The 62,992-nt window shown below is 43.5% G+C and overlaps 1 protein-coding gene and 1 non-coding gene across 4 annotated transcripts; both read right to left on the bottom strand.

The window, feature by feature from the left end:
- Nucleotides 1–1,414: 1,414 nt before the first annotated feature.
- Nucleotides 1,415–1,549, bottom strand: LOC141413187 (small nucleolar RNA SNORA70). The gene has a single exon (XR_012437997.1). It is a non-coding gene; the product is annotated as a small nucleolar RNA SNORA70 (small nucleolar RNA).
- Nucleotides 1,550–2,360: 811 nt separating this feature from the next.
- On the bottom strand, nucleotides 2,361–59,842 carry Abhd6 (abhydrolase domain containing 6, acylglycerol lipase). 3 transcript variants are annotated; one of them, XM_074044047.1, is made up of 10 exons: nucleotides 59,507–59,842; nucleotides 38,462–38,520; nucleotides 31,518–31,669; nucleotides 19,315–19,471; nucleotides 17,420–17,533; nucleotides 16,215–16,347; nucleotides 12,328–12,485; nucleotides 8,358–8,412; nucleotides 8,048–8,148; nucleotides 2,361–3,515 (listed from the first exon to the last, which is right to left on the bottom strand). In XM_074044047.1, exons 3-10 carry the CDS (start codon nucleotides 31,634–31,636, stop codon nucleotides 3,339–3,341), a joined length of 1,014 nt encoding a protein of 337 aa, XP_073900148.1. In that variant the 5' UTR covers nucleotides 31,637–31,669; nucleotides 38,462–38,520; nucleotides 59,507–59,842; the 3' UTR covers nucleotides 2,361–3,338. The 3 variants fall into 3 exon arrangements, with proteins under 3 accessions (XP_073900148.1, XP_020036341.1, XP_020036340.1); XM_020180752.2 differs by lacking the exon at nucleotides 59,507–59,842 and adding an exon at nucleotides 50,446–50,794; XM_020180751.2 differs by lacking the exon at nucleotides 59,507–59,842 and adding an exon at nucleotides 50,437–50,792.
- Between the last annotated feature and the right edge of the window lie 3,150 nt (nucleotides 59,843–62,992).

Here is a 62,992-nt window from a genome sequence, read left to right as displayed (position 1 = left end):
TCCCAAGGTATAGAGGTAAGTGAAAGAAGGGAGGGGCAATGGTAATGTTCATTATTGAAACCCGAGTTTTGGACTCCAGGCCCATTCCTGGGTTCTGACATGAATTATAGGTTTAAGTAGACAAAAGAACTGGGGACAGGGGACAAAGGTACACATAGTTAAACAGTCCCAGTCTCAGGTGCATCCTGGTTGACCATTATCTCAGTCCAAGGGTTCTGGGAGAGGTCCCAGAGTTGTTATCTGGAGCCAGGCAGGTGTTCCATCCAAAAGAGAGTCTACTGTTTGGGGTAGTTTTGGTTCCTTGTCATAAAGATGTTATTGATCATTCTGTCCTTCCTTGTTTCCAAGGTGGCTGCAAGGTGACTGCAGAGAATGGCTCAGAGGAAAGATAGATACAAAATGGAGAAGAGATGCCATGCTTTTCTCCTGCTTTTGGTTAATTCCTGGGCCCGAGTAAGGAGTCAGTGCTTTTCAGCAAAAGCAGTTTGAATGCCTCTTACAGTATAACTCCATTTATGTAAAAAAAAAAAAATCCATAAAACCACCCGTTCTGCCCTCTGTTGATAATTGAGCATGGGTATGTGGCACATGCCAGGAAACTGCTTTTGCTGAAATGCATTGATTCCTTACTTGGGCCCATGGATTAACCAAAAGCAGGCAAATACTTAGCATCTCTGTCTCCATCTGCGCCCTTTGCTCTGAGCCATTTTCTGCAGCCACCTTAGAATTCAGGAAAGACAGGACTAATTGATAATATCTTCATGATAGGGACTGAATTTCTGCACCTAGGAGGCCTGATCTGAGAGACTGGTCCCAAGCTTGGGACTTCTTCAGTGACCCCAAGGGAGCCAGTTCTCCTCCCCTTATGCCTACCACTGACTCCCTCTCACAGGAAGCTCTGAATTCTTGGTGAACAATTCTTGGTGTAAAGCATCTATCTACTTTCTTTCCTGTTCTGTTGATTTTTGTTTTCATCTGCATTTCTTCCATTTTTTAAGGTGGACAGGATGATTTATTGTTGAGCATGATTAAGGTGATTAAGGAGGGGATGGCACAGTGAGAAGCTCTCAGGAGTGTAGGGCTTGCCGCTTGGCCAGGGGACCATGATTAAGGACATATTTGACTCCACCATCACTTCTCAGCCATCATGTCTTCAAATTCATTTGCACTGAACTTGGTAAAGCCCCACTTCTTTGAGATATGGATCTTCTAGCAGCCAGCAAACTTGAACTTGGCCCTGCATAGGGCATCAATCACATGTTCCATATTCTGCAGCTTGGTGAGGATGGACATGATTACCTGGCCAATGTGAACCCTGGCTACTGTGCCCTAGGGCTTCCCAAAGACACACTACATCCCTGTCTGGAACCTAAATTGAGGACAGTGTGAGAACAGAGACATGAACACACTGGAAACTTGCCTCCAAGGTTTGTTAGGGCCACCCACACACGCAACAGGCTGCATACACCATCGAGGAGGCTGCTGTTCGCAGCCTCTGCACACCAGGTCCCCATGAGTAAAGGAAGCTGGTCAACTTAATTGACTGCAGACATTACTTCTATTTTTCTCTAGCTTTGCTCTATTTATTTTCTAACTTCTTGTGATGGAAGTTTAGTTTATTGATTTTCAGCCTTTCTTCTTTTTCTCACATATCTTCTAAGGCTATAAATTTCCTTCTGAGCACTGCTTTAGCTGCATCTAAGAAGTGTGATGTCACATTTTCCTATTATCTTGTTTTTAAGATTAATGTTCTATTCTCTGATAAAATATTTAAACCATGTCCTAAACTCCCATTTAAACCATAAAGTTCATCCTGTTTTATTTCCAGAACTACTTGGCTATAGGATCTCAGTAAAGAGATTTGAAAGAAAAAAAACTTAGGGCTCCTAAATGCAACAGAAGAGAGTTGGAAGACACAGCTTCATGACTTCTGTTTTTGATATACAATTTCAGTTGGGCATATTGCAAACATGATTTCTTAAAAGGAAACTAATGAATCATGCAGGCAAAGGCTTTCAATACCTGTAGAACAAGTCTTACTTTAAAAAACACACTTTAGCTGGGAGTGGTGGTACACATCTGTAATCCCAACACTCAGGAGGTGAAGGCAGAATGATTGCATGTTCGAGGCCAGGCTGGGCTGCACAATGAGTTCAAGGCCATTCTGAGCTACATAGCAAGACCCTGACTCAAAAAGGCAAGAACTGGGGGCATATCTCAGTGGTAGAGTGCTTGCCTAGCAAGTGCAAGGCCCTGAGTTTGATCTCTACCGCTGCAAAAAAAAAAAAAAAAAAGCAACTTGAAAGTTAACAGAAAATCTACCAACATTGCATTTAATAGGAACTCAGAAACTATTTGCATGTTGCTGACAGAGACTTATTAAATTTATTTCACATCATTGTGATCACTTTTACAGCTGTGTATAGACTTATTTTCGATCACGTTACTGTTCACAGAATTCACAGAATTCATTAACAGACCAGTATTTTACATCCAAGAGTTTTCAGTAGCACAGCAAAATAGAAAAGAGGCCCACGAGTTGCTTGTGTGTGGAACTTGAGTCCAATTACTTAGATAGATGTCTTGAACGTTATTGCTTTATTAGTCCTATTTTTAAAAATCCTAAATCATCCCTAGAAAACCCACCCTGCCAGGTGCTCGTTCTTCAACTGCTCTGGGTTCACTCATGAGTACCAAATAAAGTACCCACCTGTTTTGTCTGCTACTTGAGCCTTTCTGAAGGCTGGCCGTGGTGGAACAAAGCTCCTCTGCACAGGTTTCTACTTGTAAAGAAGGGAGAAGTAGTTCTACAGCTTGTCACTTTCCTCCCTGGTCTTGTAGTGGAAGGCTGCATTCATCTATGGGTCTTTATGCAACAGCTTGACTTAGATTTAAACAAGAGGGTTCAGCGAATGAGCACTAAAGCTCCTAGAAAAGCCACTGACCATGCAGGGGATACATCTGAAGCAACACAAATATCTAGAGTCTCAGTGTGTGAGCGATGTCTTCAAGAAAATGTCCATGATGATTATGGTCCAAGATGGCCACTGTAGCACAGGCTTGTCAGTGACATGAACTTGAAGACGTAGTAGGTTTCAAGGCTGGGTTTTCTTATTTTGTTCCATTTGGGTTTCCAGTTTGTGAAAAAGATCTTGGAGATTTCCTGTGGCCTCCTGAAGCTCTATGGAACCAAGGATGCCGGGAACAGGTGACTGGCTTCCTCAGTGACGCTGGCACTCCAACTGCATTTGGGGCAGGATCCCTGAGAGTGGTGGCCGCTTCAGGTCTGGGGGATGGGAGTGGATGCTGTGTGCAGAATGCAGGCTGCAAGAGTGGCCTCAGTCTAGTTTCTTGTTGTTGTCTGTGTTGTGCAGAGAAGCTAAAAAGTCCATGATGAGTTTGGCTGTCTTCCTGGGTCTCTCCATCACCACTGAGTGCCCACAGTTTTCCAGAAGCTCCACCTGGCAGTTGGCGATCGACTTGGCCAACATGTCTGCTCCAGACACATCAAGCACCTGCCAGGAAAGAGAGGGAATGAGATAGCACACAAAGATTTGAATGCTCAGGTGCACTCTGTGGACAGAGTTTACAAAGAGAGGTCAGATGTAGAGGTCAGTTAGGTGGGGTGAATTTAAGGACCATGTCACTTTGGCATTGGAATTTGTGGCTCTCTGACAGAAATGACCAGCATGCCTGCTATTTGATTCTGCAACTTAGCACTAGGAATTGCTCCATGCCAATGATAAAGAGGTAGAAAAAACACAGCCCTTGTCTAGAAAGAGGGTCTGGTCTGGTGGGAGCCCAATGGTTCAAGAGACCAAAGCAGCATGACCTAACAGGGGCTCTACTGGGAGAGGCTCCTGGGAGCTGAGAGAACAAAGGGACAAGCAGGAAAAGGGAAAGCCACCTTCCTGATTCCTGGGTAAGCTAGTGGGGAGCAGAGGAGGAGTCCACATGGAAGGGGGGGTAGGAAGGGAGGATGGTTGGGAGAGGGGCAGAAGGGAGGTCTTTCCTCCAGTGTGTGGGGACAGCAGGGAGCCCTGGGGCTGTGTGGAGGGCAGTGGCCCCCACAGCCAATCCCACACCTAGAGTAGGGCACCCAAACTGCAGAAAGGTCATACAAGGAAATGCAAGAGGGGAATGCTGGCGGGGGCGGGGGGGCGCTCTTTGAAGGACCTTTGGGGATCCCCAGCTGTGACCTCAGGCCCTGAAGTTTGTGAGTAACAGCAAATGCTTTTCCAGTGTGAAAGCCAGTACTTTTCAAACAACTCATTTACTTTCATTTCTATCTCAGTTACCCTGCTCTCGTGCCAATCTGGATCATCTTTCCTTGGAGGTGTATTTGCATTCACACTTCTTTTAACCGACTTCATCTGCAACTCATCCCTGCCCAGGGCCCTTCCTATCCATCCTTAATGGCAAAAGCAAAGACCCATTTCTGAGCTTCAGTCACAGACCACCATCATTAAAACCAAGGTTTCTTCCCACTTAGAAGTGGGGCAGAGTGGGGGAAGGGACCACTGCTGAGCACCTGGGTCAGGAAGAGGAACCAAGTATACTGAGCTCAGCCAGCACCAGCCACAGGGTGGACCTCTCAGCTGTGGCCACTGTCAAGATGGGAATGAAGTCCCTGCTACTGCAGAAACATGCCCAGAGGGAATGCAGGGGAGTCAACAGGTAGAAAAGAAGAAACCCTGAACTGAGCATCCATCTTGCAAAGAGCTCAGAAGCAAAATCTGAACTCATGGGCAAGATAGCCATGACATCTAGCCTGACACTGTTAGCTATGCTGGCTAATTAGGAATCCAGCATTCCTCATGGTCACCTATGGGAAGTCGCTGAATGACCCCTCATGACATTTGTTTGTCTGTGGGAATGATAGCAGTGATTTCCTGGACAAATCATTTATATAAGTGATCAAAAATTTTCCCTCCATTCCATTTTAGCCAGAGTGAAGATGAAGTAAAGCAAGTGAGGTCTCACCTAAGTCATAAAATTTAAATGAGCATCAAAATACTCAGCATTCCAGATGAAAAATATTTTAACGCAGTATTATAAAAAAATAAACATCACTGTAAAAAAAATGCAATACTTTGTATACAAGACACTAAGCCAGCAGAGAAAAGGACATAAAGTATAATAGTCCTTGTCATTTCACACAATATTGTCCTACTCTGGTAGAAATGTGTTTGAACTGATGTGAAGAAGCCTTCTCAGAAAGGACTGCCAGGTTCAGTTGTGCAGGCTGTAGACTGCCCAGATCCAGGAGGTATCACTCACAGATATGATAACGCATACAGTTCCCCCTGTAGCTGTGCAATACAGCAGCTGGCATTCAGAATCCTCCTTCAGGAGGCTAAATTCAGCCTCCCGGAGACAGGTGCTGTGACACCAAATGTTGATGACAGAGCAGGAAAAGAACCAGAGAGCATGGGAAGCCATGAAATAAAGCCTCCCCCTTCCCCCACCTCCACTCCCAAGCCTCTGCTATTTGGCCTCTGCCCTGGAGATGGTCCACAAAAGGATCTGATCAGATTTGCAGCATCCCATAGAATGTTAGGTTGTTCCCCTGGAGCAAAACGGACTTCAGAGGAAATTCTGGATCATGCAGAGGCCAGCTGTCAAGAGGCAAAGAACATGTGGAAGAAATCATCTGTGTTTTGATGCCTAGAGAAAGATTACTTTCATATGCATTATTGCATTTGAGCCACACAAGTCCTCAGGAGTGAAAGAGACACCTTGGACTTGGAGGGACTGAGTGATTGCTCAAGGTCACAGGCTGAGAAGGGCAAAGGCAGTGCTGGAATGCAGACTTTCTGTCTCTGAGGCTGGCTCTCACTTCTGCACCTTCTCCATAAGACAACGGGTTATGGCCTCTCCCTGCCAGTCCCAGAGAGACCCAAATCATTTTTGGGATTTTTACAATAAAGAAAGGCCTCTGTTGTTCTGGTCTGATTTCTGATCAAGTGACTGCCTGCTGACAAGCCCAGATCTGGCCTCTAGCTCAGGCACACAAAGCTGCTTTTAGTCCCTCAGCTACTGCAGAAGGGAGGATGGGGACCTCCCTGTTCTCCTTGTCCCCATTCCTGCATTGTGTACCCTCAGCCATACCTGGATGACCTGAGACATAGCGGCTCTCCCTCCCCACACAGGCAGCACGCACACACTGGCTTCCCTCCCCAACCCCCGCTGCCCAGGCTATCCATGCACCATGGGCCTCTGTGAACACACTCTGACTTCGTGCCTTTGCTCTCATCCACACTGAAGGGGTGGCTCATGATGGTGGCCTTTGCCTTAGGGTCTCCTATGGTTTGAATGTGTCTCTCAAAAGTTTATGTTTTGGAAACTTTATCCCTCTGCCCTCGTAAGTGTATTAACAGACTAACGAGAGCTCTGTCCTCATGAATGGATCAATGTCACTATCACTAGTGTTGGTGTGTTACTGTGGGAGTGGTTTTGTTATAAACCTGAGCTGTGTTTAGCAGCTTGCTCTGTCCTGCCACGTGATGCCCTCCACCGTGTTATGACACAGCAGGAAGCCCCTCACCAGACGTCAGTGTGACGCCCTTGGATCTCCCAGCCTCCAGAAGCATGAGCCTGATAAACTTCTAGTCCTCATAAATGATCCAGCCTCAGGTACTTCATTATAGCAACAGAAAATGGATTAAAACAGGAAAAGCTTTTCTGTAATATCCTTTCCTCATAATATTCCATAGCACAAGACTCCTGCATTCCTGTTAGTAGTCCTGCATTATGGATCTTATACAGGCTCCATCTCTCACTGCCTCCTCTTGCTTTAAACTTTATGAAGAACTTTCAGTGGGATATGATTTCTAAAACACAGTTACAAACAAAAATGGAGCTGCTGGGACTAGGAGACAATATCTTTGGAGGGCCTGTTCTGGGTTGAATTGTTCCCTGAAAATCCTTATGTTGAAACTCTAATCCCTAGTATCTCAGCATGTGACCTTATTTGGAAATAGGACATTGCAGAATATTCGTTAAGGTAAGGTCACACTGGAGCAGGATGGGCCCTAATCCAACATGACTGGTCCTTATAGGCACACACACAGAGAGCTTCATGAGAAGATGAAGGCCGGATCAGGGGATAGATCCATAAGCCAAGGAATACCAAAGACGCTAGCAAGCACCAGAAGCCAGTGGAGAACAAGGGAAAAGATTCTCCCACAGAGCCTCCTGACCCCAAACCTGCCAACATCCCAACCTCAGACCTGCAGCCGCTAGAGCTGTGAACAATGAATTATTGTGGTTTAAGCCTTACCAAACTACTGCAGGACCATCTGACAAAACCTTTTAAATTTTAAACGCACATGTCCTTTGACAGGTGATTCTACAGTTCAGAAATTACCCTTCAGATATGTGCAGCCCCACAAACACACATGCATAATGATGGTCAGTGAGGTATTGCTTAAGTAGTAAAATACTGGAAGGGACCTAAATGACCACCAGGAAGACACTATTTAAATACAGTGTGGCATAGCCATATTATAAATACTATGTGACTTCTAAAAAGAATGAAGGAGCTAGGTGCCAGTAGCTTATGCCTGTGAGCCTAGCTACTAAGGAGATAGAGATCAGGAGATCTCGGTTTGAAGCCAGCCCAGACAAATCGTCTCAAGACCCTATCTGGAAAATACCCAACACAAAACAGGGCTGGTGGAGTGATTCAGGTGGGGAAGTGTCTGCCTAGCAAATGTGGAGCCCGGAGTTCAAACCCCAGTACTGCCAAAAAAAATGAAGGAAAAGATTGTTTGGAGCATGGACCAAAATGGATGGTAAATCCGGGGGCAATGTTTGATGAGGAGCAGGACAATCACTTGGTCTCAAAATGTCTGTCTACTTCCTGCCTATTAGAAACTCCACCGGAAGACACAGACAATAGTCCTCAACTTGCAGGACTGTGCTCCCTGTGAACATGGGTGGATACCATCTCTTCCTGGTAACAGAAAGTGGTCATAGAGGCCACTTTATAAATAACTACTTGCTTTTCCTCGAGACCATTCTTCCATGGGCAACCGTGACATACCTGATCTTGTTTCCCCCAGATGACCTGCGTTGGGACCTTGATCTTCTCCATGTTCTGATGCAGAGTGTATCTGGACTTTTCACTGACAATTTCCAAAAACACTTGTCAGAAAAAGAAAACAGAGTGAGCATGTGCCGGGTTGCGCCCGTGGGTACCACAGCAGAGTCAAGGGATAGATAATACCGGACCACTATTTCCTCTCCTCAGGGGCCCAGAAAGCATTCACAATTACTAAGATTTAAGAAATAAAAGGTAGTCAGCCACAAAGCATCACTTGTAATAATCTCCACGTTAAGGCAGGGCGACTTACGCTTTCGGTAGAAGTTGTTATGAGGGATGCGGACATCGACAAGGCCTTGCAGGATCTAAGAACAAACAACCAAAGTTAGAAAGCAAGAGAAGACTCATTTCTTAGGCCTCTCATAGCTCTAGGACATCTGAAAGGAAGAAATTCCAACAAATATAACTGGGAAGCCTAAAAGCCCCCTCCCCTTCTTTTTTTTTTTTTAAATTAGGGAAGAACTCAGTGAATTCTGTGAAACTAGAGGTCCCTACAGAATGGAAAAGACACCTATAATGGCTGACATCTTGAGATATTTTCTGTTTAGCTTAGGACACAATCAGCATGACATAATATCTAGTTCTAAATGTAGAACAAGGTCTATTTTTTTAAGAAATTGAGCCATTGGAAATGATGAACCTCTCAAACAATGAAGAAATAAAGTATTACATAATTCTAGGCAAAATCCCAGAATGCTTTGGTTATTGTTTGACATGATCTTTGCTTTCTCTCCCGAGGATTGGTAAGGGCTGCAGTAAGTGTGGACAGGCAAGATCTCCAGGCCCTGGCAACTGACCCAAGGAGGTAGCTGTAGCCACGGGGAACACAGTCCTCTGCTCCCTCCTGCCTCAGGACACTTAGAAAGTACAGCATTCAGATGAGCAGCCCTCACTCCTCTTGCTCACCTAGGAAGAGGTCTAAGCCCCTTCAATGTACTCTTAGGAATCCCATGCACTGTCTGAAGTTGGGAAGACACATAACTATGGTTTGGATTCTAGGTGTCCCCCCAAAAGCCATGTGCTAAGGGCTTGGTCCTCCGCCTGTTGTGCTATTGGGAGGTGGTGGAAACTTTAGGGCCTCGTGGGAGGAAGAAGGTCACTGGAGATGTCTTAAGAAGGGTATACTAGCTGGGTGCCAGTGGCTCACACCTATAATCCTAGCTACTCAGGAGGCAGAGATCAGAGGATTGTGGTTCAAAGCCAGCTCAGGCAAATAGTTATCAAGACCCTCTTTTGAAAAAACCCATAATAAAAAAAGGATGGCGGAGTGGCTCAAGGTGTAGGCCCTGAGTTCAAGCTCCAGTACCACAAAAAAAGAAGAAGAAGAAGAAGGGTTTATCAGAGCACCTTTCTGTCTCTTCTTCTTCTTCCTGGTCACCATGAGCTGAGCAGCTCTATTCTACCTCAAGCTCCCTGCCATGATGGAGCCAAGTGGCCAGGGACTGAAACCTCTGAAACCCTGAGTCAAAATAAATCTTTCCTCCTTATAAGTTGATTATCTCAGGTATTTTGTCACACTGACAGAAAGCTGACCATCATATACCCAGCTGTGGTTGCTTTGGACTAAACCAACCCTGTGGAGCACAACTAGAATCTGACTGGTTCTGGCAATCTGATGAACAACATTGTGCTCTGCATCAGACATTTTCTTTGTTTTGCTATCCATCCTCTATCCATGCATCTATCCATTTTGCATCCATCCATCTTCTACCTCTGTTCATTTTTTGTTGTTGTTTTGTTCTGTTCTGTCTTATATTGAGACAGGTCTTACTATGTAGCTCAAGCTAGCCTGGGTCTCACTATGTAGCTCAGGCTGGCCTCAAACTCACAATCCTCCTGCTTCTGCCTCCTGAGTGCTAGGGCTACAGGCATGTGACACTACCCCCACCTTCCATCTCTGCTTAATTGCTTGATGGAGTGACCCATTCATCCTGCTTCTCTGAATCACAATGCATGTGTCTATCCATCCTGTATTCATCAATCCATCTATCTTCCATCCCTGTGTTATCCAGGCATCATTCCATCCATCCAACTAGCCATTCACTCACCCTCCATTCATCCACCTATCCTACAGTCTTCAATCATATAACCATGCACATGAATTAATTCACGCACCCATCTCATCTATCCCATAGCACTCCACCCATCCACTCTCCATCCTTGTGTCATCAAGACTTCCTGTCATTCATTAGTCCATCTATTCCATGCTAGCCTACTTCATGAAGGCACTGTGCTAAACTCTGGGGATGGAATAGCCAATTAGGCCACAGTTCCTGGTTTTACAGAGCACAGAGTGGAAGACACAGATGAGCAAACACAGTCACCACACAAGATGGCCCTGTGGGCTGAGTGTTAGATGCTCCTGTTCTCCTGGGAAGGAAAGATTCCTGGAGCCACCATTTACTTTCTCTTACATGTTTTTCCTATCTCTCACAACTCAGACATGGTGTCTTTTTTAGCCATAATATTCTAGAAGAGTGCTGAGAGGGGACAGTGCAATTTCATAACTAAAAGAAGATTTCAGGAATAGAACATGTCACAGAATCGGATTCTGGGTACTTCCTTAGACACAAACCACACCTATTAACTGAGTTGTGATCACAACATCTGAATAGCCTCATTCTTTCAATTCCCAGGAGGACCCTCACACACACATACACACACCCTGAGGCAGTGTCCAATAGAGAAAGATCATTTGGTACTATGAAGCCTCAGCCATGGACTCTCCTCTCGGTTCTCTATATCTTTTCCCTAAATGACCTCACTCTGACCCACGGTGCTTCAATACTTCCTCTGCTAATGGCTCCCACTTCATACCTTTAGGCCAGACTTCCCTCTACATCACTTGTATACCCAACTGCCTACTTGACACCTCCCTTTGAAGAGGCCTCACAGGCAACTTGAACTTAAAATATCCAAAATGGAGCTCTTGAAGTAACTCCCAAACCTCCCCTTCCTCTCCTTCTCCTAATCAGAAAATGCTATTCAGTTTTATTTAAGAATTGGAAGTCATTTTGTGATTCCTCACCTCCCTCAGCCCCCCACTTACCAACCAGTAAGTCCTGTCCTTCCAATTCACCTCATTCTGCCTCCAATCCACCTCAGCTCTCATCTTCACCACTACCACACTTGTCTACACCACCATTGTCTCCAATGCACAGTAGCCTTGAATGGCTTTGTCTGCTTCCATCTGCACTCCCCTACAATCCTTCAGTGGTTCTCCTATTGTCTTTAGAAAACCCCAGACTCCTTCCCATAAACTGTTAAGGCCCTAGAGGATATAGGATCTAGTCCAGTGGTTCTCAATGTGGGTCTTGGGAGTCTGTAGGTCACACTGTGTGCAATAATACTGTCACTTGCCTTTTCACTTACATTCTCTCAGAACTTATATAGCATGAGACAATGTCATTTCACTGACAGCTAATAGAATGAGTGCTTGTACATTCTTATGCATTAAATTTTTCTGGGTTTCAAAATCAACAAATAAGCCTCCATAAATAAAAGTCCTTTGGGTTCCTTGATAATTTGTAAGAGTGTAAAGCAGTGCTAAGATTTTACTTTTATTTATTCTTTTTTTTTTTTTGCAGTTTTGGGGTTTGAACTCAGGCACTTGCTCTACCACTTGAGCCACTCCAACAGCCCAAGATTTTATTTTTAATTGAGAATGAGATTTAGCCCTGCCTCCCTTTCCAACTTCATATTGACCCCTTCTCCCTCTTGTTCTAGGCTCCAGCCATCTGCCCTCCTTGCATTGTCTTGAACTTGTATGTGATCCTTCCATTTCTGCTGTTCCCTCAAACAGGCTTATCAAAACTACCCCTGCCTCTCTATTGTCAATCATTTCATCTCAAATATTCATTCCAATTTGTATTTTTGTTTTTTACTTTTTGGTGGGACTGGGGTTTGAACTCAGAGCTTCATACCTGTAAAGCAGGTAGGTGCTCTACCAATTGAGCCATACCTCCAAGTCCTCAATTTGTAATTTTTTTTTTTTTGTTAATTGTCTGCCTCTCATACTGGATTGTGTCTAACCAGGGACCTTCCCTGTCTTGTATATTCACCACTAAGCACACCACAGAGGTTGACATGTCATAGGCACCATGTAGCTACTTAAATGAATAAATGGAAGTGGAAAAGGAGGAGTCAGTGAGTAGGTGCAGCAAGGAACACAGGAGGGAATCCCTTTGGAGGGGGAGGATATGGCTGCTGAGCCCCTGTACCTGCTGGGGCACCTTGAAGCGGACATAGGAACACAGCTGAAGCATCTCACTCATTTCCTCCGGGGTGGACGGGACCAAGGGAATCTTCTGTATGGAGGGTGACTGCTGCAGCATTTTGATCCGTTGTACAAACTCATTATCAGTCGAATACTCCAGCCCTGTGGGATTCAAATCAGAAGAGCTTAACAATACACCTATCTTCTTTCGACCTCTATTTTATGGAGAAAACTTCTGATAGTAGTCCATAGCTAATACAGTTCAGGATTCTTTCATCAGGAGGTTCTTTTTCATTGGTACTGCCATCCTTGCTCAAAGTCAAAACCTCTGAGAAACACAGAATGCTTCAAGATATCTTTGGACTGGTTACTCACACTGAGGTCTACAGACCAGGTATATTGGGAACCTATAAGAAATACAGGAGCACATCCATCCCTAATCCTCTTGAATCAGAGTCTGCATTGTAACAAGTTGCCAGGGGATCCTACACACGCTAGAGTATGAGAAGCATAGTCTAGAAGGCAACTTGTCTGGGCCCTGTGCACACTTCTGTGGTTGCGTGGATTTGTGGGCCTACATAATGGGAAAAAAACCTAGGGCTGGAGTGACTGAGTAGCTTGGGCTCCCTGGGCGTGCTCTCATGGGAACAGGGTAAGTCTTTCCCCTGAGCTGTCCCCATATTGTGGCAGCACCTAGACCCTCCAGAAGAGCAGTAGATGATGGCTGAGACAGATTCCTTTGACATTTCCCATTATTTCCCATCATCCTGGAGCCTACCATGAGATAATCCACAGTAGCTCGCATTATACAGGAAGGCAAAACTAATTTTTACTTCCAACACTGAGCACATTTATCGGTAGGTATTTAACTTCAAAGAGCCAGATTTTAGAAAGAAGGCAGTAGCATCGATTATGTTGGTAATGCTACAGGAACTCACACTTCATAAATCTATGTCCAGAGAAGGCAGGTGTGGCAGGCTCCAGGAATCCCAGCTACGCAGGAGACTGAGGCAGGAAGTCTTGGCATCTTACTTACCTACCTTAAAAATCAACTAAAGAAAAGATCTAGATCCAGTAACCCCTAAATTCAGCACAGGCATCACATACGGCTTTCATGGAGCCATAAAGTAGATTGTATCACCTGTTCATTTTCTCTCTCTCTCTCCTCTCTCTCCTTTCCCCTCCCTTATATCCCCCGCCCCCAGTACTGCAATTTGAACCAGGGCTTGGAGCTTGCTAAGCAGGTTGTGCTCTACCATTTAAATCATGCCTCCAGCCCTTTTTTGGTTGGTTATTTTAGGCCTCATCCATGGCTGGAATTGCAGGCAAGCATCGTGACACATCCAACTCTTTTCCATTGGGATGGGTCTTGCAAACTCTTTGCCCAGGCTGGCCTTCAACCACGATCCTCCTGATCTCAGCCTCCCAAGTAGCTAGATTACGGAGTGAGCAACTGGTGCCCTGCTTCCTCTCTCTTTAAAAGTAATTTGAGAGCATGCTCAGAATTGTCCAGCTCCAATCCTGTGTTTTACACTGACTTGCCCTTGGTTTTTATTATGTAATATATATTTCTAGAGCATTGGTAACCTCATGAAATTATTTAAACTAAAAGGCTTTTCAATTCTTTTTCAAAGACATGTCTCATAATTTTCTGTAAAAATCCTTTAGAAATGTGCTAAAATACCTCTGTTCATAAATAAAATAAATTAAGAGATGTGGGTATAGCTCAGTGGCAGAGCACTTGCCCAGCATGTATGAGGCCCTGGGTTTAATCCCCAGCACCATAAAAAATAAAAATAAAAAGGTGCTAATTTAAATTTGTTTTCGCAAAAGAAAAAGTAATCCTGAGCTAAATGTCTCATGGTATCTCGTACTGGATTCTGGAACAGAAAAAAGACTACTACTGGAGAAACTAAGTAAAAACTCAAGTAAAGCCTGGAATTTAATTAATAATAACATACTAGTCTTGGTTTCTTAGTGGTGACAAATTTATTGTGATGTGAGCTGTTAATGGGGGGAACTGGGTAAAGGGAATATGGGATTTTGAAACTTCCCTGTAAAATTTTAAATTATATCAAAAGTAAGAAAAAAAATTTACTAACAAACATCTAGGGTTTATATATATATATATATATATATATATTCCTAACCCATTTCAACTTTTTCATATACATTTTTATTTCGGTGGTACTGGGGTTTGAACTCAAGGCCTTGTGCTTGCTAGGCAGGCGCTCTACCACTTGAGCCACTCTGCCAGCCCACATATAAACAATTTCAAGTTTCCATATAAAATTCTATTCTGAGCTAACGAATATACCCTTGAGAACGCTAGATATGATCTTCTGTAAGTGGTCTGGTGTTCAATAACCTTCTGTAAGGGCTGTTCCTTCAATTCTCAAACTTTACTCTTGAATGGTAAAATGATTTCAGACCTGGTGCTTGGAAAAAGGGGAAGAGAAAACCCTCTATAGGCTTGTCTTTAATTTCAGTGTCCTTAACATCCCTGAAAACTATTAACTTTCACAGTGGCAGAAGGATTTCAAAGGACAATTTGTTAAGCTTCAGTAAGAGGTGTAAGTGTTCAACTCATGGCTCAGTTCTCACTGCATCACATAAAGGAGGTGGTACGTATGAAAGTACTTCCCAAAAAAGCTACAGTGAGAATTCTGGAGTCACTCTGGGATCAGCGCCTATCCTAGCTCTGGTACTAATGTAATTATTGTAGGCAAAATATCTTTATCTGTATGATAATTACATATATGAAGAGTCACTTAGATGACTCTTACACTTAAAATTTGAGTAAATTATTATTTTTATGTTTTGTTTTGCTCGTGTTACTGGGGTTTGAATTCAGGGCCTCATGCTTGCAAGGCAAGTGCTCTGCCACTTGAGCCACTCCACCAGCTCTTTTCGTGTTGGCTATTTTCAAGATAGGGTCTCACTATTTGCCCAGGCTGGCTTGAAACCATGATCCTCCTGATCTCTGCCTCCTGAGTAGCTAGGATTACAGGTGTGAGCCACCAGTACCAAGCTACATCATTATGTTTTGATAATATCCCAATAGAGTACCAAAGAGAGAGGGAAAGGAAGGAGGAGGAGAAGAAAGAGAGAAATTAAGATTTTATCTAGAAGAGAATGAAGCAAAAAAAAAAAAAGAAAGAAAGAAATGATTTTATCTATTACTGTAAACCAAGTTTGAAGACTTATGGAAGAAAATGAATTTAAAATCCAACTACAGATGGAAATTTCTAAAGATGTGTTACAGTTTAAGTTGACATTATACATACAAGAAAAGAGAAACTAAAATCTGATTTTTTTTTTAAAAGTCTTAGAATGAATAAAGATCTCTGAGTTTTCAGCAAGAAAAGGAGAGAGGCATAATCTGAGTACCCTCATCTCACAGGGTTTAGTGACAATTAAACTCATAAATGTTGACTGTTAACATACACATTATAGTTCAAAATATTTCTGTGCTGCAAAGCATGCCCATTTTAATGACCTGCCTTCCATTCTTTGCGGAACAGGTGCTGGTTCTACTTGCTTATGCTAGGTAAGCACTTACCTCTGAATTACATCCCCAGCCCTGTTCTAAATTTTCAATCAGTCTGGGAGGTGTGGCCCAAGTGGTAGAGCAGAGTTCAAACCCCAGTCCCACCAAAAACAAACAACAAACAAAAACTATGCTAGTTATACATTTTAAGTCAGTCTGGTTAAGATTGTGACTATATAACTGTTTGGTTCGTTACCAATAAAACTTTGCATATCTCTAAAGTACACATCAAAAAGAAGATTTTTAAAAATAGTCCTAGCAGACACCATACACTGTTTCTTCAGAGACACATTCCTCTGTGTTCAAGTCACTCCTATGGATGTTGTAGCCATGTGACTTACCAGCAGGGCACACAAGACACAGGCTGGAGATATCCGATGGGTAATATGCAGCGTACACTCCAGCCACGTGGCCACCCATGGAAGTGCCAATCAGATGGAAGGGTTTCTTATTCAGTTTAAGACATTCTACAAACTAGGAAGGGAAATGAAAAGGAGGCAGTTGTAATTACAGAGCAGAGACCCCCAGTACAACTGAATGTGGCTATGCACACCTGAGAACTGCTATTGACAGAAGAGAATCTGAAACTCTACTGGATCCATTATCAAAACAAGCCCTGCAGCATGCATTGGACTTCTCTTTATTTGGCACCAGTGACTGAGGGATCATTTATAGTCTCTGTTACAACTATTCAACTCTGCCACTGTACTACAAAATATGCTCAGACAACACTTAAGTGAATGAGTGTGGCTGTATTCCAATAAAACTTAAGTTTACAAAAATAGGTGGCAGGCCAATTACATCTCACAAGCCATGGTCTGATGACTCCTGCCCTAAGTTAAAGCCCTTCTTATTATCTACCCATCCATCCATCTATCCAATCAACCATCCACCCATCTATCCATCATAGAAAAAATGTTTTAGGATATTTACTATGTTCAGGGAACTATAGTTAGTTGCTGAGGATACAGCAAAGAACCAAAGACACAAGGTTCCTGACCTTATTAAAATACACAGTTTAATGGCAGAGGCATATACTATTAAACAAATATTCTCATCTGGAGAAAATACCTAATGTTAACCTGAAACTTACCCAACTATGAAATGGCTTCTGTGCCTCCATGACCTTGAAAGCCCAGCCAGAAATAGCTAGAGTTAGATGCCAAAATACAACAAAAAGCAAAGCGCACCCTCCCTAACAAGACAAAAGGGATATTGCTGTTATCATGCAGCTGGTAAGCAGAAACACAGACCTCCAGAGAGGGAAAGAGTTTTAAGGAATCCTAAATTCCTTTTCAAAGAGCTGAGAAAATGCTGAGATTGTATTTCTTCACAAGAAAGTGCAATAGGCTTGGAGAACAGTCTATAATAAGCCAGGACCTCCACAGTCAACTGACTGGGTTGCCATTTTGTTGGCCATCACTTGCAGTCTGCATTGGAGAGTGGTCGTGAGTCAGTATGGAACTCTCCCGTCTGCTCTCCAAGCTTGGCCGTGCAATGATGGACAAAGCCAGTCTGGGCAATCTTGATGGAGTCTTCTGCTTACCTGATGTATCCTCTTGACTTGCCCATTTATGGACAGGTCATCCATGGAGGAGCGAGTGGTGCCCTCGTGTCCTGGCATGTCCACACAGACCAAGTGCAGGTTCTTTGGAAGGAACTGAGAATACAAAGACCCAGAAACTCAGTACATGGTGTGTAAAATGTGTCTGCTTACTTTGCTGAGAAGGTCGTCCCTACTTCCCAAGTGATCTGGACAGTAATCCATGGGCATACATGGTTCTGGGCCTTCCAGTGTTTTACCCAAGAACATGAATAAGCACTGCCAGTAGCCTCATAAGGAACATAGGCCCCCAAAAGAATGATACAAAGATGAAAAGGAGTTTAGCAGATGATTACAAAGGGAGCACAAAGCCCAGGCTGACAGGCTTAAGTCTCTTGCTCTATTTTAACACTGCAAGGCAGGTACTACCTCCTTCTCCTTTCCTCCCTGTTGCACACTTACTCCAGCCACAGAGCTGCTAGTTTAGAAAAGGGGGCGATTCTGTTCTTCCAGAGCCCTAGCCAGCAGTAGAGTCAACAAGAGTAATGCTCTCCCCCCAAAAAAGCCACGTCCAATCATCCTGATGATGCTGATTTCAACTTTTTTTTCACTAATGTCTAATTCTTGAGATGCTTATTATCTCAAACTACCTTTTCCCATTTAGAGATATGCCACTTTAACCAGGAAACTGAGAAACATCAGTTATCAATGAACAATATCCAGTCATAAAGAAAACGTTTATCTGAGTGGGGGAAGAAAGTGAGGGATTCATGAAGGCAGGAAAGTTACTGTCCTTGTAGTGACATTTGGAAATAAGAACACAAGTAACCAGATATATGTGGGCTTTTTCCTCCTGGTATAGGTAAAACTTGGGATCCCTCAGGTATGGTCTCACCTGAGGTGGGAGCCTGGGACACTGCCCTCCCAATACTTCTGCCAGTCCTACTCTTCACTAGCTGATTACTCTGACCAAGAACAGCAAGGTGCCACAACAAGTAACACAGGACAAAAAGCAATTTGGAAAACCATTCAGGAATAGTTTTCAGATCAAGATCATTTGTCTAAGTAGAAGGAAAAAACGTAGAAATAAAAAGAGGGAAGAAGGAGCAAGAGAAGAAAGGTGGGGAGAAGGAAGAGAGAAAATCTGGAGTATAAAAGAATAAATGCTTTTTAATTTTTAAATAGTTCTGAAGACTAAACCCAGGGCCTGAGCATTCTAGGCAAGCACTCCACCACAGAGCTACATACCCAGCCCAACAAGTGCTTTTTTTTAAAAAGCCCAGCCTTAGTCAGGTGTGGTGCACTCAGAAGCCTGAGGCAGGAGGATCACAAGTTTGAGGCCAGTCTGGGATACATAGCGAGACCCTGTCTCTTATTTTCTTTTTTTGGTGAGACTGTGGTTTGAACTCAGAGCTTCATGTTTGCAAAGCAGCTGCTCTACCACTTGAGCCACAGCTGCAGTCCAGTTTGCTCCAGTTACTTTGGAGATGGGGGTGTCACAAACTATTTATCCAGGCTGGCCTTAAACCGTGATCCTACTGATCTCAACCTTTCAGGTAGTTAGGATTGAACGCACAGTCAACCAGGGTGCAGCAGTGGGGACAGGGGTGGGGGTGGGGAGGGGACCTAGCCTTGATCATCATGGCAATTCTGAGATGTAGATGTGTCAGAAACCTCATCTAAAAAACATTCACAAAGTAAAAAAGACTTCTGAGGCACAGGTTCCAATAGTATTCAATTCAATTTTGTCTGACAAAAGAATGTGAATAATAAATTGTGTTCGTTTTAAGACTTAACATGAACTATGGTTCTGGGCTGATCCTGTCTTCCATCATTATTGATGACATCATAGGCAGTAGAAACTTTTCCTTCTAAGAGAAAAGAGGGTGGAACTTCACCTTGACCACACTGAGCCACATATCCTTGTGTGCAGAGAATCCATGGAGCATGAGGATGGATGGCTTGTGCCCTGGCCTGCCCCGGAAGGAGTAACAGAACTGATAGTCTTCATGTTGAATGTAGCGGACCTGCATGCCCAATGTCCTCCGCCAGTACCTAGGGGGAGAAAAGGGCAAAATGAACGCAGCACATTCCCAGTCTGTGACTTTGGGTGGGGGGCACGTCCTACTTAGTGGTGAGACAAACCCTTCTCCCAGTTCTTGCCCTCTGGGAGTCCTCAGGACTTCACCTCAACGAGCACCAAGAAAGGAAAAGGGTGTTTTCTTAAGATGTCACACGTAATAACCTTTGGTTATACAGCGCTCAAAGATTCTGACAGCACTCATTGACGCTTCAGAACCTTGGGCACGGTCTCCTGGCTGCATTCCTCACAACATATGGTGGCTGGTGGAAGGCTCAGCTTCTGTTGGTTACATAAGACTTGGCAGAGCTACAGTTTGGCCTCAGATCAGCTTCAATATGAAATTACTGTTGAAACGAATTGAACTCTAGGCATGAAAAAGGTCTCCAAGATGAAAGATAATTAATTCACTCAGAGATTCACTTTGTGATACACTTTACACTAAAGAAGTAGCCAAGTCTTGGTAAACCGACTGGTCTCAGCCCTCTGCGTAAAGTCAGGGAAGACAAAGAAGGATGTGCATTCGTGTTTACGTGCACCTGCACACAAATGTGTGGGAGCAGACACAAGACACCAGTAAGACAAGAATGTGGAGCAGAGGTGGGGAATGAGGGGAGAAGCGGGCAGAGAGGGAACAGAGGTGGGTGGTAGACTTAGCACTGCATTCAAAGCTTTCCATACCTTTTTCAGTGACTGCCTTGTCTGTTCAAAACATTGAAAATATAATAAGATGGGCCAGATTAAAAACCCTTCTTAAGAGGAACCAAGCATATTTCAGAATTCTAAACCATGGCACTGCAATGTTTGCTTGCTCATTTATTCCTGTCCCAGCTCATTCATTTACTGACTATCTGATTTTGAATTTATCTCCTCATCGACAATGTGGGGAAATGTTGCATTACACTGAAGATATGGCAAAGATTAAAAGTAGTTCAATGTCCAGCGCATGGTAAAATTCAATCAACAGTGGTTACTAGTGTTACATAAAGAATTCAGTCCTTCCAAGTATTATCATTTGCCAAAATTCAAGGAAAAAACACGGGGAAATGGGAGCAACAAACATGACAGCCACAGACTACTTCTTTTTTCTTTTCTTTTATTGGCAGTACTGGGGGTGAAGCCCAAGGCCTCAAGCATGCTAGGTAAGCACTCTATCACTGAGCTATAACCCCAACCCAAGACTGATATGAACTCAGTCCCAAGACTCAACATATGAACCCCAACCCAAGACTCAGCATATGAAAAGCTACAGACTGATATGAACCATGCTAAAACCCCAATTTAACACTGGGCGAAACAATGAAGATTTAACTCCTAGTAGAAGAGACAATGATGATGAAGAAACATTGAAGACATGTTTGAGGTCACGAACAACTAAAGATGTAAATATCACAATGAGATATAACATTCTGTGGACTTCCAATTTAGAAAGGTTTTTTTTTTTTTTTTTTTTGGCAGTATTGGTGTGTTTGAACTCAGGGCTTCACGCTTGCCAGGCAGGTGCTCTATCACTTGAGCCACATCTCCAACCCTTTTTGTTTTGGTTCTTTTGAAGACAGGGTCTCATTTTTTGCCCAGGCAGTCTGGACCATGATCCTCCTGTTTTAAATGTCCTGCCATCCTGACATGAGAGGCATGCACCATGAGAGAATCAACTAAAGTCAGGTCTTTTCTATCAAAGGAGTTAATGTAAAACTATCACTGTATAGATGCCAGCTCACCTCCCCAAATTGCTGTCCTACATGCTTTGAGAAATGTTGCTTGATCTTGCACAGTTCTTGAGATCAAACAAAGAGCTGTTTATCACCAGCTGTCCTAATCTCAAACTGCTTGCTTAAAGATGAATATTCCCCAAAAGAATTTTCTTGTTCTCCCTGCTTCAAGGTCCCCCTTACCCACATGCCCTCTTTTCTAAGTAACTAATCGCAAAGATTGTGAACTCAACCCATCCATCAGGGTGAGAGACAAAGAGATAAAAACTGAGCTGATTCCCACCCAGTGTGTCCTGCCTATCAGACTATGGTCTGTGGCTATAGCCTTCTGCAGAAGTAAAACTTCTCTTTTTGCCTTGCTGAGGGACTCCCGTGTGTTTCTTTGATCACTGTCTGGGAACGGCATTTCTAACAACCACCATACCCAGCTTTTTACCATTGAGATGAGGTCTCATTAACTTTGTTGAGTGGCTTGGCCTCAAACCACATTCTTCCTGATCTCAGTCTCCCAACTCCCAAGGAGCTAGAATTACAGGCATGAGCCACTAGTGCACACAGTATTTTTTTGGTAGTACTGGTATTTGAACTCAAGCCTTCACCCTTGCTAGGCAGGCACTGTATGGCTTGAGCCACACCTCCACCCAAGTTTATTTATTTATTTGTTATTTTTTTTTATTATTGTTATACAAAGTTTATTTTTTTAAGCCAATTATAATGTTCAATTTTTCTACAAAGCAACCTGGCATTAGTCAAGAAGGAGTCTTTAGAAATCTCATACCCTGGGCTTGGGGCTTAGTTTAAGTGGTAGAAAACCCACCTGCAAGGCCCTGAGTTCAAACTCCAGTACTGCAAAAAACAAGCAAAAAAAAAAAGCCTTTATCTTTGGACCTAGTAATTATACTTGTAGGAATAACTTGTCCCAAGAAAATAAGCAGAAACCTTCAGGGGGAAAATATTTTTAAGAAGTATAAAATAAGTTAGCTGTGGTGGTGCACACCTGTTGAAACCTCAGCACTTGGGAGGCAAAAGCAGGAGAATCACGAGTTTGATGCCAACCTGGGCTACATAGTGAATTCCAGGCCAGTCTGGGACGCTGTCTCAAACAAAACAAAACAAAACAAAAATAGTGTTATTTAAATTAGAAAAAAAAATACTAACCTTAGTGTCTATTAATGGAAAATATATCACATAAATCACAATACATCTACACTATGTAACATTTTGCTGTTACTTAAAAAGAACTTTTCAAAAGTATTCAATAACATGGAAAAATGCTTATGACATGATGTCAAGGGAAAAAATAGGACCCAAGTTTTTATACCATTGATTCTAATTCTGCTAAAACATTTTGAAGTATGAACAGATGAGGTGAGAGAAACAGACAGAAAGAACAGAGTCACTGAGGAAAATAATTCCAAGTGTTCTGGGTAATTTGTATTTTCTGTACCTCTTTTATAATCTCCAAATTCTCTACCACTCCCACCCAGACTACAGTATGAGGTCACAAAGAAGCTGGGAGGACCTGATGGAAAAGGTGAGAACTGAGCAGGTTACAGGATATTTAAATGTATTAGCTGAGACAGGTAATGCCAGGAGGTGGAAACACTGAGGCCAGAACACAGGTACAACCTGAGGAGAACCAGGTACAATTAGAGCCCAGAGGGAAGGGAGCCACAGTGGGAAGGCCAGCCAGAGTGCCAGGCTGAGAGCTGAGCCCTTCGTTACTAGGTGGGAAGCTCTCAGATACTATTCCAAATTCTCCGCTGAATTGGTAAATCCACTGGAAAACTTCCCCTGTGGCTCCAGAAGCAATGAGCTGGAGGACAAATATTTTCAATAATTTCTAAGAGTGGGAAGAAGATGCTAAACTACCAGGCCAGTTAAAAATTATGAAGTAGTCCAGATTGGAAAATGAAAAGAAACTACAACTTCTTTAGTTTAACCACAGTAGAGAGTGAATTATGTCTAATTAACAAAGTCAGAAATAAGACTTTGCAGCAAACTTACCGAACAGGAAAAACGAGAGGAATTAAGTTGGGATGAATGAGTGTCTCAGGAATAAGATCTTTTCAAACAGTCTTAGTACGAAAGTCAAACTGCTCCTGTTTCAGGGACAGAAGCCATTAAAGGTTCAACTGACCTAAATTGAGAAGCACAGAAAAAGGAACTTCCCCAGGTTTGCCTTTGAGACAGACTCCAGGAGTTCAGAGCCCTCATCCTACAAATCTGTCCTCCAGTTAAGAGGAATGTCACAAAAAAAGTACTTTACGGATTTCTTTTTTTTTTATTGTGTTAAAATAGACATCTCATAAAATGGACCATTTTAATCATTTTAAGTATATCGTAATTCAGTCCATAAAGTGCGTTCAAAATCACCTCTGTCCATGTCCTTAATAGAAACTCTGGGTCCACTAAGCAATAACTCATTCAAATCCTAGTAATCTCTATTTGACTTTCTGGCTCTATGAGTTTGTTTTTCTTTCCCTCCTACATTACTGGGGATTGAACCCAGAGTCTGCATGGAAGGCAAACACTCTACTCATTGAGCCATGCTTCCAGCCCTTTAATTTTTATTTGTTTTTGAGATAGTGTTTTGTTACTTTGCCTGGGCTGGCCTTGAACTCTCAATCCTCCTGCCTCTTCCTCCAGAGTAACTGGGATTACAGGCATGTAACACTACACCCAGCTGATTTTATCTATTCTAGGTCCCCTGTATAAATAGTCTCATATAATATTTGTTCTTTTGTGCCTGACTTATTTCACTTAGCATAATGTTCTCAAGATTTATCCATTTATCTGTCCTTTTATTGATAGCCATTTGGGTTGTTTCCATCTTTTGGCTATTAGGAAGAATGCTCATAAACATTAGCAAGAACTGCAATTACAAGTATTATTTGAGTCTCTGCTTTCAGTTCTTTGGGATATATATTCAAGAAGTAGAACTGCTGGGTCACATGGGAATTTGATGTTGTCTTTCTTGAGGACCCACTAAACTTGTTCACAGTTGCCATGCCATTTTACATTCTCACCAGCAATGCATAAAGGTTCTAATTTCTCCACGCCTTCATCAACCCTTATTTTCTATTTTTTAGATATTAAGTATACTTTTACCACAATTTTAAAAAAAAAGAAAAGTCAAGGTGTGGTTGTACATGCCTGTAATTCCAGCACTGGGGAAGTGGAAGCTGGAGGAGGCAAGTTCTAGGCCAGCCTCAGCTATATAGTGAGATCCTGTCTCAAAAAAACACCCTGCTTGCTTAGCAACTGCAAATTCCTGAGTACAAACCCCAATACCACCAAAAAAAAAAAAAAAAAGAAAAAAGAAAAAGAGAGAGAGGCCCCTCACCTTTTATTCTCTTCTCCCTGCAGCAGCTCCTGGCAAGACCTAATCAACTTTCTGCAAGTTTGCTGGTCTGGACTTCTCATATAAATGGAGTCATACAAAAAGTGGCCTCTGTGTCTGGCTTCTTTCACTTAGCATGATGTTTTCAAGATTCCTTCATCTTGCTGGTTATGGTGGTACATATCTGTAATCCCAGCACTCAGAAGGCTGAGGAAAAGGATTGCGAGTTTGAGGCCAGCTTGGGCTACCAAACAAGTATGAAGCCAGCCCAGGTTATATAGCAAGACCCTGACAAAAAAGAAAGGAGAGGTGGAAGGAGAAGGGAGGGAGGGAGGGAGGGAAGAAGGAGGGAGGGAGGGAGGGAGGGAAGAAGGAGGGAGGGAGGGAGGGAGGGAGGGAAGAAGGAGGGAGGGAGGAAGGGAGGGAGGGAAGAAGGAGGGAGGGAGGGAGGGAGGGAGGGAAGAAGGAAGGAAACAGTATCTCAGTGTGCTTTTCTTCTCCTTCCCTCCCTCCCTTCCTTTCCTTCCTCTTAATTATTTTCGAAACAGGATCTCAGGCTGGTCTTGAACTCCTGAGCTCAAGAGATCCTCTCTAGTCTTCGCCTCCCAAGTGCTGGGATTATAAGCATATGTTACCACACCCAGTTTCACTGTGGTTTTAATTTGAATCTCCCTCATGACAAATGAAACTGAACACCATTTCATTTCACGTCTGTTGGCTATTGGATATCCTTTGCTACGAAGTGTCTTTTGAGTTTCCCACCCATTTTCAAAGTTATCTGCTCTTTATAGGCTTGTAAGATTTCTTTGCATATTCTGGATGTAAGTACTTTTTGAATTGATTTATTGGAAATACATTCACTTCTTCTTTGACTTGCCTTTTGACTCTCTAAATGGTCTTTCTTCGGGAGGGGTAGGTACTGGTGAATAGAGTCCAGGGTCTTGCACATGCCGGGCACACACCATCACTGAGCTGCACTCCCAGCCTTGTCTTTTTGATTAACAATATTTCTTTATGAATGATAATCCAATTAAATGGAACAATTATCTTCTTTTGTTGCTAGTGCTTTTTGCATTGAAATTCTGAACTCTTTGCCTGTGCTAAGGTCAAGAAAACATATTTCTATGTGTTTTTCTAAAGCTTTGTGGTTTCACCTAGTTTTTTGTTTTTTTTTACAGTCCTGAAGTCTGAAGTTGGCTTCTGCTTGCTAGGAAGGCACTCTACCACCGGAGCCATACCGCCAGTCCCTGGCTTTGATTTTTATGTATAGTATGATGCTATAGATGAGTTGTATTCTTTTTTTTTTTTTTTTTTACCGCGGTACTGTGGCCCAAAATCAGGGTCTTCACCTTGAGTCACTGCACCAGCCCTATTTTTGTGAAGGGTTTTGTGAGATAGACAGGGTCTCACAAACTATTTGCCTAGGCTGGCTTTGAACTACAATCCTCCTGATCTTTGCCTCCTGAGTAGCTAGGATTACAGGCATGAGCCACTGGTGCCTGGCTGTTGCACTCATTTTTTATTGCCGCAAATGGCTACACACTCAGAGGAGTTTAAGACCACCAATAGGCTGGTGGTAGAGTGCCTGCCTAGCAAATTCAAGGTCCTGAGTTCAAACCCCAGTACCACCAAAATAAATAAATAAATAAAACCACCCTTCGGTAGTTCTGCAGGTGAGAAGTAACCTCACCCTATCACAGGATTGAAATCAAGGTGTCAGCCAGGCTCTTACCTGCAAGCTCTGAGAAAGATTCAACTTGGCAAAATTCAGTTCCTTGCAGTTGTAGGACTGAGGTCCCTGTGTCCTTGCTGGCTGTCAGTCAAGGACTCTCTACTTCCTTGAGCCCACCTGCATTCCTCCCCAAGTCCAAACGAGCAACAGCACTGAGTCCTTCTGCTTTTAAGGGCTAATGTGACTAGATCAGGCCTATGTGGACAATCTGCCTGTCTTAAGTCAACTATATGCAACACAGTGTCACAACTGTAACAGCACATAACCATGGGGTAGGAGGGATGTCATCATAGTCACACATTTTGGGGATTAGGGAGAAACATCTTTGAGAAGTCAAGTTAGTAATTCTGCCCACCAAATGGGTCAAGATGAAGCTTTTTCCAGATGGATCTCTGGTTAACCCAGTGCACTTCCCCCAAGGCATAGCAGAAATCAAGAGACTGTATCTGTGTGCATCCAGTACTAGATGGACCTCTTCCATTGGCCTATTTGTCCTTCGCTGTGTCAATTCCACACTCTCTTGATTTTTGTAACTTTATAATTAGTCTTAATGGCTCGCAATATAAGTCATTTAGCTTTGTTCCCCCTTCAAGATTTTCTTGCTTAGTTGGTCCCTTGCTTTTCCTTATAAATGTAAGAATCCACTTAAACCTTGGTATCCCATCAGGAAAACTTGTTGGTATTTCAAATAGGTATACACTGAATCTACAGATTGCTGTAGGGGAATCTGACATCTCTACGATAAGTCTGTAACCCACAAATACACTCTTGCCCTTCCAAACATCTAAGTCTTTTTACATTTCTCTCAAGAATACTTTGTAGTTTTCTGTGTAAAGCTCTTCCATATTGTTCTTTAGATTTAGTCTTAGGTATTTTATAGTTGTTGACACTATGCTAAATGGTACTGTTAAACTTTTACCATTTTCATTTGTTTGTTGCTAGTATAGGGAAATGCAACTGGGTTTTGGTGACTGATCTGGTGGGGTTTTTTGTATTTGCTTCTTCATAGCACTGGGGTTTGAACTCAGAGCCTCACACTTGCTGGGAAGGTGCTCCACCAGCCCCTGGTTACTATCTTGTATTCAGTAACCTTGTCAAATTCACTTATTAATTCTAACCAACTATCTACACATTCTCTCAGACTCTCTGTGCACACAATCCTGTCATTTGTAAGCAATGCCAGTTTTACTTCTTCATTGCTACATCTTATCCCTTTTTATCTCTTACATTTATATTTATACATAAGCAAATTATTTGCTATGATTTCTTATCCTGATTTCATGACAGAGTTTCTTTGGGACAATGAAAAGTTTAGAAAAATCTCATTCTTTTCCATCCCATGAACAGGCTTGCTATTTTTATTACCCAGTGACACCCACAACTGCCCCTTTCAGCAGAGGAAGCCATTCAGCCAGAGTAGCCACAGCATCCCAGTTGTGCCTCTCCAGGTGACATCTGCCACCTCCTGCAGTAGTCACCATGGTTCATATCACTGTTGAAATGGGTTGGCCATTTTCCAGGGACACTTAGACCCAAAGAAAGCTGCTGTGAAGACCGATCGTGGCCTACCAAGGACATCTGTTCCTGGTCCCTGAGGAGTTGGGAAGATCCCAGAGGAAGCCAGGAGTGCACAATGATGATTTCACCAAGCCCTATGCTGTGTGGCAAAGTAGTGGGGGTGGGGGTGTGGTACAGAATTACATCTACTGCCTGCTGGTCCTGTTTGTGTGGCAATCTTGAGACTCAACCTGATTCCCCACCCAGGTTTGCGAGGTGACCCTATTGGTGGTCACTATGGGCAGCCAAGCAAATGAAGGCCTTTGGCGTGATTGTGATTAAGGGATATAAGTGACTCGTGGTAAGCTGCTCATCCTGTGACCACCACTGTGTAAATGTCAACCACAGGAAGGTGATGAAAAAGGAAAGCAGGCTGTGCTTTTCAGTGAGACAGAGGACGTCTCTCCCTGGGTTCCTCGCTGTTCTCTGCAATGGGTACTATTGCTGCTGTCATAATCCCCCATGTCACAATTTTCATCCTCCCCAGCCAGCTGGTATTTTTTTTTTTTTCTCTCTGCCTGTGTGTTTGAGTTTACAAAGTAAAGAGCATGGTGCTTGCCTGTTGGTCATTCTTCTGAGCTGGGTGACAAGACTGGGCAGGTTTTAAGATGGCAGGCACAACACTGGGCATAGTGATGACACCTGCAGTGCCAGCTTCTTGAGTGGCTGAGACAGGGTGGTCATTGAGCTCAGGAGTCCAAGACCAGCCTAAGCAACATCGCAAGACCATGTTTCAAAGGAAAAACAAAAATCACATGCATCTATACTATCAACTAACAAAGAACTAAATGCCCTGGTCCGTGCTAATCCCTGGTTTTAAGTGGTATTACTTGTTAATAAAAGTGAATTATGAGCCAGGTGCTTGTGGCTCACACCTGTAATCCTAGCTTCTTGGGAGGCTGAGATTGGGAGGATCATGGTTTGAGGCCAGCCAGAGAAAATAGTTCAAGAGACCCCATCTCCAAAATAACCACAGCAAAAAGGACTGGAGGAGAGGCTCAAGCAGTAGAGTGCCTGCTTTGCAAACATGAAGTTTAAACCCCAATACCATGGGAAAAAAATCAACAAAAGTGATTTGCTATGTAGCATTATTCAGAATAGCCAAAAGTGGTAACAATCCAAAGTGTCCATCAGCAGCTGAATGGATAACAAGATGTGGTGTAGCCATACTATCATAGTCTGCATTCTGTTGCAAGAAGAAAATACCTGAAACTGGGAAACTTATAAAGGAAAAAGGTTTCTTTTGGTCCATGGGGAAGCTGGGAAGTCCAAGACCATGGTGCCAGCCTCTGCTCAGCTTTTGATAAGGGTTTGTGCTGTTTCAACTCATGACAGAGAGCAGAAGGGCAAATGGGCATGTGCAAAAAAGCTAAAACATGAAGAGCTGTCTTACTCTATAACAACCCACTCTGATGCAGTAACCAATCCAACCCTGCCAGAACTGTATTAATCCCTCCCAATGACCTAATCATGGTTTAAAGCCTCTCTCAACACTGTTACATTGGGAATCAAACCTCAACATGAGTTTTGAAAGGCACCAACCATACTCAAATCATTGCATACACAATGGAATATTATTCAGTCACAACAATGAATGACGTACTGATATGTCACTCAACATACATGCACCTTGAAAATATTATGCTAAGTGAAAGAAGCCAGAGAGAATGATTACATACTGTATAACCCCATCTATAAGAAATGTGCACACTAGGCAAGTCCAAAGAGACAAAAGGTAGATTAGTGGTTGCTAGGGGATGGAATGAGAGACCTCTAATAGGTTCAGATGTTCCTTTGGGGAGATGGAAAAGGTGGGGAATTATGTAGTGGTAAGGATTATATAACACTATGAATAGATTAAAATCACTAAAGTGTACACAGTGTTAATGGTGAATTTGAACTCAACAGAAAAAGAGAAATATTGCTATGAAGTTATTTTTCCTCTTTGGAGATCAAATATCAAAATTACTCTGACATCCTGGTTCTGAAAACCTTCTCCACAGCCCAAGGAAGGTGGGGGCTGGGAGACTAATGCAGCTTGGTGGAGTGGGTGGAATTAGCCCTTTATATTATCACATCTCTGTATGCAGCCATATCCATGGTTACGGTCCACACCAGTGAACCGCACTCCCTGCTCCAAGTTATTTGTTTAATAAAAATGCATTTGTGTGGATACCCACAGGGCCTTGGAAGTACTGTGAGATGGGGACACAGCTCTGACCTCCCATGTCCAGGGCCACCCAGGAGCCTTGGCTCCAGAGCACAGAACTTGTTCCTTAGCACTATGGTGGCAGGGGCTCAGCAGTAACTCAGCTTTGGCAGTGCAGAGGTGGGTCCTGGGTGACCTTCTGAAGGGATGACCTCTCCACCCATCCCTGAGAGCAAGAGAGAGTGAAAATGAAAAGCTGCCTTCTGTTCAATTAGCTTCTTTTTGAGGATTAGAGCCTGACTAGCAGGCGGAAAATTCCACGCTCTAGCAAAACAAAAGGGAGCAAAAAGGAGAGCAGAAAAAGGGCACCACAGCCTCCCACCATCTTCTCCTGTGTGCACAAGTTCCCTCTGACTTCCCCAAGTCCCAGCTAAGTCTCCACGCCCTTACCTATGGCACAGAAAAGAACCCAGCCTATTTCAGAATGCACGTCAACATGGGATGGGAGGGAGATTTTATCTGGTAAATGGACAGTGGCATGACAGTCAAGGAAGCACAACACAAGAAAGTCATTGCCTTTCCAAGTGTTGATCTGATTCCACCAAGAGGTGGGGGAAGGCTCTGTTCAGGGCTGCAGCCTGTACACCTGCTTACTTAGTAACAAGGAGAAAAGAGACTCCCAGCTTTTGGCAGGCAACAGTATCTAAGCTAGAACTTAGTAAGATTGTTTAATGCCGTTGTGTTTGTTTTTACTTTTTTATATTAATTTGCTTTTTGTTTGTTTGAGACAGGGTCTCCATATGTAGTACAGGCTGAACTCAAACTATTCCTCCTGCCTCAGCTTCCTGAGTGCTGGGATTATAGGAGTTCCCCACTATTCCCAGCTTAATTTACTATTTGTGGTAAGTTTTCCACTTAATAGTAGTGACATGCATATTGCTTTTTAAATAAATGGACTTAAATTTTTTTTTAAGTGGCAGACTAAAAAAAATGCAAAAGAAAAGGACAGGTGGTATGAAGACGGCAAGAATAAGGTGGTACAAGAATGACAGATGTTTTTGGAACTTTTTTTTTTTTTCTGTTCCTTTCCTCATTAAAAGTTTTAGAGCCGCATAGAAGCATTCTGTCCTACACATGCCTCTCAATGGTCTTGACGCTTCTCATTCATTTTACGGTGACATCAACACACCTGTCTGAACATCACTGGATCAGAATCCAGTGACTAAGAAAACCCTAAAAGAGTTCTCACAAACATGCATGATCCTTGCCTGCAGACAGGGTCAGTGACTTCGGGAGTATAGGTGACCTCGAGGGCAAAGATGCTATTTCAGAAACCTAAAGAATTCACCTGGTGTGAAGCAACTACCAATTCTCTGAGTACACTTCCAAAATTCAAGAGGATGTGAGTCTTTCGACTTTTCTCTGTTTGAAATGGTTCATGATAAAATGGCAAGCAACAATGAACAGGACAGGAAGAGAAGATAATATTATGACACCCTTGAAAACATTCAATACACAACTGACTTACCAATAATAGATCTTTATCAGTGCCGAAGGCCACAGGAGAAAGGAGGCTACGAATGCCAGGATTGGGATGGCCAGCGTCCCACCCGCGATTACAAACATGTTCAACACATCGAGATCCATGCTGCTCCTCAAAGCTGGCTGCACCTGCAGGGGCTGAAGACAGAGATGGTTCTGAAACTGTCTTAGGAGAAGAGGGGAGAAGTCAAAGGGGAAGAGAAAAGTGAAGGACTCAGAATGGGGGTATAGGTCAGGAGGAAACAAAAGCAAGTTGAGTGCTTCAAAAACTAAACAGGCAACTAAATAACAAGGAGCCCTAGGAAGGGCCTCTGGCTTTTAAAAAAGGAAATCAAAACTCCAAGGCACATTGCTAGGAAGGATTGGGCAGTAGAAAATACTGCCGTATTAGTGCTACCATTTTTGTATGTGATGATGAAATCATGACTGTTATGGAGAAGAAGGTCCTTGTTCTTAAGAGATGTCTGCTGGTGTTTTAAGGGGTATCCAATGGTGTCTGCAACTTGCTTTTAAAGGTTCAGACGGGGGACTGGAAGCTTGGCTCAGGTGGTAGAGGCTTGCCTAGCAGGCACGAGGCCCTGAGTTCAAACCCTAGTACTGCCAAAAATAAGTAAATACATACTAAATAAAGGTTCAGAAAAAGAAATGGTAACAGATATGTATATAGGTGGGAAGATAGGGGAATGAAGGAAATACAGTGAAATGTTCACCATTGGGGAATTCAGGTGAAGGTCAACTTCAACTTTTCTATAGATCTGCTTTCTTTTTTTTTTTTGAGATAGAGTCTCACTATGTAGCCCAGGTTGGCCTGCAACTACTCAGCCACACTCAGCTTAGATCTGCCATTTTTAAAAATAGAAGGAGGACAGAGAACCTTAAAGAAAGAAAGAAATTTAAATGATATGTGCAGAAGAGTGTTTGTGTACAGCGAGTTCATCACTGGACAAAGGTACACGAAAGCAGTGACAGCAGCTATATCTAGATAGGTAAGGAAAGAGCTGGGTGTCAGGGATAGACAAGAGCCTGGTTTTTCACTTTTTAAATCTTCTGCATTACTTATCATGTAAATACATGACCTATTAAAAATAAATAGTACACAGGAAAAAGGTGGAGGGAAAGAAGACAAAAAGGTAGTTTTCTGATGTCTTCCTAAAGATTCAACAGACAAATGTGAAGACTAGCATGTGGACTCTGCTACCCACATGTCCACCCCCATGCCTACTTCTCGTGTTTTACAGACTAACAAAATAGAGGCTAGAAAGGTTAAGTGACTTGCCCAAGGCCACTCAGCCGGCAGAGCAGTGATTACAAAACAGATGTCCAACCTAGACACTCTCTCTGTACCAAACTCTAGGTTTTTCCAGCGGTCTTTTTCCAGTGGTGTTTCCTCAATCTTTGCAAACACTTTGTTGTCAGATACCCACACTCATCCTAGTTTCTCCATGTTATCTCTCCAAGAGAGGGCCAAACAAGCCCCTCGTGGTCAGAAGCAGAAAGCAGGTGCAATGCTGGGCAGGGTAGATGGTGCTTTTCCATTACTCCCCAGTCTATCTGGGGACAGCCATGAAAGAGGCCTCCCTTGCAGGGACACAGGCATCATCTTTGTCATTAACTACCTTCTCAGTCGCTTAGTCACCGTGAGCAATTTTCCCAGCAAGCTTCAACCATTGCCCACTTCACTTCTAGACGTTGAGTTCCTTGAGGGTAGATCACATCTGTTCCTTCCCAGAGCCTACTACCGCACAGGACACACAAACACTAACGAAAAGCAAAGTTACAAAACAGGTTCGATCCTGTTTATTTTTAGGGGAAAGCATTCCCAATAATGTTGTAAGAGATCAGATGTTTTTCTTCTTTCAGTAACTATAAAACTCTCTGGGGGAGTCACCTATTAAATGTTGGGTACAAAGGCTGGAGGTGTGGCTTACTCAGGGGTAGATCCCAACATTGCCGAAAAAAAAAAAAAATGCTGGGCACAATCTACATGCTAAACAGCCTCACCATCAAGGAGTAAGCAAATTAATCACAGAGTGAAAGGAATTTGGAGAAATCTGAACATCATATAGATCTCACATAAGCTATAAACAAGAGAACTGTCAGCTTCAAGAAAACTCTTCCTAGTCGGGCATAGTGACTCATGGCTATGATCCCAGCTATTTGGGAGGTGGTGATCAGGAGCTTTATAGTTTGAGGTCAACCGGGCAAAAAGTTAGTAAGACTCCATCTCAATAAACAAACCTATATGGTGGCACATGACTGTAATTTTAGCTAGGCAGGAGGCATAGAGAGGAAGATTGTGGTCCAAGGGCAGCCCTGGGCAAAAACATTATACCCTATCAAAATAACTACAGCAATTCAAAATTGTCACTATGAATCCCCTCTGTACAACTAATGTATGCTAATAAAAATACCTTGGGAAAAAAAAAAAAAACTACATCAAGAAAGAATTGAGGGTGTGGCTCAATTAGTAGAGCACCTGCCTAACAAGCAAGAGGGAGGGAGGGAGGCAGGAAGGGAGGAAGGAAGAAAAGAAGGAAATTTTTTCACATTACAGGAAGTCCTTAAAAGTGCCAAGGGCCACTGTGAATTCTGACTGAAGATCATGAAAAAGAAATCCTGCTGTGGTGCCTGTGTGGTTGTCACACTCAGTTTCCAGGGAAGTTCCTCCAGGATCCATCTTCCATTTACTATCAGACTACAGCCTTTTGGTGAAGTGCAATTGATTAAGGCAGATTTGGACTTACTCCAGAGGACCTGCACACCTCCCCTGACAAGGTCAGATAAACCAGATCCTCGTTGAAAAAAACTGAAATACTTGCTGACTACAAAGTTTTCTACACAGATAAAGAGTGGACAATCATTCCTATCTCTGCAACACCCTTCACTTTACAAAGGACTTGACCCAGCTTTCCTGTAGAAGGCAGCTCCCCTGCCCTGCTGCTGTTTATTAATAGAAAATTCTACACGCCCAGGGAGAAGGCTGGAGACAGAAAAACGGAAGCCTTGTGAACCATTTGAGGCTGTAACACAGTTTCCCAGGCTATGGGCCCCCCATAACTGACAGCAGGCAAGATGATTTTAGAGAGTAAAGAAAATTAAATCAGGCTCCAGGGGGTCCATAACTTCAGTTAACAGCGACATACTAAGAGAGTCATTCATCTCTGTTCAGGTCAAGTCCTGCTTAGCCAGAGGGCAACTCTCAGGACAGTAGTATTAAACAGCTCGGACCCTGGGACCTTCTGGAGGGATTGAGCTAGTCAGCAACAAGAGTCCCTTTCAGTTATTTTTATGGATACTTTCAAGTTATGGTAGGGATACAAATTAATCTTAAGAACAAATTTAAGTGAAAGGCAATCAATTTAAAGAAAAATGCTAAGTGGGTGACACATGGATCTGGAGGGAACTGTGACCTGTGTGTGGAGGGGTGGCACTAAGGGCCATATTGGGCTGGGGTTGGGGGGGGTGGACATTCAAGCCTGCTGTCTCCGACTTGGCCCTTCCACACAGCAGATGGAACCCCTTGGTCTCCTTTTCTACTAAATGAAAACATTCAATCAAATCCTCTCTTTTGTTCTTTCCTACTCTGGTGACTTAAACATTTCTGAAATTATGCCAGGCAATTAAAGAGCAGGATCTGGCATGCCCTCCTAAGAATCTTGTCCTCCATTATATTTTCCCAGGAGCTAAAACAGTACCTGGCAAATATCTGGTGCTTAATAATGTTCGCTGACTGATTTAATAAACTGAAGAAGAAAAACACTCTTTTCACATATCTGTTACATAAGGTGAGGCACCCTAGGACCTGCAGCCCAGTATCAAGTGAGATACTATCAAGAAAGAGCTAGCCACTGGGCACAGTGGACCACACCTATAACCCTAGCTACTTGAAAGGCTGAAATTGGAAGGATTGTGGTTCAAAGTCAGTCTGGGCAAACAGTTCATGAGATCGCCATCTCCAAAATAACCAGAGCAAAATAGACTGGAGATTTAATTCAAGCAGTAGAACACCTGCTTTGCAAGTATGAAGCCTTGAGTTCAAACCACAGTCCCACCAAACAACAAAAAAAAGGAGCTGGACATATAGTACCATTATAGGGAAGACAAGTCACATCCCAGACCAGAGTACTCCTGTCACTTGGCCTCCTCTTTTTTTCTACCTGTTAACACCCAAACGCTGTATTTGGAGACCTTTATCTCTGAACACAGAGACAAAGATTAATTGGAATCCAGATAAACACTGCATGAGGGAAAAAGAGGTTAGTCTGGGGTTAGGAATCAGGCATAACATTTCACACTGACCTTGAAAAATGGGGATCTTGCATTCCAATATATTAAAAAGCAAAATCTAAGAATAAACAGATTGTTGAACACTTTCATAGAACCTGGTCTTTCCCTACAACCATCAAATTTGACAAAAGTCTCAGTCCCTCCAAAATAACGATTATCATAACAACAATAGCCGCGACTGCCACCGCCACCATAGCCAAAGACCAAGAGCAATGGCATCCATCCATTGACAGCTCCCCTGTGCTAGGCCCCATGAAATCATATACATCCTCCCATTTTATCTCTCATAACATTATGAAATAGGAAACATGTCTCCCGTTTTAAAGAAGAAAAACTGAGGCTTAAAGAAGTTAACAAACACCTCTACTCACTTAGCTGTTAAGTGGCATTCCCTAAATGTCAACCTGCTCCTGTCCGTCTCCCTAGTTCATGCTACCTTTGCCTTTGCAATGCTTTCTACAGCAAATATGTACTGTGCATCAGCTGTGCCCAAGGCACAGAGGTCAATGTCCCCAGGGACATTCTCTATACTTGTTCAGAACTGTTTCAACAACAAATTTATAAGTTTCCAGTCAGCTTATGCCTTCTGCTGTCTTAAAAACTATCTGGTGCTGCTTATAATTCTTCTTTAATTGTACAATATAAAAAGTCTCCCTGTAGCTGGGCACAGTGGCTCACATCTATAATCCTAGTTATTCGGAAGGCAGAGAGAGGGAAGGACATGCAGTTCGAGGCCAGCCTAGAAAAAATTTTCAAGATCCTATCTCCATCAATAAAACAAACAAACAAGGAAAAGGTGGGTGTGGTGGCTCACACCTATCATCCCGGCTACATGGGAAGTGTAAATAGGAGAAACTATGGTCCAGGCCAGCCTTGGCATAAACATGAGACCCAATTCAAAAATTAAAGTAAAAAGGACTGGTGGAGTGGCTGAAGTCGTAGAGCACCTGCCCAGCAAGTGTGATGTCCTCAGTTCAAACCCCAATGCTCAAAAATCAAAATTCTCCCCATAATGTTTTTCACTAGAAAAACACCATTTTTTGAAATCTGAGTATAACATCCTAGCTGTTAATTAGTGCTGTGTCCACCCCCACACTGATCTCTGAAACCAGTAAGTTCTCAAAAGTCTCCCCAAAGATTAACAACTAAAAAAACAAATGCAAAGAAGAAAAGATTCTCTTGCATGGAAGCCCCAGGACTTAAGGGTCAAAAATTTGAGAAATGCGCTGTTCCAATTCCTCTTCTCTATCAGGGAGGAAAATCACACTGAAATTTCTAAGCAAGCAGGTAAGCTTGCCATTGGCAGGTAATGGCAAAGTTCCAGGGATTACTATCCTGGGGTGCTCTCCTCTGCCTTTTTCATGGCTTTATTGTCTCCCCCTCACTCTATCTGAGCCCATTCCTCCCTCTCTTCCTCCTCCACGGTTTGCAGCTCCAGTGGTCCTACTGTTGAAGTAAGCCTGGCTGAGCATGCTTGGTGAGGGTACCAGGATGCTCTCCTCACTCTTCTCTCCAGGATATTCCCATAGTGCTCTCCTCATTCTCTCCTCACCTCTACCCTCCATCACCCCCTCTCCTGGGGAATTTGAAAGTTAACATACCCAACAGGACCTCCTTCCAGACTTTTCAAATTGCCTGCTTGACTACCCACGATGCAAAGGTGCTAGGATGTCACAGACACACCTCTCCCCACTTCTCCTGATTCCTGCTCCTGTCAGACTAGCCTCTTAGAGGCATCTTCCACTCTTCCCACTTGCTCACCACTCCAGTTATGGCATGGTGGAGAGGTATGGGCACCAAAGTCAATTTGTCTGAGTCTAGACAAACTGCCAATTTAAATTTAAATTGTTCAATAATTCATAATTTAACAATTAAATAATATAAGATTCAGTTCTCAGTCATACCAGCATCTTTCAAGGGCTGGATAGCCACATATGGAGAGGAGTTACCTACCACAAAGGATAACAGCTCTTGGGAGATTTAAACCCAGGAAGGCCACTAACAATCTCATAAGCCAGTTTGGTTCAACAGTGACTAAGAATATTGGGTGGGAAGAAAACTCCCCACCTGAAAGAATTGCTCATGAGGCAGCTATGCTCCCCAGCTGCACACAAAGCCTTTCTGTGCAGGCTGCTTTCTCACACCCTGAATCCCTCCACCATGAGCACCTGGAGGAATCATCTCAGTTCACGCCAGGAATCGGGCTGCGCTGTTCTAAAGAAATGTGAACCACCCTCTATGGTCCTGACTCGCCTGTCTACGCCTGTATCCTAAAGAGCCAGCCTCACACTGCATCCTGCTCTGTCCCTCTCACTGTCCCCTCATGGTGGAGCCCTGTTGTCCTGGAGGTCTGATAAACTCTTTCCTACCTTCAGGGCTGGTTCCAGCACCACATTCCCCAGGGCAGCTTTGTTACCCTAACCAGGTTTTTCCCATCAGAGCCCTGCTCCTGGCACAGTCTTTAAGAACTGTGTATAGAGGGTTTTCCAGGTGTTTGGAAACCTCATGGTATCCAATCCCTTTCCACCAAACCTACCATCCAGAGAATCAGCCCGCAGAGGTAGCCTGCAGAGGGTGGGAGGGGGCTCAGAGGTGAAGCTGCCTCTTTTTGGTTAATCTATGATGTTAAAAATTCATACTTACTTTTCAAAGAGCACAGCCTCCAATCGCTACAGTCTTTGTCAGGAGCTGAAAGTCAGATTCTGGAATCACAAGAAATCAAATGACAAAGCATTAATCAGCTTAGGGAATGTGAATGAAGTGCTAACAGCCAGCCAAGTGGGGCTGAGCACAGGCAAAGTACAAACATCCTGTGTCTTTATAACCGGCCTCTGCCTCAGGACGCAGCCTCTAGCTTATACATCCCCAATTAGGCAAAAGTGCACAAAGGGCAGGGCCTCTCAGCCAAGCCTCGAGACGGGGTACAGTAGTTCAAAGAACGAGGCAGGTGACAGATGGTATGACTATAACCGTAATACATTATATGGATGTATGGAAGTATCATAACAAATCCATTGTAGAATTTTAATTTTTTTTTTTTAAATAAAGAAACCAGGTGAGAGGTCAAGCAGGGGATGCACAGCAGGACAACCAGGCCGTCAGGGTAGGAAATACAACAATGGTAGAACAGGCCTAATCGGAGCACACCATGAGTTTAATAAAGAAATGCACATAAAGATATAGAACTTTCCTACACGAGGGCTTGCCTAGTGCAGGAAATGTTATATTCTGGAAGGAATGGAAAAAGGGCAAAAAACAATGGACAAAGGAAGGCAATACCGCAACCAGAATAACTCATGAATAGGGATGGGGCCTGTTGAGATCAGGCTGTGCCCTGCTCCACAGTTACTCCATATTGTATAGAACAGCAGCTTTCAGGCTGTGCCTTGCCCAGAGTGACTCCATTTTATAAAGCAGAAGTTTGCTCCATCTTGGGTGCAAATGCTAAGGCAGAATGACTCTATATGGTTTTTTTGTGCATTAAACAACTACTATTTGTCTAGCACAAACTGTCCAGCAGACTGAGTTATTTAATGGCAATAAAAGATTATCAACTACGAATTATCAAATTAAATCAGGAACACAAGGATACATGGGCGTATCAACTGCATATCAAGAAAAAAAAAAAAAGATCTATGAACTTACCAAACACACTATGAGAGGCAAGACAGATAGAGGAAATGACAGGGAAAGTAAAAATAATAAAAAGATTTAAAAGATCAGAATCAAAAGTTAAAACTGAACCAGGAGAAAACCTAAAACAAAAAATTCAGAGCAGCAAGTTCTCCTCCCATCATCCTCCCTTTTCCTTTTAAATGTTAAAAAGTTGCAAACTCTATACAGAAAATTAAAGGGCATGTCTGGCAAAGCATGTCCTAAAATTATCCACATGGCCCTTGTGTTTTGGGTAAGCCTAGAACACTTGTGCTTTTGAACAATAACAAGGCCTATCTTAGCCATGTTTTGGGTAATAAAACCATCCCAAACCCATCATCTCAAAGCTTGGACACAACAAAAATGATTAGGGGCTGCTAGGTGACATGACCAGGTGTCTAGATGACACTTTAACATGAAATCCCCCAGCTATCTATCTATCTATTTATCTATCTACTCCAGACGAGAGCCACCATTTTGAGCCTTCTTCATTTCCATCTCCTGCATGTGAAACAGAAGATATTTCTCTTTCCTTTCTAATTTCTTCCTACTTTATCCTATTACACTAAAATAAATCCTTGCTAAAACTTCCACCTGTGAGACTCTTCTTTTTGTGAGACCACTCAAAATGTGTTTTGTTGTGGATCTCAAGTCCCTGTAAGGTACATGGAAACTGAGAAGCTGAGAGACCTCTTTATCCTTCTCTTTTCTCCAAAACAACCAGGCCAACAAATGTTGTAGCCCCCCACCTGCATCATATCAAATGAAGGAGCTGCACTGGTGTCTGGTGGTATACACCAACTCATCTTCAGACCATCTGGTGTTGTGCACACATACTGGATTGACAGACAATGAGCTCCAACCCCTCACCACCCCCCACAACACATGCTCTTTCTCCAGAGCTTCATCGGGAGACACCACTGAGTCTTAATGGCGCTCAGTGACTGGGTTCATTATGTTAATACCTTATCTAACTACCTTCAGTGACTCTCTTTGCATCTGTATCAGCTCTCACCTTCAGCCTCTTTGAACCCTACTGTCACTTTAATCTGTCTTGGCCATTCTGTAACCTATATATTATTGTGAAGTATAATGTGTGATTTGAGAGTTAATATTAGTAATCAAGAGTGGAATAAAAGAACTCATTTGCCATGGTTATCAGGTGAAATCAGTAGTACTTGGTGAATCAATGCCAATAAAATTGATACGGCTTGTGAATTTATCATTGTTTAATAAATTCTGACATTTAGAAAGTTTGTCCATCTATGTGGCATAGCTCACTCACAACAGGACTCATGCTCAAAAACAAGGCAGAAGCAGATCTAAGGAACTGGCAAAGGCTATGTAGCAGGATCATGAAGAGACAGGCAAGGAAAAACTAAGCTACAGAACCCAGAACCATTTCAGACAGATCAGTATTAAACATGGAAAACAGAACCATGAAAAATCTGGAAGAAATCTCAAGAACCCTATTTTATTTATTTATTTTTCTCTTTTTTTATTGGTATATATTAATTTTACAAAGGATTTTCATTCTGATACTTCCATATATTCATATAATTAACTTGATCAAATTTATCTCATCTATTATTCTTTCTTATCTTCCCTCTCCCCAGAACTATTTTAAAATATCTCCATGAGAAGGCCTTTCTAAGAAAGATATAAAAGCCAGAAGCCATAATAAAATATCATTATTACAAAATAATTTTTATATTATTACTATTACAAAAGAACAACAAACCAACTACATAAAATTGCTTTCAAATGTCCACTTGGAAAGAGATTCCATTATAAGACTAAAATTCATCAATAGTCATCAGAGGCAAAAGTCTAATCTCCTTAATGTATAGGAGGTTCCTAGAAATCAAGAAGAACAATAAACCCAGTAGAAAAATAAGTGAATGATCTGAATAGGTAACTTGCTAGAAAGGAAACAGAAATGACTCTTGAACATAAAAAGAGGCTGTATCTCATTTACAATAGGAGACAGGCAAATTAAGTCTACAGGTTGACGGTGGCCTTCATTTATCATACTGGCAAAGAACAAAAAGTTTAATTACAGACTGTGTGGCTGAGGCTATGTAGAACTAGAAGCTCTCATATCATGTAACAACTTACACTCCCATCAACAAACTCCATGAATGACTCTATGGCAAAAATCCGTGTCAATATAAAATGCACCTAACCTTGACTTAACAATATTCCTTTCTTCTTCTAGAATTTTAACCATATATCTGAACATATGTAAAAAAAAAATGTTTGTATAAGGTTAGTCATTACAATATTATTTATACTGTAATAAAAGATTAGATATAACATACATGGCTAATTACAGTGGATATGATAAATAATGATACAGTTTTACAAAAGAATATTCTATATAGCTATTAAATACAAATACAAATAAATACAAATAAAAGCTATTAAAATAATGAGGCAGTCCTATTTGTACCTTTGGATAGTGATTTCCAAGGTACAATGTTAACCCGAAAAAGCCAGGAACCAAGGTAGGAATGGTGGTACATGCCTATAATCCCATACTCAGCAGGCTGAAACAGGAGGATAGCGAATTCGTGGCCAGCCTGAGCTATATTGCAAGACCCTGTGTCAAAATAACAACAAAAAGCAAGGAACTATGAAACTATAAATAGAATAACATCTCTTGCATTAAAAAAGAGTGACAGAGAAAACATATGTTACACTTATATATGACTGAAATGGTTCTGGATGGATACATAAGAACCCGAGAATAATGTCTGGCTCTGTAAAACTGGGGGACTAGGGCAGATGACAGGGGGAAAAATTTTTTTTTTCTGGTTGTATTGGGGTTTGAACTCAGGGTTTCACCCTTGCAAGGCAAGCGCTCTACTACTTCAGCCATTCTGCCAGCTCCTCACTGATATTCTTTTGTGCCTTTTGATTTGCCACCATTGCCTGTTTTTTCCTATTTAATTAAAAATACAATATAAACTCCTCAAATAAAATAATCTTGCGTTGTCCAACACAGTAGCCACTAGTCACATGTGGCTGTTTAAATTAAAGTTAATTAAAATTAAATAAAATTTAAAATTCAGTCCTTCAGTTGCATAAGCCACATATAGCCTATTGCTACCACCCTGGGTGGTAAAAACACAAATGTTGTCATTACAACCAAAAGTTCTATTGGCCAGTCCTGGATGCTATACTAGCTTAAAAGGCCCTTGGAGACAGCAATCAAACCTTCACTGTTGCTCAGAATGAGAGAAAAACTACAAATGTAAATGCTGTTAGGATGAAAATCCTTTCATCTGTACACAGTGACCAGGTGGCTCAACTCCCTACTAAGATGATATTCAAAAACTGAGGGAAATCTTCCCTATGCGACTGTCCAGAGGTTAATGACATTTGCTTGCCAGGAACTCTAGATCTTAGGTTCAAAGTCAGCATTCTCAGATAGAAGTAAATACGAATGTTCCACACAACGGTCATGAGCCATAAATTCCTATCTCCTTGTGGTTCTGTCAGAGGGACTGATGAGAAAGTTCACTGTCCTGCTTCACTAAGTACAAGCAACCGGTTCCCCTTAGGAGTTCTTGTTCAAGAACCAGTTAGCACACAGCCCCTCCCTGCTTCTGCCACTGAAGCAGTGCTGTGGGCAAGAGCTGTGGGTGGAGGATCAGAAAGAACCAGAAAGTCCTGATACCCAATGCTGGAGAAGTGACAGCCAGATGTGGGAAAAGGCAGGTAGAACAACCTGCCTTCAGTGGGAAGGCAGGAGGCCTGTGTATCCTGGGGCACAGCTTTGAAAAACTCTTTTTGGCCAAGAAGCAAGGCAATGAAACCCATACAACATATCCTGACCTGGCCCAGGACCTGAAAAACACCAGACTCTGAGGTCAGGATGTGAGCTGTGAACAAAACAATGGTACGGAAATGCAAGATGGTTTCCTGATGGTTCAAACAGAAACTAAAAGTTATTTGACCCTTTATCTCCAAGGGTCCTAAAGTCTTCAGGTCCTTGGGGAGCCCACGACAAGCTTTTATCCCCTCTCAAAGTACTACAAAGAACATCACATAAGTAACTATTTTCCACCTGACTAAAAAGACTAAAAAGAATTAAAATAGTCCTGTATATATGAGTGTTCTGTGGCAGAGGCCTAAAATAGAAACTGGGCACCCAAGAACTTTCTCCTGTTGCCCAAACCTGCTCTCCTAAATAAAAGCTGGGAGATTAAGGGGGCTTGTCATCCCCAAAAGGAGAGGACCAGCTGTTATTCTTAGAGCAAAGAATAGATGATCTGATAGCATGAAAAGTTCTTCCAGTTAACATTTGGTTATGATGGTGTTATCATTAAAAGATTTTTTTTTTCAAAAATATCTTATGATTTTGTTGATTTCTCCATCCTCCAAAGGGGTGCTCATCCCTTCTCTTCATCAATTGTTGATGTGTCTCCCATTGCTAGATCCCTGTCTTGCTGTGACTTGTCATTCAGGCAGTTCTCCAACATCACTTGCTTTGATTTCATGAAACCCTACCTCTCTTTGCAAGAGTTGCAATTTCACTTTCCCTTATCTGACATTTAAAATGCCCTATGACCTGGGAGAAACAGATGAAGAAGATATGGGCCTGGCTTCCACCAGGATGGAAAACAGAAGGAGGGATATGGGGAAGGATGAATATTATATGTCCATTAATGACTATTGTCCTGGTATGAGAACTTCTGCTTCCCATCTACAGCAGGTACCAGGTATGCTACTAACATGGCCCTCTTGTGACTGTACCTGCACGGGCTTCCTGTTCTCTACTCTACTCACTCTCCAACTGCAAGACACCCTCTAGCAACTCCTCCTTTCTGGCAGAGCATGGAGTTAACTCCCTCAGCCTTTCCTCACCTCACCCCCACTCCCAGGAACCTCCACCTCTCCTCCCTGCTTTGGAATGAATACGTCCCTCTTATGGCATCCGTGATTTGTGTCTGTGGTAAGCATACTGGCTGTGTCCTCCAAGAGGCTTCTGGTTCCTCAGAAATGAGTCTGACCACATCTTTGCACATGTCATAGCAGTTAGTGCCCACCATGTCTTGCCCTTGGCTGGCATTTGGTAAACACCAAACAATAATCTGGAAAGTCAAAATCCAACCAACTACTCAGACTGAGAAGAAACAAATCCCTGCAGTCATTGTATAGCCTTCAATGAAGAAGTCATGAACCAACAGGGCTGCCCAGCCAGTGTCAACACACGCCATTCCTTCCCTCTGTCCCTATGGCCACCACACAATCCACATTCCTCCTCAGAGCAATATGGTTAGAGGCTCCAGTCCAGATGGGCAGTTGGGACTCACACAGGTTAAGCAAGCTGCCTAAAGTTATACAGCTTTCTCTTCCTCTGTCCCAATTCTCCAGTGGCTCACAATGGCCCTAGTATGAGTTGCAAGGCCACTTAGGGTTTGGTGCCTGTCCAGCTCTCAGATAAGGTTTCTTTCTATTACTATCTCCCCAGCATTATTCTTTGCCAAGCTGATTTGCAATCCCCAGGCACATCAGACCCTTCCACAACTTCAGGGCATTGGCACATACGATCATCTCCTTGGAACCAGAATTTTCCCTCTGCCTGCTGGGCTCCAGCTCAACTACAGGTCTTGCCTACTTGCACCTCATTACCCAGCTGTCACTGCTCAACTGAGGGATGGGTTTTGCACTTCAACACTCTGCTGGGCCACTGACCGGTCATAGGACCTTGAACTTAACCTCTTTGAACCTCATATTAACCTCTTTGAACATCACTGGGGAAGATGATACAACCAAACAGTTCCAAGTGATGACTGGCAGATGCTGAGCAGAGCTGGGAAGGTCCTGCCTGCCCTTCCAACATCCAGGAGGTCCTGCCACAGCTCTACTCCCTGCCCTGGCCTGCCTGCTCAAGGGCTCGTTGGTTTGCTTGACTTTAGTGGGCAGGGTCTATGAAGCTGTCTTTATTCTCAAAGGCTGGCTTATCACTCAGTCCCCAAATGTCATCTCACCTGGGGTTGGAAGTCTGCACTGAGATTGTCACAAAGCCATTCAGGCCAACAGCCAACCAAAGCATCATTTTCTGGAAAACTGCCTCTGGCAAAGACTGCTGTTACTTCAAGTAATTATTTAGTGAGACAAGAGTCCCAACCCGCAGCAGATAGGGACCTGGGCCCACACCTTCCCCAGCTGTCTGCTCCCCACAATTAGTAATCTGTTGCAGGCACCACAGAAGCCTAAACAACCCCAAACACACTCCTGATCTCAGGAGCCCCAACCTGGGCTCTGAAATGGGAAAGCTTAGAATATGGTTCAGAGGGACCCTGAGAGTCTGGTCAGAGAGAATACCTTGATCTTCTGTGACATGGCAACTACATCCAAGGCCAGAAAGGCCTTTTGTGCTGTGAAAATCATGTCCAGATCTGGTCTCTCAGCCAAGGCTTAAGCAACAGCAGGGACCACTGCTTTGCTGTGGGATTGTCCAGTGCATTACAGAATGGTAAGCAGGATCCCCAGCCTCTACCTATTAAGTCTATCTACGGGTTGTGACAAACCACAGATGTCTCCAGATTCTGACAAATGTTTCCTGGGGGCCAAGGCTGCTCTGGCTGAGAATTCCTCCAGAAGAAGTAAGCCCACTCAACTCCACCCTTGCCCATCACCGCAGTAAGTCAGTGAGGATACTGTATTCAGCAATGAAATCTACCCCACAACACTGCCTTCCAGTATGCAAGGATTTTTTTTGTCGAAGTTCACAGTCTTGAAGGCAGTTTTCAACCCTGCCTGAGAATCCTGAATCCCTTGGGGAGCTTTTAAAAAAGTTCAGATTTCTGGGCCTTACCCAAGAAATGACATTCAGCTGGTGTGAGCAGAGCCTGGGCATGGGTGTTGATTTAAAAGGTCCCTCAACAGTTCTAACTTGCAGCTAGGATGGAGAAGCACAGCCTTGGGACCTTTCATTTGAACACACACACACACACACACAGCAGTAGTGACTCAGCCAAAATGAGTATAAAGGCATTTATGAAGTGCCACATTTCTTACAATAAATAACCTTTGCACACTCCCTTTCTTGGTCTATAGCTGACCTGCCAGAAAGGACGGACCTTAACCCATCATTGAGTGGCTTCCTCATGGCCTTATTGACTTTCTTTTTTGGGGGCAGTACTAGGGGCAGTACAGGAGCTCTATCACTTGAGCCATGCCTCCAGTCTAGCCTTATTGATTTAAACAGTGCTGTCCCACAGAACTTTCCATGATGGGGAAACATTTCTATCTGCTGTCTGACAGAACAGCTGCTGGTCCGTCTACGGCCATATCACCATGAATGCACCCGATCTCCTCTGATCTCGGAAGCTAAGCAGGGTCAGGCCTGGTTAGTACTTGGATGGGAGAACAACTGCTGGCCACAGTGGCTATGGAGCGCTTGAAATTTTGAATTTGCTTTTTTTTTTAATGGTACGGGGGTTTGAAGGCAGGGCCTCACACTTGCTAGGCAGGTGCTATAGCACTTGAGCCACTCTGCCAGCCTCTGAGTTTTATTTAATTTCAATTAATTTTTAAAATAGCCACATGTGGCTAGTGGTCACAGTACTAGAAAACCCAAAAAGTATTTCTAACCCTACGGGGTCACAGAAATAAAAGTTTTACAGCCTCTTAAATTCCATAAAACAGTAAACCTTAAAAAAATGTATATCTAAAAATATCTAAGCTCAATATCTTTAAATTATCAAATAGGATCCTAATTTATTCCACTAATGAGAAACTTTAAAATAAAACTATTTCAGCTTGCTGCCTGGAATATTCCAAATACTAGCTTTGAGGAGGACAGCCCTGCCCCATTTTTTGAACACTCATCACTGTAACAATTGATCTAGTCACCAAAATAACCATGAGTTTGGTAAAGAATGTGACAGTGAAGTTGATTTCCACTCTCAGCTGATTGCCAGACTTCTATGATAAAACATTTATCTTTGTTTTTCTTCCATCCAAACTCAAAGATAATCTTCAAGTCTAACTTCTTGCCTCCAGTTCTGTGGGGCAGCACTGCTTAAATCAATAAAGCCATCTGTCAGAAAGCCTCTTGAAGATGGGTAAAGTCCCATTCTCCCAAGTCATCTGCAGGCCAAGAAACAACAAACGTTGTTTATTGTAAACCAACACAATAAAATGCAGATCAAGGCCATTTCTAAGAACAAGTTTTTCTCATAATGACTTCTCCCATCCAAGAACTAACTAGTTCGAGGCCTGACCTTGCTTAGCGTCCGAGAGCAGATGAGATCAGGCGCGTTCAGGGTGGTAGGGCCACAGACTCATAACAACTTTTGATTACACAAACTGCATTCCCACACTGACTTTTGGTTCAGTGTGCAGATCCTCACAAAACTCATAGCACATACATTTTAAAAGCTTAAGAAAAGAGAAGACCAATTTTGTTTCTTACTGCAAAAGCAAAGGATGGTTTAGAGTTGGTGAAAGCTTTATAGACCCTTCTGGGGGCAAAAATTGTTTACTCTGCTTGTCACAAACTCCCTTGCCCACAACCAAAAGGGTGTGAGCCATTTATTAGTAATCTAATGTAGTTCCTATAATTCAAAATAACAGTCAGCTGTCACTGCTCATAGCTGTCACTGCTCTTCACCATAGATGGTACTTGCTGAGTGTTTATCACACATTGGTCTTGTGCCATATTTTATTTAAGTTTTGCTACGGCCCTCTGAAGCAGATAACTGCCACCAGAAGCTGAGGCTCAGAGAGGTTAGGTGACTTGCCTAGTAGAAAGGAGTCTATCCAATTTTGTGTGTGGAGCTCCTTTGTGTTAGGAACAAAAGCACAAATGCCGGCTACCAGGCTGAGCCATCCTCCATGGGGTCAGGACGCAACTCAGTAGGGGAATTTGGGGCTGTGAGCTTTAGAACCCCTGGGCCTGTTCTAACTTCAGAAATCACTCCATCCCCCAATGGTCCCCTCTCTGTGTTTGTCCTGGGGCTTGATCAGCAGGTGGAAGGAAAAGGAGCCTTGGGGAGCACTTCTGGTCCTGCTAGCACAAGCACACCCAGGAGGACAAGACAGATGCATGCAAGAGAACTTCCCAAATGCCATCCTGGGGTGGGAGGTAGGAAAAGCTCTCAGTTGAGGGATGGTAGGGAAGAGAAATCACGGGGTGTTCCTGGAGAGGGCTGCTGAGTGGCGCCCTGCAGGGCAGTAAGACTGGAAATCAGAGATTCCTGAGAGGGAAAGAAGGGTAGTCAGGAGGACTAGGGGAAGGGGTAGACTGCAAGGGCCTCAGCTAAAGAGTCAGAGCAGCAGAGGGAGCCCAAGAAGTACCCCATTAACCATCCCAGGACCCCTTTTGCATCATAGCCCTGCCACGTTCTAGCTATGTGGTCTCAAGCAAGTTCCTTCTGCTCTCTGGGCCTCAGTTTCCTCCAGGAAGGCACTGAAGATTCCTTGCTGGTCTGAGAACCTCATTTTATTTATCTGTGGTGCTGGGGATTGAACCCAGAGCCTTGTGCATGGTAGGTAAGTGCTTTACTACTGAGCTACACCTCCAGCCCCCAAGCCTAATTTTAGAAAAACAAATTGGTGCTCAGAACACAGAGTATTTGCTTCTAATTTTCTATAAGTGTTGATAAGAATTTATTAGTGAAAAAAGAATTTATTAATTAATGGCTGGGGACAAAGCACAAGTGGTAGAGCACTTGAGGCCCCAGGTTCATCCCCAGTGTGGCAAAAAAAAAAAAAAAAATTAGTTAAAATTGGGTAAAAAAGTCAAATGACTCAGAGTGAGGTCTCTGAGGTCAGACTCACTGTGTACTGAGAAGGAACCACTTCATGAAGCTTCAGGTTCCTGCCCTTAAGCACAGGCATTACCAATGGTACTCCCACCTCATGGGGCTTTTAGAGAGGATTAGGCAGGTAATCTTTTTAAGGAGCCTAGCACTCAGTACTTGCTTGTTTTATGTCAGCTGTATTAATTATAAGCTATTTTTAATTCCCAGCCAGTGGCAGCCAGCCATTAGGGATTTCTGAGCTGGTGAGGAGGTGAATCACATGCTGTCCTCCAGGTCCTAGCTGGGGCAGGACCCTCCTCTCTTCCCTCTCATTAACCACCTGGGACATCGAAAAGATTCCCAACACACATCCCCTGGACGTGGAGCCTCTGCATCCTCCAGCAGGCATCCTCCTTCTCCCACCATGCCCCACTGCTCATGTGGCCGCCCCACGTCCGCCGTCTTGGGGGGCAAATCTTGGAGGTGTTCTGCCCTGCAGACGGCGTTACACAATCCACATCTCTAAACTGGAAAGCCCGAGTAGGCTCGGTGCAGGGCCGTATGGATGCAAGGGATGCCAGCAGGCACCAGGCTGTCAGAGTGGTTGGAGCAGCATCTTGACTTTCAGGGTTTCGCACGAACCCGGCGCAAGGGCGAAGGAATGAGCCAGGCTAGGATATAAGGGCTGCTGAAAAGCTGCTTGGGAAGGGGGTGTTGGCCGAGAGAGATCTTGGGGAGGGGGTACAGACGTCGGGGGCGGTGTGGGGGAAGTGACTTGGAATGTGATGTCGTCTGAGAGGGCGAGTTGTAGCCTTTCTCCAGGAAGTGGAGGCGACAGGGGTGCAGGATCAAAACCATCCAGGGCACCGGGGCTGGTGCGGACGCGGGGGGAGGCGGAATAGAAAGGAGGTGCAGGTCCTAATCGGCCCCCACTCTATCCCTGGGCTTAAGGAGGCTGGCAGCCCGGCCCCAGGAAATAGGAGAACCAGGGTTAGGGAATCTCAAGCTCTTCCATGCACCAGAAGGGGGAATGATGCCAGAGCGGGGATATGGAATAGAAAGGGAGGTACGGGTCCCGAACCCATCTGCACCCGGAGCGGGGGCAGCCTGGAGTCGGAAAGTGGGGGGCAGGTCACGGGGTCATCCGGGGCGCCCCATTCCTCTTCTAGGCGCGCACCCCCTTCCCCTCCCCGTCCTGCTCACCTGACAGACCTCAGGCGCCTGGGTCCTACCGCCGGGTCCCGGCACCGGTGTGCAGTCCCGGCTCGGCCCGGCCGCAGCGCTCGCACCTGCGCGCTCGCTGCTCCCGGCGCCGGCTGAGCTCGATTCCTTAAAGGCGCAGCACGCCGGTTCTCGTCTTCCGACAGAAAAGCCTGCACCCAGCGCTGCCCCCTGGCCGCCGAGCTCGGTGTTGGGGACTCCGGGGAAGTTTACCCGTTTCTCAGAGTCCTCAGTTCAAGGCTTTAAGCCCAGAAGGCAAAGTTAGTATACAGCATAACCCGACCCCAGCAACCTGTCTCCATCCACTCAAGAGCCAAGGGCGGAACAAGCACCTACTGTGCTGCAGACGATAGCGCCGTATCTGCCCGCCCCTAAATGAGTGCACAGCCACGCGGGGCGTGGGGAGAAGCTATTGCATCCCCCAGGAGCGGCGATTGTTCAAGGCGAGGCCAGAATTCATTTTCTGAGCACCTACTGTGTGCCTGATGTGCTGGAGGTTGCACCCACCAGAAAGACTCAAGGCAGGATCACTGCTGAAAGAGCTCAGGGAGAAAGACGGGGACAGTCCTGGGTTCCAGACAAGCAAAGCGACACTACATATTTGTTTCATATCATCCTCTGAAGCAAGCGCTGCCACTGGCTTCCTTTCTTGGAAGAACCAGCACTCAGGTCATTTCTTCCTTTTAGAGACAAGGAAACATGTAAACCTTGGTGTGGCCTAGTTTGCTCCTTTCTAATTTCCATGTCTCAATTTAGATGTCACATCCTCCAGAAAGCTTCCCTACTCTTTGGGGCTCACATTGCACTGCAGGCTTCTTCCATCAAAGCCTTTATTTATTCACTTAATCATGCACCTACTGTGCACAGAGCTCTGTGTACTGTGTAGCAATGAGAGACTGAGGCCCTGGCTCATAGCACCCAGCTCCTCCTGTAGCACTGAGTCCTCCGTTTGCTTGTTTACCTCCTGCTGCAGACACTGGTGGAACCAGGGCCACCTAAATCCATCACTAGACAGTGTGAGGTGATACATGCCTGTAATCCCAGCTATGGGGGAGGATTTGAGAGTTCAAGGCCAGCCTATCTCAAAATAAATAAATAAATAAATAAATAATCCACCATAAAGGCCAATGCCTGTCAAGCCTCCAGGCAGGCAGATCCTGGCTGAGTTGGGCAGGTCTTGGGTTTTAAGAATGAGACTTAAACAAGAAGTTCCAGACGTGGGACAAAGGGGTATCTGAGGCCACTGGTGAACACTCATGCCTGCAAAGCCTGACTGTCAGGGCTGCTGGAATTTATAGAGTCTGGGACAATCTTCCTGGCTTGAGCTGGAGCACCCCCCTCCAAGTTGTTGGCCAGCTACTCACTCAGGCTCCAGGGGCTGCATCTGACTCACTTCAGGGACAACTTCCCACCATTTCACTGACAATTTACTCATCAACGGCTGTGTTGCTGAGTCCTACCTCTCTGCCCTCTCACTGCTAAACTTGCACTTTTTCAAGCTAGCTGCCCACTAACGTCCCACAGAGGCAGCAAAAAAGCTGCCCTTATGTCCCCACCACCCACTTCTTGGCTCTGCAATCTTGGGCCCTGGAAGCAATCATCAAACAGGTGATGAGGAGTGAATAAATAAATGAATAAAGGAATGAAATCAGTGCATGACCTCCTGGAAGTCCCCAACCTGGAATCCATCTGTAAACTTTACTGGTGTATCTGAAAATAATTGTCTTTTAAGTTTTAAATTTTCCCTCTTCAAACCCTTAAAAAAATGGAGTTGGGGAATAGCTCAGTCATAGAGCACTTGCCTAGCATGCATGAGGCCCTGGATTCGATCCCTAGCACCACAAAAGAAAAAATGAAAAACAAGAAAAAAAAAAAAAAAAAACCTTAAAAATGGATAGCTTGAATGCAAGTAAACTCCCTGTGTAGCTATCCTTATCTCAACTAGCAAAAACCATTGATCCTTCCTATTACTGCTTATACTCTTTCTTCAACAAAATTAGAGATAAGGGCAAAATAGTTTCTGCCTGGTAGCGAGGGGGTGGGGGATACGAGAGGGGGCAGGAGGAAGGGGGGAGAAATGACCCAAACATGGTATGCACATATGAATAAAAGAAATTAAAAAAAAAAAAAAAAAAAGAATAGCTTGCCCTTTCTTTTCACTCTCAGCCTGTGAGCCCTCAGGCACCATGGGCCTGAAGTTTCTTTATCCAGAGGGGGTTTCTCCTCACAGTTTTATTGTACACCTAGTTGAACCCCAGGGTTGAGTTACATTATGGGTACCTCTTTTTCTCCTGACAATTGACAAGAGAGAAGCCTTAATTAGCCTCAGTTTTATAGGAGGCAGGAGATGAGAAACTCAGCCCCAGGCCTCTTAGTCAATGACACTCCTGGACGCTGTCACTGAGGAGTCAGGGGGAGGAGGGAAGCCAGGGAGAAGTCTCAAGAGCCCCTCCCTTCTCCACTGCACCCTCAGTCATCAACTAGAAACTCTTATGGATGGTAGGTTTGCTTAGTGTTAGCTAAGAGTTTGGAAACCTCTCCCCTACCATCAAGTACAGCAGAATGCCCCAGGCTCTGTTCTGTGCCACAAGTCTGCAGGTGTCTCCTGGACTCAGCAACACATCACATCAGCCAGAGCTAAAACATGCATAGTGACCACTGGTGTTTTTGTTTTGGTTTGGTTTTCTGGTGGGACTGGGACTTGAACTCAGGGCTTCTCGCTTGCAAAGCAGGCTCTCTACCTCTTCAACTGTACTTCCAGTTCATTTCTGCCTTAGTTATTTTTTTGGAGATAAGATCTCTTAAAGTATTTCCCCAGGCTGGCCTTGAACCATGGTCCTCCAGATCTCAGCCTCCCAGGTAGCTAGGATTCCAGGTGTGCGCCACCAGTGCCCAACCAGTGGCCACTATTTAATGTGTACTTGTTACCTGCAGTCATGGGCATCAAATCACTTAGTCCTCACAGCCACACTGGGAGATGTACCAACCTGCTTTAAGAACTGAGGCCCTAGCTGGGCTCCAGTGGTTCACGCCTAGAATCCTAGCTACTCAGGAGGGAGGGATCAGGAGGCTCTCAGTTTGAAGCCAGCCCAGGCAAAATAGTTTGCAAGACTCTATATGGAAAATACCCATCACAAAGAGGGCTGGTGGAGTGGTTCAAGGTGAAGGCCCTGAATTCAAGCTCCAGTACACAAAAAAAAAAAAAAAGAACTGAGGCCCTGAAGTGCAGAGGCATTAACTGATAGATCTTACAGTCAGCACCTGGTGCAGCTAACAGTTAAAGATGTTTATTCATTGCTGGTGGAGTGGGTCAAGCAGTAAGAGCACCTGTCTTGCAAGCACAAAGCCCTGAGTTCAAACCCCAGGGCGGCCAAAAAAATAAATGCATTCATTCATCAAACATTACTGAGAACCTACCACATGCTAGGGTACTCTCTGGGTGACCAGAGATATACTTCTTGCCCTCTAAGACTTAAGAATCTGTAAGAAGAAACTATAAGCTATTCAATAGTTTCTTCTAGACTTAGAAAGAGTTTAGAGTGTATTAGAAACTATTCAATCAGGGAATCCTAGACAAACTGTGATGGAATCACACAGAGGCCATGTCACACCTGGAAATATGTGCAAGAGAAAAATGAAATACACAAGATCCCTGTGTACTCAAATGCCAGCTGGCAGCACCCTTAGGTTCAGAAATCATTTGCCCCAAAGTATATCTGCACAGCAGCTCCAGTCCAATCATGGAGCCCTGTACTCAATCTGCAACTCAGAGATCATGCCTCATAGTGCCTTCCCTGACTATGCAGGCAAAATTGTGCCATCACCCATCCCAGGAGCACTGTGTTGATAGCACATGATGGCTTACGTATTCATTTAGGTGACTCTGGATTCTGTAGGGCTGTGAACACCTTCTCCACCTCCATGGCTTCCTCAGAACAGGCAAGCAGTAATTAGCTCTTCCCAATGCCTCGCCTAGTGTTCATGTGACATTTCCTTGAAGCTCCCCAACAGCTCTGTGAGGTGGACACTATTATTCTCTCCTCTTTGCAGAGGAGGAAAATTTTGAGGCTCAGAAACTGGGCACCAGTGGTGCGTGCCTGTCATCCCAAGCTATGAGGGAGGCTGAGATTGGGAGGATTGAGCTTTCAGGCCAGATCAGGCAAGAAAGTTTTCAAGACTCCATCTCAATGGAAAAAAAGCTGGGTGTGGTGGTGCTTGTCATCCCAGTGATGGGGGAAGCTTAAAAATGGTTGGATTGAGGTCCAGGCTGGCCTGGGCCAAAAGTGAGGCCCTAATTCCAAAATAATGAGAGTAAAAAGAGCTGGAGATGTGGCTCAAATGGTAGAGTGCCCGCCTCAAAGCACAAAGCTCTACATTCAAGCTCTAGCACAGCCAAAAAAATTTTTTTGAGGCTCAGAGAAGCTAAATTACCTACCAAAGGTCACACAACTAGTCAGCAATACTGCTGAAGTTGTGTATGTCTATTTTCTAGTCACTAAGCTACTTGCTTCCATAACAAGTAATAGAATTAAATATGAAAGAGGTTTGAAAATCTAAACTTAAAAGAGCTTATATTCAGCAATCTATGAAATACATTAATATTTTTAGGCCAAAACCATCTTTCCAATTGACTCAAAATATTGCTTATTTATTTATTTGTGAATTAAATATTTGCCAAGTTTCTACTTAGGCATAGGAGTCAAACTGTGGAAGACACATTCTGACTGTCCTTTAAGGAGAACAGTTTAAATCATAGAGTGACTAATGTAAACATGAAAAAAAGAACACCAATGCAAGGGTTAAGTAAGAAGAATATATCACAAATCAGCATATCAAAGCCAGGCATGGTGGTGCATACCTATAACCTAGCACTTGGGAGGTGGAGGCAGGAAAATTACAAGTTTGAGGTCAACTTTGGCTGCAAAGCAAGACTCTGTCTCAAAAAACCAAACCAAAAAAGTTGACATGTTAAAATGTAGTATATGAGCACAGAAAGAAAGACTAAGCAGTAAGGAAGCCCTAATTTTGAAATTCTTACTGTATTGATTCATTTGTTGAAAATGCCAACTGTGCTCAGTCCTAGGCCAAGGAGTGTCCTGGATGAGGACAGGGAGGACTTTGAGGGACTGCACAGGTAGCATTCTGATAAGCCCAGGTTCTCCAAGCACCTGAATGGAATTTGAACAGTGACTGAAAATTTCCAGAAAATTAACCTGGACCTTTAAGAAGAAGCAAAGAAGACTAAACCCCAGAATGGTTGGCCTCAAATATTAAAGACAGAAAAAGGTCAATTGAAACCAGATTTGGATCAAGAAGATGAATAAAAAAGGAACTGAGCATATGGGGTGTTGACAGATGGCAGAGGAAAAACAAGACTAGTTTCTAATTTACTTCATTTTCATCATGAAGAACGAGTCTCCATTTGTTCAGGTTAGAACATCCCGAAGAGAGAAACTGAGCTCAGTACAGAAAAAAATTAGGGAAAGAAGACTCACCAATTTAAATTAGTTCAAGTTGCCAATCTAGAGAAATGACAGCCCAGGGTATCGAAAAGGTCTTTACATATGATCTCAGAAACCATTTAGTAATCTTCAAGAAATTTTGCTAGCAGATGTTCATGAAAAAGGGTCGCATTTCCAATAGCAGAGAAAGACCCTAGAAACTAAGAGGTGTGGTGTTAGTGTCTAGCAAAGTACCTGACTATGAAACTCAAACAAAAGTGCTGGTTTGGTGTCACTTTGAATAATCATACCAAAAGAACACTCTCTCCCAGGTGTTAACAGAAATAGATCTGGGAATGTTGAAGGATACTGTGTCTAGATATAGAAACTTAACTAGAGTAGGTTTCAGACAAAGTATCTTATGATCTGTTTATGAGCAAGATAAAGAAAGCTGAGGCTGGAGCCCTTCCTGTGGTAGAATGCCTACCTAGCAAGTGTGAGGTCCTGAGTTCAAACCCCAGTACCAAAAAAAATCTAAATTGCTAAATCTCACATTTGGTGGATTCATAGGGGGTTAGAGGATAGTGACCTAATTTTATTTAATCTGACAATATCAGGAGGCAAGAAGCAATTTTCTAATGGCTGCTCCAGTTCTCTGTCCTTGAAATTTAAAAAAAAAAAATTAGGTGAACATAAGTTCAGACCTCTTATCAAATTTTATTTTATTTTATTTTTGGTGCTGGGGATTGAATGCAGACCCCTGTGCACATTAAGCACATGCTCTCTTACTGGGATATACCCTCAGCCTTCCATCAAATTATAAGTCAAACAAAGCAGGGGGAAAAAAAACTGGAATTCAAAATTGCTTCAATAATTTGGAATTCGGCAAAAAACACCATAGTGACGTTTAACAGTCTCACCTTTTAAAAGCTTTTAAAGCTTTTAAAATTCAAATTGCATCTCAGCATATGGTAGGCCAGATGCACCCTTTCAAAACACTTCTATCCTTGATAAAATAGGTTTTCTAGTGTGCTATTGACTGAAAGTATGTCCAAATAAGAGTAGGGGCAAGGAGCAACAAATAAATGTGAAATGCAGGGTTTTCTGGGAACTACAGTGTCTATCATACTCATAAACAATATTGGCAGACTAAACCTGGTCCAGCTATAACTTTGAGGTGAGGCTATGAAATAATGTCAATAGTTGCAAAATTATTATTTTTTAATATAAAATTCAGCAACCTTCTCTGGAGACTCATGCCTATAATCCTAGCTACTTGGGAGATTGAAATCAGGAGGATTGTGGTTCAAGGCCAGCCTAGGTAAATAGTTCTCAAAACCCCCATCTCCAAAATAACCAGAGCAAAATTGATGAGTTCAAACTCCAGTCCCACCAAAAACCAAAACAAAACCCAACAACCATCATAGTAATAACTCAAAGCAAACAAGGACGGAAAAATAATTCCCTTAACTAGATGAAAAACCTGCCACAAATATTCTGAGGGATGAAAAGTTAGAATGTTTCCTTTGAAATCAGAAACAGGCCACTTGCAATAAAAATTTGAACACAACTTTTCAAGGAAGGAAATGAAAGCATACGAGCAACAAGCCAAGAAAAGCCAAAACATTCCCCGTGAGAAATAAAAAGAAAGTATCAAGAGGAGTAATAGAAGCAAGTCATGAGGGTACCGTGGCACTCATGTATTGATAGATAAAAACATCAAAGAAACACTACGGAAGAGACGGAGACAAATTCCCGCACACAGGGACGTGGTTCATCACAGAGATGATATTTCAGATCACTGGGAAAGGAGGGACAATTCGGCAAAATGCACTAGGACAACTGAGTAGTCGCATCGAAACTAAAGCATTTGTTCATTGCATGAAAACCACAACACTAGGGCCAGAGCAGGCAATAATAATCCTCCCACCCATCCACCCAAAAAAAGCCAATTTGAGACGGATTAAAGACTTTAACTTAAAGGTTTAAAACTTCAAACTTTTAGAGGATAATAGAGGAAAACTATCTTTTAGGATCTTTTTTGTTCTTTCTTTCTTTTTTGCAATGCTGGGGCTTGAACTCAAGGCCTGACATTTGTTAGGCAGGCACTCTACCACTTGAACTATTCCATCAACCCTTTTTTGTGTTGGGTATTTTCTTTTTTTTTATTCATTTATTCAACAACATGTGCATACATTGTTTGGGGCATTTCTCCCCCTTACCCTCTGCCCCCTCCCGCTTCCCCCACCCCCCTCCCTTCCAGGCAGAATCTGTTCTGCCCTTATCTCTAATTTTGTTGAAGAGAAGACATAAGCATAATAAGACAAAACATTTTTGCTAGTTAAGGACAGCTATACAGAGAGATTCCTAGCATTGCTTCCATGTACAAATGTGTTACAACCCAAGTTGATTCATCTCTAACTGATCTTTATACTGATTCCTGATCCCCTTCTCATGTTGTCTTCTGTAGCTTTAAGGTTTCTGTATTAGTTCCTCTGCAGTGGGGACATCAAATACTTTCATGCTTTGGGTTTCTCTGGAGTGGCCTTCCATTGTGTTTTGTATTTCTGTTTCATTCTTTTTTCTTAGGTTTTCCATATCATGGGTCACTTCTTTAATATTGTCAATTTTCATCCTTAATTCATTTATCTCCCTATTTATGGTGTTCTCTCTCTCACTCTGGTATTTAGTTAGGGTTCCTATGAGTTCACTTATTTCTTTTTGTGTCTTCTCATATTCTTTATTTTTTTTGTCTTGGAATTTCTTGAGTGCCTCCTGTACGTTTTGGTTCACCCTGTCTAATAACATCTCCATGAAGTTCTCATTGATTTCTTGCAAGATTGCTTCTTTCAGGTTGTTCTTGTGGGCTTCATTGGGTTCCTTGGGATAGTCTATCTTTGTTTTGTTGGAGTTTGGAACTGAGTATCCATTTTCTTCATTTCCCTCTAAATCCTGTACTAATTTATTTTTGGGGGAAGAATGGTTTCCATTCCTTTTTCGTCTTCCCATCTTTCCACTTGGTGCTTTTCTATCCCTGGTCTGTGTGCAATTTAGTATTAGCTAACTTACAATAAAACTAATGAAACCAAGAAAGATTAAAAAAAAAAACAGAGAGCCAAAGAAATCAACAGGGAGAGATGGTGGACAAACAAACAGTGAACAAGACAAACACTTAGAGGGAGAGAAAAAAATAAATGTCCAGGTTCAGGAACAATAGAATTTCAGTCTTAGTAGTTCTGGTGTTACTCCTTCAGCATCAAGTCCTGATGTTGGTGTTTAAGCAGAAGCTCTGTCTTAGTCTCGCCAGGCGGTTGGGTCAGGAGATGAGCTTTGGAGCTTTGTCAATGGCTATCTGCCCTATTTCAGGCAGGGCCTCATCAGCCGCCAGCTACTTTTGCAGGCTTTGTGCGCAGAGCTGCCCCTCCCCCCTTCTCCCACAGCTCAGAGCACCCCGCCCCCTCTGCTGCGTGTCCTTTTCAGTTCTTTGTTGATTATCCAGTTTTTTTGTTTGTTTTTTTTTTTTGCAGGGTGGGGGTCAGTCTGTCCAGGGGGCTCTGCTGGTTTATCCCAGGGGTGGCTGTGGGAGTACCGCGTGCCGCTTATTTGCTCACCTGTTGGTCTGCGTCCCCCAAGCAGGTTTGGAGCCGGAGTCTGGCGGCGTGGGCGCCCTCCTGGTTTCTCAGTGTAACGCGCAGCGTGGAGAACCTTTGTGCAGGCTGGGGGGTTGGGGTGTTGGAGTTTTGCTTCTTCTTGGTGGTTTTTTCTGCCAAGGGTGGCTCGAGCGGCTCAGCAAAATTGTTGATTTATGGAGCTCACGCTGTCTGCTTCCTCCTTCTAGTCGCCATCTTGGCTCCTCCTATTGGGTGTTTTCAAGATAGGGTCTCTTGAACTAGTTTTCCGGGCTGGCTTTGAACTTTGATCCTCCTGATCTCTGTCTCCTGAATAACTATCTTCAGGATCTTTGTGGCCTCTGTGCCAGCACTTGGACAGAGCTTTTAATAACCGAGAGCTTGTGAAATGTGATCTAATTTTGACCTCAGTCCTCATGTCCACAGTTACTAATGAGCTAGAGCAATTTTCCATGGGGTTATTTGCCATCTGTGTTTCCATGTCTAGGAACTCGCTACTCATCCCATTTCACATTTGTCTAAGTGTCCTAATGGTCTGTAGTTATATGCACAGCACTATCTTCTCTTGGCTCATCCTTTCCTGTCCTTTTGTGGATTTGGATAAACAGACATGCATCTTAATGTAGTCAAATTTCTTTTACTTTTTTTTTTTTTTTTTTGGTGGGATTAGGGTTGGAACTCAGAGCTTGGCACTTGCAAAGCAGGCACTCTACTGCTTGAGGCAAACCTCCAGTCCATTCTGCTCTGGTTATTTTGGAGATGGGGGTCTCACAAACTATTTGCCCAGGCTAAACTCAAATCTTGATTGTCCCTATCTCAGCCTTCCAAGTAACTAGGACTACAGGCATAAACCACCAGTGCCTGGATTCAGATTATCTTTTATGTTTATTGCTTTTTAGGTTGTGTTTAAGAAATCTGTCTCTTCTTCACTTTTGCATGGACTGAGACTAGGGGACATAGAGTGAACCAAGATAAAGGGGTTGGAGCCCTGAATCAGAACTAATGGGGACTGGGCTGGCAAAACAACCAGTGGCTGTACAGAAAGAGAAACAGAGCTCCAGATGTTTGAGACCCTTGGTATCAAAGTGGCTGGGAGCAGGCCAAAGACATAGAAGTGGGATGAACATTGCAACAGAGAGACGGCAGGCCACACTATAGAAAGCAGTTGTGGAGAACAGACTGGCACGCTGCCTGCTCCTTCATGTCAGCTGTCATCTAAAGATATCGGGTGGCCAGCTGGCCAATGGCAGCTAGCACTTTTCTCTATGGTCTGCTCTGGCCCACACATTGTGGTTTTCATACAGTTGTCTGCTTGTTGCCATCTCTATTGCTTCCACCATGGAACAATGAAGGAGCTGACCCTCTGAGGTGGAATAACAGAGTCAGAGGCTGATGGAGAAGCACATTGTCGCCTACATCCATGCTGTCACCATGTCACTATCACCAAGCCCTCCTGAGCACCTCCTAGAGCTTTGTGCAACAGTCACACTTTGCAGGCTGCCAGAGAGACTCCACTGGAGTTGCAAATGATGGAATGTACATGGGGGACATTCAGGAACTCATTACTGAGGATCTCTTCCTTAAGAAATGTTGCTGGGAATAGTGGTATACAGCTATAATCCCAGCATTCAGGAGGCAGAGGCAGGAGGATGGTGAGTTCAGGGCCAGACTGGGCTATGTAGCAAGACCATGTCTCAAAACAAAAACAAAGAAAAGAAAATACACCTTGATTTAGTGATGGTCGCTCCCTACCATTGTGGCTACATTGGAACATAGGGTTGGATATGAATGGGTCTCCATGGAAACAGCTTCCGCTGACTCCTGCTTCCAAAGGAGTCTGCTTCTGAGAATTGATTTCAACTATCATTTGGGGACTTTACCACCCAGGAAATCTTTCAGGTAGTACAGAGCAATGGGTGTGAACACAGATTTGCTCTCTAGTAGGCCTCATTCTGCCATTTACTGGACACTTCTGACAATTTGCTGACTCTCCCTGGGCCCCAGTTTATACTACAATACTACAGGGGTAATATAGTACTTACCCCTTGAAGTTGTTTTAAGTGTTAATACATTCTTAATGTTAGCTGTGATTATTTCTCTCCCACTTACCCATTCTGCTCGTGCTGCCCTGCTCCAACATTAGAGTGGCCAGTTCATTCTGAGTGGCTCAGGACTCTTATTTATCACTGAAAGTCTGGTGGCCTGCAAATCCCCCCAGACTCGGGTAAAGGGACGTGGTTGGTTAGTACCCCCAACACTAGTCAGAGAAGTCATAATGGCCCAGATCAAATGGTGGCAGTGGAGTTCAAAGTGGTTTGAGCCTAAGATTTTTACTGGTAATTCAGAATCGTGACAGTTTTGTGGCCACTAGGTATAGAATGACAGCTCAGAGGACCAGAAAACTAGGTGAAATCAAGGTGAGGCCCATTAATTAATTTTGAGCCTTCAACACCACCAACTATTTTATTCATTCATTTTTGTATGCTTCTCTTAGTCATTTTTTTTTCTTTTTTTTGGTGGGCCTGGGGTTTGAACTCAAGGATTTGTGCTCACAAACCAGGTGCTCTACTACTTGAGCCATGTCTCCAGCCCGTTTTGCTCTGGTTATTTTGGAGATGGGGGTCTCTTTAACTGTTTGCCCAGACTGGTCTTGAACCATGATCCTCCTGATCTCAGCCTCCCAAGTAGCTAGGATTACAGGCATGAGCCACTGGCACCTGGCTTAGCCCATTTTCTATTGCTAAAACAAAATACCAGTGGCTGGGTAATTTACAAAGAGGCTTATTTTGTGTCATGGTTCAGGAAGCTGGAAAGTCCAAGATCAGGTAAATGGAAAGGGAAGCAGAAGTGTGAAAAAGGCAAAACACAGTTGGTGCCTTCGTTTATAATAGCCCACACCTCCTTTTTTTGGTGGTATGGGGGTTTTGAACTCGGGGCTTCACACTTGCAAGGCAGGTGCTCTATCACTTGAGCCACTCTACCAGCAATCCACTCCTCTTTTTTGTTGTTGTTTTCTGTTTTTTAAATTAATTAAATCTTTTTTTGAGACAGGGTCTCACTATGTAGCCCAGGCTGGTGTCAGAATTCATCAACCTCTTGCCTTAGCCTCCCCAGAGCTGAAATTACAGGTGTGCACCACCACACCCAGCTCACTAACCAGCTCCTGCTGGAACAAACCCACTTTCAGAGAAAGGCATTAATCCCTCCTAACAACCTAATCACCTCTGATAGGTCCCACTGCCTCTTAACACTGTTACCTCAACAGGACTCTCAGAGGTGGTGAGTGCATTCAGTCACAGCATTCTCCACCCTTAGCAGGGTGAATCTTTCAGTGACTAACTGCCAAATCTGCAAAACGATCCCAAGTCCCAGGCCAGGAGCTGCTTGTATCCACAGGCCTTAAGGGCTAACTTTTTTTTTTTTTTTTTTTGGTGGCACAGGGGTTTGAACTCAGGGCCTCATATTTGT

Source organism: Castor canadensis, chromosome 10 (genome assembly GCF_047511655.1).
Source record: "Castor canadensis chromosome 10, mCasCan1.hap1v2, whole genome shotgun sequence".
Lineage (NCBI taxonomy): Eukaryota > Metazoa > Chordata > Mammalia > Rodentia > Castoridae > Castor > Castor canadensis.
This window is presented reverse-complemented; position numbering and strand designations above follow the sequence as displayed.

Bases quoted from the DNA above. Each gene is read 5' to 3' on its own strand.
- Abhd6 (XM_074044047.1), bottom strand. From the start codon at position 31,636: ATGGATCTCGATGTGTTGAACATGTTTGTAATCGCGGGTGGGACGCTG. The intron at 8,149-8,357 runs GTAAGTCGCCCT...TTTTCTGACAAG, and splicing joins TAACAACTTCTACCGAAAGC to TGTTTTTGGAAATTGTCAGT. The intron at 3,516-8,047 runs GTATGTCACGGT...CTTTCCTGGCAG, and splicing joins TCTGGGGGAAACAAGATCAG to GTGCTTGATGTGTCTGGAGC.